At 33.5% G+C, this 72,089-nt stretch overlaps 1 pseudogene; it reads right to left on the bottom strand.

Annotated features, from left to right (window-relative positions):
- Positions 1-46,187: 46,187 nt before the first annotated feature.
- Positions 46,188-55,709, bottom strand: LOC107006288 (annotated as a pseudogene).
- Between the last annotated feature and the right edge of the window lie 16,380 nt (positions 55,710-72,089).

Raw genomic sequence — 72,089 nt, 5'->3', positions numbered from 1 at the left:
TAAGTGATATCAAATTTGAAAAGTGGCTTCTACTAATTTTTATAAATGCTAAATGGTTATACATTTACTACTTCTTAAGATTTGGGCTCCCCAACTTATCATACATGTGGAGATAAAGATGGGAGTTGTGTTGCCATGTTTTAATTAACTATTCTTATTTGACAATGCCTAAGATTTAGATGATATGTCTTGGTAGATCATGATTTACCCCTCTTTCTTCTAATTTGTTCGTCTTTAATAATTAGTTAATCCTCCTTTATTTTAAGTGAAATAAAAAATTTAGCGACATAAGAAGTTATAATTATATATTTTTGCTTAATCTTATATAGTTATAATGATTATCTATTTCAAGATTTCATTTCTTACTTTTGGATAAAATATGTAAAACAAAATTTACCAAGTCTCATTATTTTTATACAAATAATTTTTTTTTACTAAAAGTAACGTTCTAGCAATGTTTTTTTATATAGAAAATAATCTATATACATTCATAAAAATCATCATATAAAATGTCACATGAATTAAAAATCTACATGAGTGTAACTCTCCTACTCTATCATGTAAGAGTAAACATAATCAAATAATCAATGTCAAATGGCTAAGTAATACTTTTACTAATTTAGGAGGTTTTGAATAAAACGAACTATGTTTAGGGATATTAATTAAAATTATATATAATTATAATGACTAAAATTTAATAAGTTTGAATAAGTTATTTATCTACTCAATTTCTTTTTTGTTTTTGCGTAATAAAATAAATGCACTGGTGAAATTTTTTATTTTTTAAAAAAATAGTCATCATAATTTTTAATACATCTAAACTCTAAATAAAAGTTAAAATGTCTCCAAACTCAATGCCTCTTGTCTCTATTATTTTGTTTTCTTCTTTATTATACCCCTCGTTCTCTCTATAAGACGATAAACATTGAACCAACAAAAATGATTTCACCACAAATGCCAAGTATATTTTCCATTTTGTCCCTACATTTTTGTTGTTTTCATTATCATCATTTAAATAGAGAAGGAGGAGGAGTTTATGTATAATAAGAAAAAAAAACAATAAAAAGGGGGAGTTGGTTTCAGAGACAACTTTCATTCAAATAATGAATATATAAGAAAATATATTGTGTGTTTTTTAGTTTATTTCTTATTCCAAATATATTCAAAATATGAATAAAAGCTTAATTGTTTTTGAACCCAATTCTCCATATATCTTCTATGTTTTCCTTTATATATATACTCCTAATCCTCTCTCTAAGAAAATAAATATGAAAATTAAAAAAAGGGTGCAGGAAAAGAATTTGAAACATGATATATATTATTATACATATGCATGTGTTGTAAACGAAATTTTTCTTCAAGCCAATAAACAATGACGCATACAAGGACTCAATTTAAGAATAGTTGGGTTAAAGGAAATCCAAAATAACATATGTTCTTAATAAATATTATAAGAAAATAATTTATTTATTTTTTTAAATTAATATATTTTAATTATATTAATCATTAAATTAAAAATACAAAATTTCTATTAACATCATCAATACACGTTTGACAAAAAAATTAATAGTATAAATATAACTTCATAAAATCATAAATATATTTGACATAAATATGACCTATCATGTCTAACTTATAAAAATAGCTTGTAATGTAAAACATCTAGTTAATACTCCTAAAACAAATCAAATTTAAAATATAACATAAGTTCTAAATAAAAAAATAAATGTAATATAATACTTTTATGTCAAATATCAACATAACATACATAAGAATGGATTAAAAGAAAAGAAAAAACATTAGCCCATAAGATCATGACCTTGTTCCATAATAAATTTTGCTTAAATTTAATACTAGTAAATGAAGCGCTATTATAAAATGTATTTTAAAAAATATTAAGAGCTATTTTCTTACAAAGAGTCTTTTCATGAAATTTATTCAGGTTGAAGTTTTATGAATTTCTTATTGTCACAAATATGTATCTTTGTTAGATGCAAATTATTATTGTAATTTTATCTGGAATATGATAATTACTAACTTATGTTCAAACAATATTATTGATAATCTTAATAGATATTTTAAATGTTGGAATATATCTCTTTTTTATGGTGTGTCTAATCGTAATAAGTAGTATCATTTATGTTTTCTTTTGATTTGTTCATTTATTGTACTTTATAAAAATAAACAACAATAAATATAAATTATGCATTAATTTTCTATCTATTTTGTTTCTTTTAATTCTTATTGATAAGGTTCAAACCAAGATAACTTGGAATTGCTAAAGCTCGGTGGTGTTGGAAAGATAACTCCAAGGAATTTCAAACATATCTACAACGACACCTAATTCATCCTGTGCTAGGATTTATGACCGTTCGGAGTTGACAAAAACTCACTTTTCAACCTACTTAAAATTTCAAATTTCCTTATACTTACAAAAAATAAGTATTTCCAGATTTTAAACTCCTTTCTAGTTCATTTTAGTTGCCAGATGTGACAACGTATTGGTTTATAAGTGCGTAGAGAAATGACCTTACTAGATTATCCTTGAAGTGGCTTACACTTCACACCTATATAGGTGATTTCTAAATGTGTTATCTCGTAGATACACCATTTGATATACCATGTATCAAACTTAGAAACCATTAAAAAGTCCTAATGCATTTATCCTTGTTATTGAACATTGTCTTATTATGAGAATGAACCATAAAAAATATTTTGACATTGTTGAATCGTCATTAATGACTTTGTTTGATCTCTTTGAACCTAGATATTGGGGATCTCGTGACTTCTAGGTAGATTTACGCCATAATGAGTTGTCCTTGGCCATAGACTCATTCCCTTTGATAATCTATCAACTCTCTCTAGTTAAGACTTTTATGAGTGGATCCGACACATTATCCTTTGACTTTATAGTCAATCATGAGAATTCCCTAGAGAGTAGTTCTCTAACAATATTATGTCTAAATCATATATGATGAGACTTTCCGTTATACATCATGCTCCATGCCCTACCTATTGCAAATTAACTCACGAAGTGTATGCATACTGGAGCTAAAAGGTTTGGGCCAAAAATCATTCAAGAAATTTTGGAGTCATTCAACTTCTTTACATGCCTTAGCTAATGTTATAAACTAAGATTCATAGTAAAGCGAACAATACATTTCTGTTTGGAAGATTTCCAAGAGAAAGCTCCACCAACAAAATACATACCAACTCGTGAATTAGTTATAATGCAAAACCATGGTTTTAAGTATGTTTTCAATACTCAAAAACTATTTTCATTGTCATCCAACCAATGAGTTTGATTGATATTACTTATGAACTGACTTAGTTTACTAATAGAACATGTTATATATGATTGTGTACACTTCATGACATATATCATACTTCTCAATATTCTAGAATAATATAATTGTGAGTTACTTTTTCCTTCCTTCTTTTGAAGTACAAAGCTCACATTTATTAGAGTCTGGTCAATACTGAAATCCAACTACTTAAACTTGTCAAGTATCTTTCAATAACATCAGTAATTTCAATTTCTTTCATATCGAAGTTACTTTCTAGCATATGCTTAGTAGAATTTATTCCAAATATGTATATTTAGAATTTTGATGATCAATATGTTATCACCATAAAACCAAACACTGACATTGTGATTTGAATGTATTTAATGAATAACATTTATCACATTCATTAATCTAGAATTCATTTGCCAATATAGTTTGGTCAAACATTATTTGGGAGCTTGTTTGTAGTCCATAAAGTGACTTAATATGTTTACAACATTTTTTTACGAGGAACGACAAAGCCCTAGAATTGTTCCATGTAAATTTCTTCCTCAAAAAAATGTTTTGACAACCATTATGACAAATTCACAACTAGTGCAATTAAAATCTTAATTGATATAATCCTTATTAGGTTATTATACGTCAAAATAATCAAGAATTTGTTATTGTATAAAGCCTATAACAACAAGTCTTTCATAGTATTTTTCAATAGTTTTATCAACCTTCTTTTTCTTTTGTAGATCCATTTTAAACCCAAAATTTTATTTCCTGGAGGAAGTTCAACCAACTCAAAAATATGGTTACTCAAGATTGCATCTTTGTTAATATTGATAGACTCTTTCTAAACAGAGGAGTCCACAAAAGACATATCTTCTTTGACTATATATGGACTCATTTTCAAGAAGAAATATTACAAAATAAATGTCACACCCAGAGCCTATACCCGAAGCGGGACTGGCACTCGGTGACCATAGCTAATCTTGAGTGAACCCTTAGCCTGACTTACTTAACTCAGTGAAAGACAACAATTACACATACAAGGATAAAAGAACTTAACTAAACTGTTTAGTAATACTATTTGGAATGTTTTAAAAGTTTCAACATTAAACTTGGCCAAAATGGCAACACAAGTCTTTAACATAAGAATGAAAATGCAAAGACTACTAAATTACTGACTGTCTATGAAGACTTTAATCTAACTGAAATGAATGTTGGGGCAAAACCCACAACATTCTATTGAACTAACTAGAAAACAATAAAATATGTCCTTAGGATTGCAAGGAGGCTCACCAAGTGACTCTGGAATTCTCGACTGGGGATCAACAGTGTGCTGGATGTCGATCCCCAGTACCTCGGACTGCATCATGGTACAATGCAAGCCAACTGGCATCAGTACATTGAATGCACGATGAGTGCGCGAGTTGGAATGCTAAACGACACTTAAGCTTGAAAAGGAGTAGGAAAGAACACTTACCTTGGCTTAGTTCAACTCATGATTTACTAACTCTTATTAAATATATGAAACTTAAAGGTAAATACAATATAAAGAAAAACTGACTAAAACATGTTATGAACTCTGAATGTATACAAGTATAAAAATAATATCTGAGATGTATGTAAAAATATAAATAACTAATGTGTATGAAAATATAATACTTCTGCGAGAGCTTCTCTAACCGACAACCATCACTTAAGATCTATAGTGATGATAAATCGTTACTCGGCCCATGCTACCTGACCATCCTAACCTTGCCAGAGTATAGGACCTAAATTGTTTAATAGATCCACTATTAAAATGCAAAAAAAGATCATTTAAAAAGTATGACCGTCTTCCACCCATGACGGACACATCGTCTTCATGGAGAACTCAGTCAATCTGAAACTCTCATCCCCACATAAGTGCTCAATACTACTCCCCAAAATTTACTGATTCTTATGTTTTTAAAATATACTGATTTTGTGGTTTAACATTAGTGTTCAAAACTTAGCTTTAATAGCTCTCTTGGAAATTATAGTTTCCCTGCATGCTTCATTTCATAAAGCTATTACTGCTGTCAAAAAACTAGGTCAAAGGCTCTTTACTTGTTTAAATGTGAAAACATTTATAGCCCTTAGAGATTAATTAGTCCCCTTATACTTTATTGGAGGAAAGACTTCGACTTTACTCTTTCCTTAATTCGAACATATGCCTTGAAGCAGAGTTAAAACATTTAGACAAGACTCTTGGAAGCTGTAATAAACTTTACATTAACTTAATCATAGCTTTAGACCTAAGTTCCTAACTTTCTTAACTTAGATCTTAACATTCCTTGAATGGATTATGGAATCAAGGTTTCTATTTGAGTTCTTTGATGATTTCTAGGCATTTAGAAATCATTTGAAGTAACTAGAATCATACGAAGATGTTAATTTACCTTGGAAGGACTTAAAAGGACTATACTAGGAAAACCGGATGAAAAACGTTGGGTTGGGCGTATAGGTGGCGCTACGCCTGGCGTACTGGTGGCGTGCCTTACCATGCGTTTGATGGCTGAGGCCAAATTCTGGCGCACTGCATGCGCGCTGCACCGTGCCTTCGCCTACCTAGTTACATTTGACAAATATTTCAACTAGTTTTTCATCTCCAAACCATCCTAGTTCTTTCTCCAAATGATTGGGACTATTGATACTATCAATAACTAGTGAACTCAACTCAAATAAAACAAGAATCTAACCAACAATGTCAGCCAACCATCCAACCAACAAGAAATCAAAATTTTCCTTCAAGAACTTAACTTCTAACACGAAATAAATTCATATATTCACTGAATTGCAACAATGTGGTGTGTGGAGGAATTATCCCAACAAGAAAGATCCACATACCTGAAAAGGGATCACACTCGACAAATTCCACTAGAATCACTTGGAGTTCTTGGTGGAATCTCGCTCTTTCTCCTCTCTTCTTCTTCTCTTCTTCTTTCTCCTAAACCCTAAGCGTAAAAAGTCTTTTTTAAATCTGAACCATAATTTGGTTTTACCCCAATTAGATCCTTAAAACGAAATTGGAATTACTAGGGCAAAAAAGACTACTTTACCCTTACAAAAATTCGGATTAGACTTTCCTCAGCCCAATAAATCAAATACTGAAAGGCATATCTGCCTCATACGACATTGAAAATGTGCACACTTGGTGCCGTTGAAAAGATCTTCCCAAAACATTTTCATCCATATAAAGAACTGCCCCCAAATTTTCCTGAGCTAGAAGTTATGGCCACTTGAAAATGACCAAAACTCACTTCCAATACTTAAGAAGTTTCCAGATTTTCCCTATTCTTTCCAAAAATAACTATTTTTGGTTTCTTGGTTTAATCCTAGCTACTTAGGATTACTAGATGTTATAATATCTCCCCCTTGGGAATATTTGTCCTCGAATGAGAAATTGTTTACTAAGCTAGGGGTAGTAACATCACTTAAGCACTCAGCAACAAAAGCAAGTAATAACATGCTTACACATAGTCTTATACAGGTGCTAAGAAGAGAATTTAGTACATTAATCTGCATTCTCTCCGTATTCAAAGAGATGTGGATAATCTCTTTTTGATATCTTCCTCAGCTTCACAAACTGCTTCTTCAATAAGTTGGTTCCTCCAAAGGACCTTGACTGATGAAACTTCCTTAGTTCTCCACTTGTTTACTTGACAATCTACAATCTGGGCTGGAATCTCTTAATACAACAAGCAATCCTTAATTCCAACATTCTTAGTTGGTACAATAAATGAAGGATCACCCAAGCATTTCTTCAACATAGAAAAATGGCTAACTCTTGGGGTAGCTCCAACTCATATGCTACATTATTAACTGTCTTGATAACTCTGTAAGGACCAATATACCGAGGACAAAGTTTTCCCTTCTTACCAAACCTCATAACCCGTTTTATGAGTGAAACCTTTAAATACACTCAATCATCCATCTCAAACTCTAACGGTCTTCTCCTTGCATCTGTCTAGGACCTTTTGACGACTCTATTCCGTTCTCATCCTCTCCTGAGTCACCTTCACCTTCTCCATAGCTTGGTTAAGTAGATCTGATCCTATTAATCCTGCTTCGCAAACTTCGAACCACCCAATAGGAGATCAGCATCTTCTCCCATAAAGTGCCTCATATGGAGCCATCTGGATGCTCGAATGGCAACTGTTGTTGTAAGCAAACTCACTGAGAGGTATATGATCATCCCAATTCCCTTTGAATTTTATCACAAAAGCTCTCAACATATATTCTAAGGTCTGGATCGTACGCTCCTCTTGTCCATCTGTCTGAGGATGAAAAACAATGCTCAAGTTCACCTTTGAATTCAAACCTTTCTTGAAAGATTTCCAGAATTGTGTAGTAAATTAGTGAACCTCTATCTGAAATAATGGAGACCATAACTCCACGAAGTATCACCACCTCTCGATGGTACAACTTATCATAATCCTTGGCCGAATAGGTAGTCTTTACCCACGAAAAATGGGCTTTATCGATAATCACCCTAATAGAATCATGCTGCCTGCGAGAACTTGGCAAGCCTATGATAAAGTCTATATTAATCATCTCCCATTTCCATTTCGGAAATTCTATTGTCTGAGCCAAACCTCCAGGCCTTTGGTGCTCTACTTTCATTTGTTGGCAATTTGGAACTTGGCAACAAACTCATCAATATCTTTCTTCATGCCTTCTCACCAATATACCTCTCTCAAATAGCGGTACATCTCGGTGGAACCTCGATGAATGAAATATCAAGAACTATGAGCCTCCTCTAGGATCCGCATCTTGAAGTCCATCCACCCTAGGTACACAAAATCTACCTTTGGACTTCAGTACACTATCTCCCCCTTTTTCAAAAGTCAATACTCTTTGATTATGAACATTTTCCTTCAGTTAAGCAAAATGGGGTCTTGGTCTTTGATTATGAACATTTGCATTCAAGTCAAGCAAAATGGGGTCTTGGACTTGTTTCTCTTTCACCTCTGACACTAGTGATGATTCAGCCCCATTAGTCACCACTATACCTCATTTTGTGGAATCCATAAGTATGACTTTAGAAGTGTGAGTCCGTGCACATCTTTGGTAACTCCCTCTTTTCTTCTTCAACATGGGCGGTACTCCTATGGATAACCTTCTCAAGGTATCGACAACTACATTAACCTTATCTTGGTGGTAGAAAATACTCATGTCATAATCCTGGAGTAATTCTAACCACCTCCTTTGCCTGAGGTTTAGCTTTCTGGGTGAACATGTTGTTGTGATCAGTGAATATGTCAAAAATGAACACCATACAAGTAGTGGCGCCATATCTTCAAAGTAAACACTACTGCAGCCAATTCCAAGTCATGAGTCGGATAATTCTTCTCATGAACCTTTAATTGTCTGTAACCTTAAGCTATAACCTTGCAATTCTTCATAAACACACCGCCCAAACCAAATATCGATGCATCACATTACACCACAAAACCTTGCGTACCCTCTAGTAAGGTAAAAAACGGAGCAGTAGTCAATCTCCTTTTCATCTCCTTGAAGCTTTTCTTACAAGCCTCAAACCATTGAAACTTGATTGTCTTTTGAGTTAGTTTGGTCAAAAAAGGTAAGATAGATGAAAACCATTCAAAAAACCTCTTATAATAGTCATCCAAACCAAAGAAACTCCTTATATGTAAAAGATGTGGGTCTAGGCCAATTCTGAACTACTTCTATCTTTTTGGTGTCAACTCTAATCCCGTCACTGAAAACAATGTGGCCCAAGAACGCCACAGACTGAAGCCAAAACTCACAGTTTGAGAACTTGGCATGTAACTCCTTATCTTTCAAAGTCTGCAGAACAATCCTGAGGTGACTATCATGTTCTTCTTCATTCGTTGAATAAATCAGTATGTCGTCAATGAACAAAATGACAAATAGATTTAAATAAGGTTTGAAGACTTTTTTCATAAGATCCATGAATGTTGCTGGTGCATTTGTCAAACCAAAGGACATAACAAAAAACTCATAATTACCATATATTGTTCTAATGTTTCTGGAATATCAGATTCCCTAAATTTCAACTAATGGTAGCCTGATTTGGTGTCGCGCCTCTCTGGCCTTGGTTGACTAAGGCCAATTTCTAGCGCACTCCAGGCACGCCACGCCTGCCCCTACCAACGTATGCTAGACGAATTATTCAACTCATTTTTCATCTCAAAAATTTCCTGTTTCATTCACCAAACGATTGAGACTATTGGTACTATCAATAACTACTGAATTCAACCCTTAATAACTCGGAGAAACAAGAATCTAACCAAAAATGGCAGCCAACAATCCAACCAACATGAAATCAAAACTTTCTTTGAAAAACATGACTTCTAACATGAAATGAATTCATAAATTCACTAAATTGCAACAATATGGTGTGTGGGTGAATTCGACCAACACGAAATACCCCACATACGTGAATAGGGATCATCGCGACGAATTCCACTAGAATCTCTTGGCGTTCTTGGGGAGATCCTGCTTTTTCTCCTCTCTTCTTCTCTTCTCCTTTCTACCAAATCCAAAGCGTAAAAAGTCTTTTTTAATATGGACTAAAAATTGGTTTTAAACAAATTAGACCCTTAAAACGAATTAGGAATTAGTAGGGTTAAAAGACTACTTTACCTTACTAAAATACATACTAGATGTTCCTCAACCCAACAACTCAACTTTCAAAAGGAATATCCCCCTCATACGACATCAAAAATGAGTAAAGTTGGCAACTTTGGAAAGATCTTCCCAAGGGATTTCCATCCATATAAGGAATTTCCCCTAAATCCTCCTGAGCTAGAAGTTATGACCTTTTAAAAATGACTAAAACTCACTTTTATGACTTAGGAAATTTCTAGAATTTTCCTATCCTTTCCAAAAAAAACTATTCTTAGTTTAATCATAGCTACTTCTGATTACGAGAAGTAACAATAAAACTTGGAGGAATTAATTTGTTCATTGAAATTTATCACGCCTCTGAATCTCTTTATCAGGTACATTTGCCTTTGGTTCTTTCCGAGGTCGTTAGAACCTTTACTTGACTATCCAACGGTTTGGACTTATGAACCATAAATAAACATGTTTTACTATTTGTCGCATATCAAATGAACATACAGTGAACAGTCTTAGGTCCTATTTTGACCTTTTTGGGAATAGTTCCATCATTTCCATTTCTCATATGGAATAGACTGCATTGGAAATTGTTAAATCACTATCTTTTAAGAGTTATTGCTTGTATATACTTTATGGAATGACAAGCAATTATCTATCAAGATACAACAATGTCTGAACAAACAAAACTTTTCCTTGCTCCCTTTCAAAGTTTCTATTTGTTGCTCTCTTTATTAACAAATAAACCTTTTTTGTTTGTCTCTTTCTGCACATGCAATTTTTTTGTTGTTCTCTTTTGCTATTATGATAGCATCCCCCACAAATTTTGTTGTAAACGTGAACCTATAAGTAGGACATTCAACATTTCCTTCAAAGTTAGATTTTTCCCTTTTCAACAATTTCATTAGATTGAGATGAATATGTGCTGTAATTTAATGAATCATTACATTTTCTAAATATATTTCTGCAAAAGACTATTCATATTCTCCACATCTACCACTTTTAATCATGAAAATATTTTTATCCAACTAATTTTCAACTTCAGTTTTATATTGCCCATATGTTTTAAGTGTTTCATCCTTATCAGTAAATAGACGTAACAATAGTGTAATTGTCAATAAAATTTACGAAGCATTTTACCACCACGAGATTGTGTTATCTTCATGTCACAAATGACAGTATAAATCACTTCTAAGGGATTATAATTCCTTTCAACAACACATACTTGACATTTTAATTTATTTCAGTAGAAGTTAGGAAAAATCTCAAAGTTGATTAGTTTTTGCAAGATTTTGTAATTGACATGTCTCAAGCGTTCAAGTCACAAGCATTTTGATACAAGCAAGTAGGAACATTCAGAAATACTGAGTTTGAAAAGACCTTCCATGAGGTAACTTTTCTTACAAATATTTTGTTCTTCACTTTTTATAATTTTGTCAAATACAAACATTGTTTCAAAATCATCTTGTCAGATATCCTTTTCAAAATGATCTTTCCATAACATTCAATTTGTTAAAGAAATTAATCATGGCCACAATCTTATAGGTCTTATAAGGGAAATATGACCCAAATGTTGTTTTACAACACAAATATAAAAGATCACTTTTCACCAATGTTCATATCAATATAATTAAATTATTTTAATAGACATAATTTTTCATGAAAAATCACAATATTTTAAGTGACTCTTTTTCACAAAGAATACAATTTTTTCAAACGATTAATATAATTTTGTGATTTTGTACAAGTCATATCATATATCTAGTAAAGAGAGACTCAACGACCACAATATCAAATATACTCCATGAATTTTGTGGGTCTAACATAATACAAGAATGTCATTATATTTCATATTTTGTTCTTTCAAATATTGATCAGATATTAAGTCTGTTTTGATCTTTATCACAAGTAAAGGACCCTCCACATTTTAAATATGTTCAAAAAATAATTTTCAAGTATTTGTAACTATTTTTCACATATTTTTTTCATGCTTTCAATTTGTATACCATCAAATAAATATTGGCAACACGAAGCCCCTTTTGGAGATTTAATCCATAAAAACATTTATTACAACACAAAGCCTCTTTTGTCATTAGCGTTTTTCCCCTTAATATTTATATTGTTCTAATGCTTAACCGAATGAACCTCAAATTCTGATGAAGTTTTTATATTTTTCGAATCAGTTTCACATACAGACATAGTAGTAAATCAAAAATGTTTTAATCTCAAGAAACCTCAAATACAACACTGTTTCTAGCTAACGAAGATTTTATCATTTTCGAATCCTTTATCCTTAATATTTCTAACGAAGAATTTGTACTCTTCAAGTCAGAATATTCATTCAAACAATGTATTTAACAAATTGGTGAAGTTTTTGTATTTTTTGAACCATTGCACAATTTGATTTGTCCACGAAGTTCTTATATTCTTCGTACCAACGGAGTAAAAAAATAGAAGATTTTAGTCTCCAAAAGTAAGACACAATCAAATTTCACATGGAGTAGCAAACTACAAATATTTTTCTCTCTCTCCTGTAAACAGAATACATATGAATAATAATAAAGATCTATTCATCATCACATAATGACAACTACCCTAACATTTATTAAATAAATTTCATAACTTTATAGAGGATAGAGAAAATATTAATCAAGGGAAATAAAAATAGAACCTGATTTTTCCTCTCATTGAATCATATTCTATTTGTCAGCAATGATTTCGTGCAAATCACTTTTTTTGCAAATTATTTATTTCTTTCTTAGTTTTCATCATATTAAAATTTTTCTTAGAAGACACTGAATTTCAACGAGAAACTAAATTCATGTTCAAATATTGTTAGGAGACAACATATGTTAATTAAAGTGTCCATCTTTGTCTTTATGCACAAAATAACTCTCTCATTAATAAGAAAATTGAAGGGGTGCAATGCTTGAATGCACTTGGGAAAAAAATATCAGATTAATCATACCCATCCATGAAACTTACTATTGAAAATATACTCAAACATATTAAAGTAGTACAAATTCATCTCAAATCTCTTTTATCATACGATAAATAATTTTTTTCTTCTTCATTCCAAAAAAAAAGATAAAGAAAATAGAAGTAATTTTCGTACAATAGAAAATACCATCAATTTTAAAACTTTTAAGCTTGTTATCTCCTAGATTCAAATTAGAAAACCAGAAAAAATAAAAGATGGAAAGAAAAACACAAAGAAATATCCGAGTCTACAGTACCCACTGTGTCCTTAAAATATTTAATCCATAAATTTAATTCCTCCCTAAATAATAAAACGGATTAACCATTAAAGAAGTAGTGGTACCTCAAATTTCAATAATTTTAATGAACTCAAAATGATAGCAACAAGTCACACTTTTGTAAGAAATATATGCAAAAGAAGGAAAAAATTCAATCATGACTAACGAGAGACAATCTTTCAATTTATAGCCAACAAAGGGTAAATGTCACAACTCTTTGAAGAGAAGACAACATTTCATAAAGGTCACAACACTTTGGAAAAGGCACAACCTTTGAAACAACCAGAATCTTTTAGAAACAACACATCCTTTCATAATTATCACAACCCTTTGGCATAATAACAACCCTTCCGGAGAGTCACAACCCTTCATTTCTTGTTCACACCATTAAATTCCAACTAATAATAATATATAAATTGTGCACGATTTTTGTTACTCGTATTCGACACCCTTTTTGTCAAACTAATTAACATCCAAGAGCCTTCTTTGTTGAGTTATGCCAAAAAATAAATTTGATCCTATAATAATAACAATGAACTAAAAAGAATAACCCTAATTTATATAGAGAGAACACACCTTAATCACAAGAAAATACATGAAAATAGAAATACAAAATTAGTGCATTTTTTTGAAATTCTTGTTCGACATCCCTTTTGACAAACTAATCAAAATTCAAATAGCCTTCTTCATCAACTTATGCTAAAAGATAAATATAATCTTATAATAATAATAATATAAATAAAATTAAAAATTTTGAATTGGGGTTCCACGATACAAAATATTACGAATTTATCGAGATATAATTTTAAAAATATGATTAAGTGTCATAAATATTGTAATTAAGTAATTGGGGGTTATAAATATGAAAATTTAAAATTGAAGGAGTTAATGATATTATTAAATGTAGAAGTCTAATAGGTATAAGTTATGAATATGAAACTTTAAAAACAAATAAAAGAGAATAAAATACTAATAAAAACAAATAAAGGACATAAAAGAAATAATTTTATATTGTATATAACTATAATTTTTTGGATTGAATTAGTAAATAAACATTTTCAACAAAATCATAATGTGTATTTGAATTGAAAGGACTATAAATGTTTCCATAAAGGAATGAAAATGATTTTTTATTACCTCCTTAAATTTTAATAGAGGGTGTAATTTTTTTAAAATATTTGATTTCAAAATTAAATATGATAGAGGAGACGTGATGTTAGTGAGGTGAGTTTTAAATGAGTTGGGATGCACGTTTTGGGATACAATTGAGCAAGTAATTATTCCAATTTAGTGTAATATTTTATCCATTTATGTATTTTTTTTGAGGTTAAAAATAAGAAATAATTCAGAAAATGATAAAAATAAATAATAGCAAATGCTGACCATTGGAGGGCGCAAAGGTAACACTCTGAAAGTCCATGACTTATTCTAGACCCACACTTGAAGAACTAAGTCCTAAAGCAGTGTTTCTAAGCCTAAACTAATGTAATCAACCTAATTAGGAAGTGTTAGAACCAAAATGTTAAACAAACGATCATGACGTCCGAAGATTTGTGAAATTTGAGATAGTGTGCCTTAGTATGTTTCAAGGGGTTTTAAGTGTCGGAATTTGGTCAAATTTAGTAGAAATATTAGAGTGCGTTTAGGGTTGAAATGTCCGTGTATGACTCCCCAAGGAACACCCTAAGGGTCCTTGAAGAGGACCCTAACAATATACCCTAAAAGCTGTCATTCGACAGTGGCTATTGACGAACCAAACGACGAGCCGCCGATGGGCCAACGTCCCTTTGATGGAGCTTGTTTGTTCATACTTAGAAATCTCCCAAAAATCACCAAAAATCCAGGTCTTTGACAGAAACCACGAATGACTAGTACAAGGCCGTGGTTTTGGTAAACGAACCATTGACGTGAACTCGTCGATTGGAGGCTTGGTTAATTGCCAAGTTTAGGTCAAGGTAAGGTTAACTAGATAATTAGATAATATATTAATTAAGGTTTAAGGGGTGGAAAATTAAGTTTTTTGGGGACTATAAAATATTTATAAGTTATTAAGCTAACCTAACACCCCATTATTTCCCAAACCCAATTCTCTAACTTCTCTCTACTTTCTCTCTCTATTCGAAAGACCACCATTGAAGACCATGTTCCAATATTGATAAGGGATACAATACTCATGTTTTATCCATCATTCTTCGAGGAATATTAAGTCATAAAATCTATTCACTCTTGGAATCTCTTTCCCCAAGAGGCACTTCAATATTGGTTTCCAAAGATGTCTAAAACATGACTTATCCTCCAATTTCGTGAATTGTCTTTAAAATTGATGTAATGTTGAATTGCTTTGGTTTATATTGATATATTATTATTGATTATTGGTTAGTAACTTTAGTTGTTAGTCTTTGACCTAGTTCTATGAAAGAATCCATGAAAGAACTTTTTTGTCTAACCATAGCTATGAATTGAACTTATACATTATTAAGGTTGTTGTAATTGAATATGTTATTGTTTAATACACTATTCTATGATGATGATGAGTGAAATTGATTGATGAATATTTTGGAATTGATGGTAAGATCTTGAAGGAGGTTTTGGAAGTTGTTGGTAAGACTATCTATGACTATGAGTTCAGTACTTCAATAATGATGGTTTATTCTTGATTATGATGTTCAATTGAAGTATGATTATATGAATATAATAGGAAAATTATGATATGATGAATATGATGTCATGTTATGGATATTTTGAATTGTGAGATCATGACATGGGTATGATCATGCAAGGTTGAATGTGATTCTCTTGTGTGCCTTATTGTATTATGACTATGATGTGATTATCTCACTAAATGATTGGTTGTAATGAAAGGAAGTTCTCCTGCAATACCTAAAGATATAATGATATTATTATATAAAGGGTTATTCTCCTATGGCCTATATTAATATTTTATGATTAAGAAAGGCTTAAAAACATTTTAAAAAGAAACTTTAGCATAACAACGAGCGAACTAGATATGAATGTTTTCCCTTCTCAATGAGGGTAGGTAGGTTCACAATATTTCTCATAACATGGGGACTATAATGCAATTGTGCATAAAGAGGTTTTCCAATACATATCTCCTAATTCCTTAACTATGTCGCCCCCATAAGAAAACTAGCTAGTGGATCTACCTAGAATGTTATGTTCATATTCTGGTTCTACCTTTGCAAGTAGAGCACCTTCTTTAGGTGTAGGGTTTCATGACATCGGATTCCATGTTTAGCTCACATGGTCGAATGTCAGTTAAGGCTATTTGTCCAAAAGTAAAATGAATGAATGAAGCAATAAAGATGAACTCTAACTAGATGACTTAACGGGTTCTACTTAGTGTAGGTAAGGGTATGGGACTTTACCTATGCATCAACAAGTTGACCTTGAAGGAGTCCTAGGATGGTGTACTGACGTGCTTATGCTATGAGTGAAATGCATATGTTAACTTTACATGATGATGATCTTATATAATGTTGACTTCATTGATGAACATGATATAGCTATAAATTGCTATATATATGATGATGAATAAGCATGATATGATGTTATACGAAATGTAGACATTGCGTATAGTCTATTTTCTAGTTTACTTGATTATGTGAGGTTATGGGGCTTCCCATGAGCATTGCACTTGTAGGCTTGGGATGTGATTGTGAGTTAGGGTATTGTATGCTTTGATGTTGTGTACTCTAGTACATGAATTGTTGTTATGACTTAATGATGAAGCTATTCATGTTGATATAAATCTATGATGATGTTATTCATGTTGATATGACTTTATGATGATGTTGATCTTGTGTTGGAGATGAACTTCTCATAAGTGAAGTTATGATCATTGACTTGTATATGCTCTTATGTGTGCATAAATGGATTTCAAAGCAACTTAGCATGGTTTTCAACAAAATGCCCCTTTAAGCATGATTTCAATGGTTCTACTTGCATATATTTCCATTAAGGTACATGTGTTTGTACTAATCCATATTCTTTATATTTCTACAAATATGTACGTTCGGGCCATTGCAAAGCATTAGAGGCCAATTACAAGGAAGACTTGGACATCTTTCCCAAGTTGTTGGTGAGTCCTCAAAGTTCGAGGATGATGTCATTTTCTATGTTCATTAGTATTGTCTATGTCTAAAGACATTTGTTCTTTCCTTATGTTGAGAATTAGTTGTAAGCCTATATGTGGTGTAATGTACTACTGTAAGGGCTATGTCAAACTCTGTAAATCTCTATTAGATGGTTATATGTGAGACTATTATTAGACTACATTATTAATTAGCTATATTTCATAAAAGAGAAGTCTATTAACATTTCATAACCTAGGAGTCTATGTAAACTCCATATATGATAAGTGAGAAGTCTAAGTATACTTCACTATGTAAAAGTTTTGAATTTTCTGCATTTGCTCGAGCTATGTGATGATATTTGCCAAGGGCTAGTCTAGGGCCTCTTTAAGGACGAAAACGCCGATTACGTCTAGGGGTGCTCCCCAGTCGTGATAAACTTAGTATCATGGACAGGTTGAGTAATCTTAGGATGGATGTCTCACCAAACCACGTCTATGTAGAGTCTTGTTCATAATTGTGAAGCGCTCCACACTTATGAATGAGAGGTTGTGTGATGCTTAGAAAATTCTCACGTCTTTTGTATTCTTGAAACTCGATCCTCAAGAGTGGTAACTCTATGTCTCCTTTTTATTCTAACCCTTTTCTTGTGGTTATAGGCTATGACTACTAAAAGGGCAGCCTCAAGAAGAGTTGAAGAAGAGATTGCTAATATAGGAGTTCCTCACCATGATAATCAAGCTCCTCCTCAAGAAAATGTTCGACAAGGCGACCAAGCTCCAGTCAATCCTGCAGCCATGACGGATGAAGAGATAAGGTTGAAATACATAAACTTGGCGCATGACTACTCAATCTCAAGTCATAGATACTCAAGCTCAAGCCATGAAGGCTCAAGAAAACCGAGAAGTTGGACCTCGTGTGAACCAAAATGCTAGTACCATGGATTCTCGCTAGAGGGACTTCACAAAAATAAACTCTCCAATGTTCTTTGGGTCGAAGGTGAATAAATACCGCCAATACTTTCTTCATGAGGTCTACAAGATACTGTAATCTATTGGAGTGAGTTCAATTGAGAAATCCAAGATAGTTGCTCAAAGATGTGGCTCAAACTTGGTATACCCAATGAAGGTACAATAGGGATTTCAGAGCAGGTCCTATAAGTTGGGAAGTTTTTAGGAGGACATTTCTTGATAGGTTCTTCCTAAGGGAGAAAAAAGGCAAAAGTGGAAGAATTCATCAACTTTCTTCAAGGAGGTATGAGTGTTCAAGAATACTCTTTTAAGTTCACTAAGTTGTCCAAATATGCCTCTTCTTTGGTATCTAATCCTAGAGAAGAAATGAGACATTTTATAATGGGTGTGTCCGATGATCTTATGAAAGAGTGTTGTTCGACGATGCTTGAGGACGACATCGACATTTCTCGTTTGATTGTGCATGCTCAAAAAGATGAGGAGAGTAGGGTCAAGAGGAAGAATAGGGAGTTCAAGAGCGCAAAACCTTATGAAGGAGATACTATAAGGGAAATTTGGAAATTCAAGACAAGCCTAGATTCAAGTAGAGGGTCTCCTACCAAGTTCATTCCAATTTCCCCAAGGTGACAAAGAATAAGGTATCTAACCCTAGGCCCAAAACGAAAAAAGTGGAAATTCACCAAGTGAGAAACCTACTTGTACCAAGTGTGCTAAGAAGCACATTGGTGAATGTCTAGTTGGAACGGAAAATTGCTTTGGGTGTGGAAAGGGTGGCCATAAGGTTAGGGATTGTCCTATGATAAAGGCTAGAGGAAAGGAGAGTAATCAAACTCAAGCAAGCGGTTCTAGTTTGGATTTTTCTTAAGAAGAAACCGCTTCTATGATCTTTGCTATAGGGGTGATCAAGAGAATTCTCCCAATGTTGTCATTGGTATGTTACAAGTGTTTTCCATTAATGTCTATGCTTTACTAGATCCTAGTTTCACCTTTTCATTTGTAACTTCGTTAGTGACCATGACGTTTAATGTGTTAACCTATGTGTTGATTGAACCTTTTTTGGTTACTACCCCTGTAAGTGACTCCGTTGTGGCTATAAGAGTCTTTACGAGTTGTCCTATATCATTTCCTAATATAGTTATATTTGTTGATTTGGTAGAACTTGATATGTTAGATTTTGATATCTTATTGGGTATGGATTGTTACACACTTGTTTTGGTTCTATTGATTGTATAAAAAGGGTAGTTAAGTTCCAATTTACTAATGAACCCGTTTTAGAATTGAAGGGGAGAAACTCAATTCCTACAGGTCGAATTATTTCGTCTCTAAAAGCTTGTAAGATGATTTCTGTAAGGCCCCTAAAGTGACTTATAAATAGAGACTAAAATGTTCGTAATGATGGTTTAAGGTCCTAAATAGGTATATTATATGGTATTGAGTCAATTTCTAAGAGTTTAGGTGCATTGAAAGTCAAACATCAAGGGACGACCAAGACGTTCGATGATTACGTCATATATGTGCCTCATATGTTGTATTATGTGTTTATGTGTGATTCATGAGGTTTTAAGGTCTATAAATAATTTATTATATCATATTTAGGTTGTGTGTCATGTTTCGTGGAGTTTGGAGGTCAAACGTCCAAGAATGTCCATGACGTTAGAAAGTGTTGCCTTGAAATGACCTTTTGTGTCTAGGCATGTTTCATCGAGTTTTATGTGTTTGTTTTGCATGAAAATCATGTGAGAGGTTCTAAAATCGTATACAATTGTGTTTGGGTTGAAAACGTCCAGGAAAACATTCCCAAGGATCAACCAAGGGTCCTTGAGGAAGGACCCAAACTTGGTGTAAAGGCTGCCAAAGACAGCCCAAACCACGGAGGCAGACGATGCCCAGTTGGTCAATCGACGCCCCGTTAGTTGGGTATCGTCGACTGGGAGTTAGTCTTGGGAGAGGAGATGTCAAATACAAGCCTCAGTCCTACACCAGGGACCAACAACACGTTCCATTGGTGAAGGGACGAGTCGTCGATGGCCCTCTCGTCTGTGAAGTTACGCAGCTTCATTGTTAAGTGAGGGGTGAAGTTGTAATTTCACCCCACTTTCAAATAAGAGGTTTGGCAGTTTTTAAGTGGTAGGATATATTAAACATGAATATAACTGTTTAACACTTGGAAGATTTCATTCTTCAAATCAAAAATCCCAAATCCCTTAGAATTCTCTCTAGGACTCCATTGAAGTTCAAACTCAAGGAAGGGATTTAAGTGACGAATTGATTGGAGATTCTTCATCAAAGTGAAGAATTAGCTTCATCAAGATATGTATTGTGATCCTTGAAACACTGTTTATCAAGGATCCTAAATTCTCAAGATGTTTTCTAAAGTTTTAAAGTTGAATTGTCCAATTTCATGATTCTACCATGGGTTCTTGCATTAATAATTTTAAACATAGAATAATGATTTAAATGATATTGTATTTGATTATTTTAACCTAAATTACGTATGAACCCATGAATTGGATGAACCCTAGATTTTGACTAAGTTATGGGTTACTTGATATTGACTTAATGTTGATGAATTGTGGTGTAGATTTCTATAGGCTTTCTAATGATATAAGAATTGTTTTCATTTGATATATACGTAATCTTAGATTGATGAATATTCATTGAATTCACATATTTCATTGATTATTATAGTTTTTATGTTGAATTATTGTTCATGGTCAGTGGTAAGGGCCTTATAGTATTGAAGTAGATGATTTAGCATCGAATTAGGTGTTGAGGATGGAGTGGTGGTACTCTGCCCTATCCTTTATTTTGATGTTTTTTTATACTTCAATTATGTTAAGATTTGTATGTTCCAATTATGGTGGCGGTGTTATGTGATTTACTTGTAATTGATGTGGCCTTGTCGGCGTTACTTTATGCAATATGATGATCATGGCCTTGTCGACACTACTTGAAGTAATGTGACTATTTGTTTAGTTGATTATGTGAAGAATGATTATATCTATCTACATGTTAAGAAATGTTAATGTATATGTGTTCAATTGATGTTATGTAGGTGATCATGTTAGACTATAACTATGTGCTTATATATGTAGTCTTAGAGTTGGTGCATGATTATTCCTACTTGACTATATGATTCTATAATCATTATATTTATGATGTAGTAGTAATGTATAGGGTGACATAAAAATGCTAAGAAGTAATCCTAAATGCTTTAAAGTATGTCATATGTGATAAGGTAAAGAATGTAGTGTCTTGTTTAGTAGACTTGTGTCCCTTACTTGATATATGAATGAATGTTATGAGATTATGATATAACTTTACTAGATAGGCTTACTTCACCCTTTCCATGTATGATTAAAAAATATGTGAGACCTTAGAGGATCTTAAGAAGGTCATGTACGTGGTAAAGGTTATATTATGAATGTGGAAGTTGAGAGCCGTAATAGTATCCTTCATGTAAGGGAATGGTGGACTCAAGGTTAATTGGCTGGAAAGGCATCGTAGGATTCCTTAGTAAAGTAATAATGAGCTATCTTAGTTTCCATATAAAGGTAGCCCTAACGGACCTCTTTGGTAGGGTGAATATGATTAGGTTGTGAACTAGATAAGGAACCTCTTTATGTGATCCTTTAATGTCAATTACTCTATGAGAACCAAGGCTGGCACCGAGTGATCATGTTATAGGAAGTAGCTCTACTTGAGAATGAGACTAGAGTACAATGTACCTCTACTTGAGAATGATACTAGAGTTCATAAAAGCCCTTCATATTCCTTAAGCATGTGCCTACATTGGATGTGTCTTAGTTCTACCCTTGTAATGTAGAACACCTATATCAGAGTAGGTTAGAACTCGGATTCCATGTCTAGCTATCATGGTCTATATCAGTTATTGCCTATTATCATCATATGGGATACTTACTAGCATTAGAGAAGTTCCATGAAGTTTAGGTGGTGGTATGGGACGCTATCTAGACATTGCACAATAGGCTTTGAAGACGTTAGTTAGAGTCACTAGGTCTTGTCTAAGATCATAACTTGAATGTCATTTATGTGATGTATGAGTCTCTTAATGAACTAATGAACTAATGACTTATGTTATGAAGTATGTAAATGGAATAAGTACTTATCTAGAGTAGTTAAGGGTTGTCTAGTTATGGTGTGAAGGGGGAATAGGAATGGTCACTTTGTGTCTGACCTAGATGAGTCTTAAGAATGACTCTAGTTAGGGAAGATATAGATCATGTGGACATGATCCGAACATAGGAAGTCTTAAGGATTATTTAGGTAGTCTTGAAGAGGTCAATCATGGACGTTATCTTCTCTTTCTACATAAGTAAGTCCTTTGATAGCCTTTGATGAGGAAATGTCATATTATCTATATGTTTATATGTTTGATGTCTTGAAGTGCGAATGTGACTTAGAATAAGTGTTCTTGAGGTCATTTAGGTATGCTTAGGGAGGTTGTATGGGTGGTCTCGCTTTTTGTTGCTTAAGTTGGTCTTAGGAAAGCTTTTGGTGAGGAGACTACATGCTAGAAGAAGTTCAAAGTGAAGAGAAAGTACTTCCCTGTAACAGTGAAGTACTTGATTGTACAGTGAAGTGAAGCTACTGTAAATTGCTTACAAAAATATGTTAAATTGCTTAAATGTTATCTTATATGTTTCTAAGTTGTTAAATGTTGTTTTGATGATTATAATATAATTTTTTACTTAAAAGAATGCATATTTCGTATAAATGTCTGTTTTTATGATTTTCATTCATTATGTCATACTTAGTACATGTGGTTGTACTAACTCCATTCTTTTATCTATCTCTATATTTGATGGCAGGTGAGGAGCATTTGGGAAGGAAGACTTCAACCGTAGCATCATTCAAGAGAAGTTGAAGTATGTCCTTATTTGACTCGAGGGAATATATGTCTTTTATGTTTTCTATTAGAAATATTGTAATAGACTAAGTATTTCTATATTAGTATTGTATATGGCTCGTGTCCCAAGTATTCTTGTGTCATATGTTTGATAAAATTGAGACTTAGTATTTCCTATGACTTTATATGAAAGAGATCTTTAAAGACTATGATATGTTTTGTGAAAAGTTCTATTTTTGCACTAGTTTTCACTATGTTTATGCTATAAATGATATGTAAGGGCTTGTACAAGACCTTCGAGAGGTCAAGTACGCGGGTTGCAATTCGAGATTGCCCTTAAGTTGTGTTGTATGGTTTCGGGATGTGAAAAACTTGGTATCAGAGCATAGGTTGTGAAAGTAGTATTAGGAATCGAAAAGTCTTGTCAAGTCACGTCTAGTAGAGTCTTGACCGTCGGTGTGAGTCGTGACACATCTATGGGCGAGAGGCTATATGACAATAGAGTTTCCCTTGTTTTCTACTCCTATGTCGTGCTGTAGAGTATAAGTTATGAGTACTCTTTTCTTATGGTTTTCCATATGTTTCAAGGAAGATGAATACGAGGGGGACACCAGCTAGGAGAGTTGAAAAGAATGAGGTGCAAGAGGAGATTCCGCCTCAAGTTGAGGAAGTTGAGCAAGTTCCTGAAGGTGCTCAAGGTGATCAAGTCCCTATTGTGAGTGGAGGTGATGATGTCCCGGAGTTGAGTAATAGGAATATTAGAGAGTCTTTGCTTGCTTTAGCCCGAGCCATGACTACTCAAGTGAATCTGAGTATGGTGCCTAGGGCAACTGTGGTGGAGAGCATTATGACCTCTAGGTTGAGAGATTTTTTGAGGATGAATCCTCTTATATTTCTTGTCTCTAAGATGGGAAAGGATCCCCAAGAGTTTATAGATGAGGTGTACAAGAGAGTGCATGCTATGGTAGTGACATGTAGGGAGAAAGTGGAGTTGGCTTCTTATCAACTGAAAGTGGCTCAAGTGTGGCACACACAACGGAAAGGCAATAGGCCAGAGGAGTCGGGTCCTATAACGTGGGAAGAATTTAAGAGAGTTTTTCTTGGTAAGTACTTTCCCTTGAGATGAGGGAAGTTAAGGTAGATAAGTTTATCAATCTCAAGCAAGGCAATATTAGTGTTGAGGAATACTCTTTGAAGTTCTCTAAGCTGTCCAAATATTCTCCCTCTCTTGTGTCAAATCCAAGGGATCAAATGAGTCATTTTGTGACGGGTGTTGATTACTTAGTAAGGGAAGAATGTCGTACGACAATGTTACATGATGATATGACCGTAGCTAGACTCGTGGTGTATGCACAATCAATTGAAGAGTCTAAACTTAAGAGGATGAATAGTAACTTTAAAAGGGGTGGTAGTAAACATGAAAAAACTAGGGTTAAGAAGGGGGCTCAAACTCAAAAAGAACCTAGGAGTGCTAAGGTTAAATTTGAGAAGGGGGTGGTTCTCAAAATGAAAAGCCTTCATGTGTCATTTGTGGAAAGCGGCACAATGGGAAGTGTCCAGCTAGTACTAGTGGTTGTTTTTGTTGTGGGAAGGATGATCATAAGATGAGAGATTGTCCTATCATTGCGGCTAGAGGAAGAGAGAGTAAGCAAGTTGCTCATAATTCTCCAAACGATGACGTTCAAGCAACGAGGCATTTCTATGCACTCCGGGCGAGAGGATCAAAGCCGGATGAGAATGATGAGGGTAAGTCCTTGGTTTTCTTTCTAGAGATATGAGTTCCTTCTAAGTGGGGGATTATGGTTAGAAGATGGGTAGAATGATATAGAAGCATGTTGTATGTGCATGGTGTTTAGGAGTTTTGTTGAAATTGAATTTCGTTAACTTCTTGCATTGTTTATTTTATGAAGCTATGATTATGTTGTAAGATGTGTTTATATGGTGTTACTTTGCATATTATCATGTTTATATCATGAATTGAGTAAAAGATGCATTTTTGGAAAAATGACCTAAATCACTGTAATGTTTTTCCCTGCTAACTGTTAAATTTTTGAAAAATTTACTAATTGATTCTTTTGTCTAAAATTGTTTTAATGTGGTTAGAACTGATGTATATAGGCATGATATTGAATATAAAATGAGTTTTTGTTAATCAGAATGAAGCATGTGAGTTTATAGCATAATGAGTTATATAATTGTCTTCTAGTTTCTTGTTGTGTTGTGAATCTCTTGGCTATGTGAAATTGATGTTTTCTTCATGGTTATGTGTTATATGGTATGGTCATGAGCTGCTAGCAAAAACTCTATTCTTGCAAGTGTTCAGAGAGTGGCAAGTGTCATTCGAGGAAGAATATTGTCCAAGTGGGGGAGATTGTAAGACCCTGAAAGTGACTTAGCTTAACTAGAGCCTAAAATGTTGGTCATGATTGTTTAAGGTCATAAATAAGTCTATTATATGGTATTGAGGAAGTTTCTAAGATTTTAGGTGTATTGGAAGTCAAACGTCAAGGGACGACTAACACGTTCGACGATTACATCACCTATGTGCCTCCTATGTGGTATTATGTGTTTATGTCTGATTCAAGAGGAAGGAAAAAAACCTGGTGTCAAGGCTGCCCAAGACAGCCCAAACCATGGAGGTAGTCGATGCCCAGTGGCTCAATCGACGCCCCGTTGGTTGGGTATCATCGAATGGGAGTTAGTCGTGGGAGAGGAGAGGCCAAAGACCAGACCCAGTCCTAGACCACGAACCAACAGGACGGTCCGTTGGTCAAGGTACGGGCCGTTGATGGCGCTTCCATCTGTGAAGTTGTGTTCTATGCAGCTTCACTGTTAAGTAAGAGTTGAAGTTGAAATTTGACCCCACTTCCAAATAATTTGTTTGGAGGTTTTTCAGGGTTACTTGGGTATTTTAAACATGAATATAAGTGTCTAACACTTAGAAGATTTCATTTTTCCAAATCAAAACCCCCAAATTCCTAGAATTCTCTCTTGGACTCTGTTGAAGTCCAAACTCAAGGGCTTAAAGTGATGAATAGAGTTGAGATTCTTCATCAAAGTAAATGATTAGATTGATCAAGGTATGGATTTTTATCCTTTAAACTCTCTTCATCAAGGAGCCCCGATTCTCAAGATGTTTTCTAAAGTTTTCAAGTTAAATTGTTCAATTTCATGATTCTACCATGGGTTCTTGCATTAATAATTTCTAAACATTGAATAATGATTTAATTGATATTGTATTGATTATTTTAAAATAAATTACCTATGAACCTATGAATTGGATGACCCCTAGATTTTGACTAAGTTTGTAACAACCCTAAAAATGGATATGCTAAGTAATGCTTAATGTGTCTAGAATGCCTACGATTAGAGTGAGTTCACACGGATTGATGCGCGTATAACTAGACCTCTAAACCCTTGCTACAGCCAAGCCAACTAACTTTGGCAGTTATTTCAGCAAGGAAAGGATGGGTCCAGCCATGTACGGCTCCCGAATATGAAGATATAGTCGGATGAGTCTTCACCGGACTTAAAAAGGGAAAAGCTTAAGTTTGGACGGTGTAGGGGTAAAATGGTCTTTTTCCAGGATAAGGGTAGTACCTTAATAACCCTAAATATGCAATTAATTTTTTAATTAATAAGGTGGTGGGGAATTTTTGATACAAAGGGCCAAAATTGCTCATTGAGAATAAATCTTGCTCCACCTGGGTTCGAACCTAGGTGTGAGCAATGATTTAACTTGATTATCTATATTGGTGAATTAATTTAATTAATTAATATTTAAATACTGATTTAATAAAAAGGAAAATCACATTATTATTAATAAATTAATTAATTAATGGGGCGGTTTGGGTTGGGTCGACCCGGAGGGACCCATTTTCGCGAAGGGGACGTCACCGATTCGAACCTCGACGGAATCAACATTTAAGTAAATTAGATTTAGGTTTATAATCTGAATTTTTAAGCGAATTATGGTCATTTCACTAAAATTATTAAATAAGATTTGAAAAGTTTGAAATAGTCCTAGTTGACTAAGTCTAAACTACTTCACCTAATCCTAATTCATTCACCTCTTTCACGTTTATTTCTCTCTCCTTCACGTCTATTCTCTCTTTCATTTCACAATTTCTTTCTGGATACCAAACGTGAGAAAAAAATCAGAAAACAAAAGTTCTTCACACTTGAAGAACTTGCACGCAAAACACAAACGAGAAAGAAATCCAAAAACGTTAAGAAAAACGTATTACGCTAGTCGGGTAAGGTGTGAGTTTCGGGATTGGACGTGAATTTGGTGAAGTTTTGGGCAGCAAGTTCAAATGTTGAACAACATTAAAATCAGGTATGAGTTTTCTTACTCTTGGTCCCTTTCCCAAGAGACCCTTAAGATTCAGATAATTCTATTCCGAAACTACGATTGTTCCCCATTACAAGTTCCCTGTCATGAGCTCCTATCACTTATCTTAGGTTGTTATTTTTGCTGGTCGATCAGTTATGAAGTGTGATTTTCGTGATAATGAGTTCGAAATTGTATTAACGACGAAGTATATCTGCCGAAATTTTGTGTAAAATGTATGTGTATGATGTGACATGATTTTCGATTTTAAGCCTTAAAAATGATATGTTTTTATGATTGAATTTTATGTGCGTATGTTTGTGTAGTGTAACGTTGCTGGATTTAATGGTTATTCTTGTCTTAATATATTAATAAAAATAGTACACATAAATATGCACCAAATGACCCACGAAATACATTAAGAATTAACATATGAATGATGATAAAGAGAACCTGAAAATAGAGAACAAATTTCCAGCATTTGGTAGGTTCGGTTCGGCCAAAAAAAGAGGTACAAAATGCAATGAAAAATGAATGTAAAATAAGTGATCACTAAGGATTGAACCCAATAAATCATTACATGAAAGCTAAAAAAAAATTAACAAAAGATTGAGAGGAAAATGGATTGGAAGAGACCAAATTTCCAGCTTGCGGGAAATTTCTGGAAATTTGGAGTCTCGACCAAGGATGAGGAAAATTAGCTATGTTTTTAAATTTTTTTTAAGATGTGCGGTCATTGGGGATTGAACCCATGACCTCACCAAATGAAAATTACATAAAAAATTCATAATAAAAATGAAAGGAAAAATAGATGTGGTGAGTGGGGATTGAACCCACAACCTCTTGAACGGATGAGAGAGTTAGGAGAAAAATAAAGAAGAAAATGAAATGTGGAGAGTGGGGAATCAACCTACAACCTCTTGAATGGATGAGAGAGTTAGGAGAAAAATAAAGGAGAAAATAGATGTGGAGAGTGGGGAATCAACCTACAACCTCTTGAATGGATGAGAGAGCTAGGAGAAAAATAAAGGAGAAAATAGATGTGGAGAGTGGGGAATCAACCTACAACCTCTTGAATGGATGAGAGAGCTAGGAGAAAAATAAAGGAGAAAATAGATGTGGAGAGTGGGGAATCAACCTACAACCTCTTGAATGGATGAGAGAGCTAGGAGAAAAATAAAGGAGAAAATAGATGTGGAGAGTGGGGAATCAACCTACAACCTCTTGAATGGATGAGAGAGCTAGGAGAAAAATAAAGGAGAAAATAGATGTGGAGAGTGGGGAATCAACCTACAACCTCTTGAATGGATGAGAGAGCTAGGAGAAAAATAAAGGAGAAAATAGATGTGGAGAGTGGGGAATCAACCTACAACCTCTTGAATGGATGAGAGAGCTAGGAGAAAAATAAAGGAGAAAATAGATGTGGAGAGTGGGGAATCAACCTACAACCTCTTGAATGGATGAGAGAGCTAGGAGAAAAATAAAGGAGAAAATAGATGTGGAGAGTGGGGAATCAACCTACAACCTCTTGAATGGATGAGAGAGCTAGGAGAAAAATAAAGGAGAAAATAGATGTGGAGAGTGGGGAATCAACCTACAACCTCTTGAATGGATGAGAGAGCTAGGAGAAAAATAAAGGAGAAAATAGATGTGGAGAGTGGGGAATCAACCTACAACCTCTTGAATGGATGAGAGAGCTAGGAGAAAAATAAAGGAGAAAATAGATGTGGAGAGTGGGGAATCAACCTACAACCTCTTGAATGGATGAGAGAGCTAGGAGAAAAATAAAGGAGAAAATAGATGTGGAGAGTGGGGAATCAACCTACAACCTCTTGAATGGATGAGAGAGCTAGGAGAAAAATAAAGGAGAAAATAGATGTGGAGAGTGGGGAATCAACCTACAACCTCTTGAATGGATGAGAGAGCTAGGAGAAAAATAAAGGAGAAAATAGATGTGGAGAGTGGGGAATCAACCTACAACCTCTTGAATGGATGAGAGAGCTAGGAGAAAAATAAAGGAGAAAATAGATGTGGAGAGTGGGGAATCAACCTACAACCTCTTGAATGGATGAGAGAGCTAGGAGAAAAATAAAGGAGAAAATAGATGTGGAGAGTGGGGAATCAACCTACAACCTCTTGAATGGATGAGAGAGCTAGGAGAAAAATAAAGGAGAAAATAGATGTGGAGAGTGGGGAATCAACCTACAACCTCTTGAATGGATGAGAGAGCTAGGAGAAAAATAAAGGAGAAAATAGATGTGGAGAGTGGGGAATCAACCTACAACCTCTTGAATGGATGAGAGAGCTAGGAGAAAAATAAAGGAGAAAATAGATGTGGAGAGTGGGGAATCAACCTACAACCTCTTGAATGGATGAGAGAGCTAGGAGAAAAATAAAGGAGAAAATAGATGTGGAGAGTGGGGAATCAACCTACAACCTCTTGAATGGATGAGAGAGCTAGGAGAAAAATAAAGGAGAAAATAGATGTGGAGAGTGGGGAATCAACCTACAACCTCTTGAATGGATGAGAGAGCTAGGAGAAAAATAAAGGAGAAAATAGATGTGGAGAGTGGGGAATCAACCTACAACCTCTTGAATGGATGAGAGAGCTAGGAGAAAAATAAAGGAGAAAATAGATGTGGAGAGTGGGGAATCAACCTACAACCTCTTGAATGGATGAGAGAGCTAGGAGAAAAATAAAGGAGAAAATAGATGTGGAGAGTGGGGAATCAACCTACAACCTCTTGAATGGATGAGAGAGCTAGGAGAAAAATAAAGGAGAAAATAGATGTGGAGAGTGGGGAATCAACCTACAACCTCTTGAATGGATGAGAGAGCTAGGAGAAAAATAAAGGAGAAAATAGATGTGGAGAGTGGGGAATCAACCTACAACCTCTTGAACGGATGAGAGAGTTAGGAGAAAAATAAAGAAGAAAATGAAATGTGGAGAGTGGGGAATCAACCTACAACCTCTTGAATGGATGAGAGAGTTAGGAGAAAAATAAAGGAGAAAATAAAACTAGGAGAGTGGGGATTGAACCCACAACCTCTTGAATGGATGAGAGAGCTAGGAGAAAAATAAAGGAGAAAATAAATGTGGAGAGTGGGGATTGAACCCACAACCTCCTTGCCTTAAAACGAAAAATGAGAGGAGAACAAGAAAGAAGTATTATGGGGTTGATGGGAATCGAACTAGGGTATCCCGAATCTGAAAAATGCAATTATCAAGTTTAAAATAAGATTAAGTGTTGTTCAAGGGATTCGAAATCGGGTTCCCTTGCCCAATTCCGTATTGAGACATAAGTCATACGTAAACAAATATTTCATGAATGCTGCCTCTAAAGATCAAAATCAATAACTTGGCATATCTACAAGATGCATAAGTCTTGTACCACATAATCTTGGGTAAACATGAATCACTTAGACAAACTATGAATGAAGCCTCATGGCTTGTATGTGTGGACTCATAAGGCTAGCATACGTTTAAAAGTAAGTGAGCCTAAGATGTATGTGATAAAATGATGTAACCCTATAAGGTTTAAGTAAGAGTGTGAAACACACTAAATGGCCAAGTGCATTGGCATATAATGAAATGAACATTCACGTGAAGGGATAAGTAATTATGAAAAGCAAATGTGTTAAAGTTGATGAATGAGGTGACAATATGATTAGAGGCTAGTGTGAAAGATAAGAGCAATCTCAATTGATCCTAAGTTAATGTTTTGAAAATATACTCACCTATGAGAGTGTAAAGCTAATTAAGATACAAGTCTCTATGAAAACTCTAATGAAAGTATTGAAGTTAATGCATACTTAATACTAATGAACAAATGGAAAATCATCTAATGAGCTATGATATCCTCATGCTAGAAGCCAGCTTCCATGATGTATGAGTTGAACGTAATGGAACTTTATACGGAGCACCGATAGGCTAGCTGTGAGCGGTGAAGCCTTCTTTCGGGAAGGGCAGAGGTTCACACAACTCTCATGAGATGAGACTAGAATGACGGGTATTGGTCTCCTTATATTTCCTAGTCTTTGAACCTATATTGCCCATATAGGGATCTAGCAGGGTTTAATTCCCTATATAAGCTAGCATGTTTTGGTTCACTTTGGCCAGTGATTCAACCTCTTTTCGGTGTGGGGATTACACACTGGATTTCATGATGCTCACATGATCTATGCCGGTTAAGGTTAAATTTCACAAAGCAAGAATGAGGCCAGCCTCAACGAATGCACATAATGAAATGAATGATACCAAAGGTGTTAGGATAGGATAATCAAGATGTAAGCTTGACTTAAGTAATAACACTATGTTATTCTCGGTCATTTCACAGCAAACGCGATGATAGTCTTAAACTACATCATAGGTATGACTGGTGGCTGCACTAGTATATGAAAGAGTGAAAATAAAGTACGTGTGAATTAATGAAGAAGAATCTATGTTTGTTAAAGAAGGCTCCCTAGTTGAGGTCCCATATGTTGAGCCCTCATTTTGGGAATTCCTAATTTCAAGTCCATGATTCCAATGTCTCAGGCATATGAAAGAATGATATGAATTATGTGATATGATATGTGTAATATGTTTTGTGCTATTTGAAAAATGATAAGTATGATGATGCATTTTACTCTCATGGCATGACTTTCCTAATCTGAAATAGGCAAGTCCACTGACTTGACTTTCCATAATTCTTATCGATAGGAAAGAGCTCTTATTAATCATGCATATCCTTGGTGTGTGCTTGCATATACCCATACTTTCTACAAATGTGTACTAATCCAATACAACTCCACATTTTTAGGTGCATGCACAGGTGGATGTTAGAGCTTACAGGTCGACGCTGAAATTATTCGGACGTGGATCATTCATCGGATTTGGTAGGCCCTCATGCTTTCAAGGAAGCTTGCTTATTATATTCTAGATTAGATATAGGTTTGAGTTAGTGGAGTATGTTCCACTAACATTTCTTTCTCATCTTATTTCAGACATTGTATTGGTGCCATTTTGGCAAGTATACACTTAATACAGTATGGAACTATTTCTTTCATTTGATAATCTTAATATTATATAGTTGATTGTGAATGTTTATGAGTTTAAGTAAAATGTCTTATATAAATTTTAAATAACAAAAAGTTCAAATTTTTTGCTAAAATTAACCTAGATGAAGTAACGATGCTGTATGTAGGATTATCTGTGACCTGTGAGAGGTTACTGACACCGGTCTCGTCTGTGTCTAGACTCTGGTCATGACAAAGTTATGTTTTACTTGATATTGACTTAATGTTGATGAATTGTGGTGTAGGTTTCTATAGGCTTTCTAATGATATAAGAATTGTGTTCAATTGATATATAGGTAACCTTAGATTGATGAATATTCATTGAATTGAAATATTTCATTGATTATTATAGTTCTTATGTTGAATTATTGTTCATGGTAACTGGTAAGGGCCTTATAGTATTGAATTGGATGTTAAGCATCAAATTAGGTGTTGAGGATGGATTGGTGGTACGCTGCCCTATCCTTTTATTTTGATGTTGTTTATACTTCAATTATGTTGTGATTGGTATTTTTCACTTATGGTGGCGGTGTTATGTGATTTACTTGGAATTGATGTGGCCTTGTCGAAATTACTTTATGCAATATGATGATCATGGCCTTGTGGGCACTACTTGAAATAATGTTGATATTTGTGTAGTTGATTATGTGAAGCATGATAATATTTATCTACATGTTAATCAATGTGAAAGTATATGTGTTCTATTGAGGTTATGTAGGTGATCATGTTAGAATATGACTATGTGCTTATATGTGTAGTCTTAGAATTAATGCATGCTTGTTCCTACTTGAATATATGAGTATATAATGATAATATTAATGTTGTTGTAGTAATGTATAGGGATACATAAAGATGTTAAGGGGTCATCCTAAGTCTTTTAAAGAATGATATGCTATATGTGATAAGGTGAAAGAATGTAATGTCTTGTTTGGTAGACTTGTGTCCCTTACTTAATATATGAATGAATGTTATGAGATTATGATATATCTTGACTAGATAGCTTAGTGTACCATTTTCATGTATGAATGAAAGATATGTGAGACCATAGAGGATGTTAAGAAGGTCATGTATGTGGTAAAGGTTATGTTATAAATGTTGAAGTGGAGAGTCATAATGGTATCCTTCATGTAAGGGAATGGTGGACTTAAGGTTAATTGGCTGGAACGACATCATATTAATCCTTATGAAAGTTATAATGAGCTATGTTAGTCTCCATTTAAAGGTAGCCCTAGTGGATCTCTTTGGTAGGGTGAATGTGATTAGGTTATGAACTAGGTAAGGAACCTCTTCATGTGATCCTTTGATGTCAATTAATCTATGAGAACCAAGTCTAGCACCGAGTTATTATGTTATGGCAAGTATCTCTACTTGAGAATGATACTACAGTACAATTTACCTCTACTTGAGAATGATACTAAAGTGCATAAAAGCCCTTCATATTCCTTAACCATGTTCAAACATGGGATGTGTCCTAGTTCTACCATTGGCAAATAGAACACCCTCTTCGGAGTAGGTTAGAACTCCGGATTCCATGTCTAGCTATCATGGTCTATGTCGGTTATTGCCTATTCTCATCATGTGGGATACTTACTAGCATTAAGAAGTTCTATGATGTTTAGGTGGTGGTATGGGATACTATCTAGACATTTCACAATAGGCTCTGAAGGTGTTAGTTTGAGTCCCTGGGTCTTGTGTAAGACGTTTATTTGAATGTCCTTTATGTGATGTATGAGTCTCCTAATCAATTAATGAACTAATTACTTATGTTATGAAGTATGTAAATGGAATAAGTACTTATCTAGAGTTGTTAAAGGTTGTCTAGTTAAGGTGTAAGGGCGTATAAGAATGGTCACTTCGTGTCTAACCTAGATGAGTCTTAAGAATGACTCTAGTTAGGGAATATGTTGATTATGTGGACATGATCCGATCTTAGGAAGTCCCAAGGATTATTTAGGTAGTCTTGAAGAGGTCAAACTTGGACGTTATATTCTTGATATACTTAGGTAAGTCTTTTGATAGCCTTTGATGAGGAAATGTCATATTATTTATATGATGATATGTTTGATGTCTTGAAGTGTAAAAAATGTGACATATTATAAGTGTTCTTGATGGTCATTTAGGTATGCTTAGGGAGGTTATATGGGCAGTTTCTCTTTGTGTTGCTTAAGTGGGTCTTAGGATAACTTTTAGTGAGGAGACTACGTTCTAGAAGAAGTTAAAAGTGAAGAGGAAGTACTTCAGTGTAACAGTGAAGGACTTCATTGTACTCTAAAGTGCTTCCACAAATATGTTAAGTTGCTTAAATGTTATCTTATATGTTTCTAAGTTGTTAAATGTTTTTCTTATGATTATAATATGATTTTTAAATGAAAAGAATGCACATTTTGGATAAATGTCATTCATGATTTTCATGCATTATGTCATACTTAGTACATGTTGTTGTACTAACTTCATGCTTTTATCTATCTCTATAGTTGTTGGTAGGTGATGAACATTTGGAAAGATTCACATGGTCCGTAGCATCGTCCAAAAGAAGTTGAAGTATGTCCTCATTTGACTTGAGGGCATATATGTCTTTTATATTTTCTATAAGAAGAATAATAATAGACTAAATATTTCTATATTAGTATTGCAAATGGGTCGTGTCCAAGTATTCTTGTGTCATAAGTTTGATGAGATTGAGACTTATTATTTCTTATTATTTTTTATGAAGGAGATTTTTAAAGACTATGATATATTTTGTGAAAAGTTTTAATTTCGCACTATTTTTCACTATGTTTATGCGATAAATGATATTTAAGGGCTTGTACAAGACCTCCAAGAGGTCAAGTATGTCGGTTGCATTCGGAGATTGCCCCTAACTTCTATGTTGTGGTTTCGGGATGTGACATTTCTAAGGGATGTCTCTAGCATATTGTGAGGGTTAAGGACCAAGAATCCCAAGCTCCTCCTTTAGAGTCGGCCCCCGTATTGATGGATTTTCCGAAAGTCTTTCCTGAAGACTTACTTGGGATTCCTCCTGAACGGGAAATAAAATTTATTATTGACTTATTGACAGATACGAATCCCATTTCATTTCCTCCTTATCGGATGGCTCTAGCTGAATTGCATTAGTTGAAGACTCCACTCAAAGATTTACTAGACAATGTTTTCGTATCACCTAGTATTTCTCCATGGGGCGCTCCGGTGTTGTTTGTGAAAAAGAAGGATGAGTCCCTTAGGATGTGCATTGATTACTGACAACTAAAAAAGGTTACCATAGAGAATAGGTATCCTCTCCCTAGGATTTTCGACTTGTTTGATCAACTACAACGGGGCAAACTACTTTTTAAAAATTGATTTGAGAGTGGGATATCACCAACTTAGGATGAAAGGTGAAGATATACCTCATATGGTTTTCATCTAGGTATAGTGATTATGAGTTTGTAGTTATATATTTTAGTCTAAAAATGCCTCCACGACTTTTATGGACCTCATAAATAGAGTGTTGCAGAATTTCCTTGAGTCTTTTGTAACTGTCTTCATTGATGATATCTTGGGATATTTTAATAGTGAGGATGAGCATATGAATCATTTGAGTATAGTATTGCAAGTCCTCAAGGAACATCAGCTCTTTGCTAAATATAGTAAGTGTTGATTTTGGTTGAGGTTGATTGCATATATTGGTCAAATTGTCCCAGGTGGGTTATAGAGGTCGATCAAATATAAACACAAGCGGTTAAGAATTGGCCTAGACCTTTGACTCCAACAAATATTCAAAGTTTCTTGGGTTTATCCGGTTATTTGAGGAGATTTGTTAATCGCTTTGCATCAATTGTTTCTCCTTTGACAACCTTAACCCAAGAGAAAGTTAAGTTTGAATGGTCGAAAGCTAGTGAAAGCAGTTTCAAAGAGTTACAAGATAAGCTTACCTCTGCTTCGGCGTTGACTTTATCGGAGGGCACCATGGGTTTTATAGTGTATTATGACGCTTCTCGAATAGGTTCGGGTTGTTTCCTCATGCAATACCGTAAGGTGATAGCATACGCATCTAGACAACTCAAGGTGCATGACAAGAACTATCCAACCATGACCTTGAATTAGTGGTTGTAGTGTTTGCTTTGAAAATATGGAGGCATTGCCTATATGTGTCCATGTGGATGTGTTTACGAACCACAAAATCCTTAAATATGTGTTCACTCAAAAGGAGTTGAATCTCCGACAAAGAAGATTGATGGAACTTTTGAAGGATTAGGACATGAGTGTTCTTTACAACCCCGGCAAGGACAATATGGTTGCGGACGCTCTACGTCGAATGTCAATGGGTAATTTAGCCCCTGCTCCCGATGATAATAAAGATTTAGTGAAAGAGGTGCATAAGTTGGCTCAATTTGGTGTTTGGTTGGAAGACTCTAAAAAATGGGGGTCTATAGTGCATGATAACTCCAAATCATCTTTAGTGGTTGAGGTGAAGTCTAAGAAACACCTTGATCCTCTTTAATGGAATTGAAGGAATTAGTTGTTAGCAAGTTTAATGAAGCATTCTCCCAATGGGATGGGGTACTTACGTCCCAATGTAGATTGTGTGTACCGGATGTAGATGGTCTAAGGGGACAAATTTTCGAATAGGATCATGGTTCCCAATATTCCATTCATCTGCGTGACACCAAAATGTATCGTGATCTTCAAGATGTCTATTTGTTGGATGGTTTGAAGAGAGATATAGACGATTTTGTGGCTAAATTCTTAATTGTAAACAAGTTAAGTCCGTTCGTCAACGTTCGTGTGGTTTAACTCAAGTGATGGATGTCCCTACTTAGAAGTGGGAAGATATCAATATGGACTTTGTAGAGTTTTTTCCTTGAACTCGTAGGCAAAATGATTAAATATGGGTTATTATTGATATATTGACGAAATCTACCCACTTTATTCCCGTCAAATCTACTTATTCGGTGGAGGAACATGCAAGGTTGTATCTTAATGAGATTGTGAGTTTTGCATGGGATCTCTTATCCATCATCTTGGATAGATGTGCTCAATTCACTTCTAATTTTTGGAGGTCTTTTCAAAAGGGGATAGGTATTCAAGTGAAACATAGTACAACTTTTCATCCTCAAACGGATGGTAAAGAGGAACGTAGCATCCAAACCCTAGAGGATATGTTAAGAGCTTGTGTTATTGAGTTCAAAGGTAATTGGGATGATCACCTAACATTGATAGGGTTCTCCTATAATAATATCTACCATTCGAGTATTTCCATGGCACCATTTGGAGAACTCTATGGTAGGAGGTTTAGGTCATCAGTTGGTTGGTTTGAGGTAGGTGAGTCTTCACTACTTGATCCCGAGATAATGTAAGAGGCATTATAAAAGGATATGATGATATGGGATCGGTTGAAAACATCCTATAGTCGGCAAAATTCTTTTGTCGGCAATATAAGAAGACTTGAATTAGATGTAGCTTATTGAGTCTACTAGAAGATTTCACCCATGAAAGGGGTGATGAGATTTGGTAAAAAGAGGAATCTTAATCCCCGGTATGTGGGTCCTTATGAGATAGTGAAGCGGGTCGGAAAGGTTACTTATGAGTTGAAATTACCAAGTGAAATAGCCTCGGTTCATCCCATATTTCATGTCTACATGCTTAAGGAATGTATAAGTGACCTGGTATCCATTCTCCCAATTTAAGGGTTAGGAGTGGATGACAACCTTTCTTATAAAGAGGTTCTCGTTGAAATTCTATATCGCCAAGTCAAGAAGTTGAGGAACAAAGAGGTGACCTCCATAAAAGGCATATGGAGAAACCACCAACATGGGAGGCCGAGGACAGTATGAAGTCCCGTTATCCTCATCGTTTTCCTCAAAATTCTAGACAAAGTAGAGGTTAGTAGTTCCTCTCAAAATGAAGAAATCATGAATAAAGTGAATTTGACTTGATTTTCAAGGTATGTGCATATTTTCGTAAAGGTTCATGATAAAATGAGTTTTTCATGAAAAATACTCTCTTACTTAACTTGCACTTATTTGTGTTATGTGTATAGTTGCCTTCATTAAATGGTAGTAAGCATGTTTAATGTTTTCTTGAAAGAAGGTTTGCATGGAAAGTCTTGATGTTTATGTTGATCTCACGTTGATGTTGACAAGATAATTCCTGATTATGTGATATGAAGTGTTGATCTTTAATATGTGGTAAATTGTTATTTGAGATTCTATGTGTAATGCCATATTTATGTGTTGAGTAGACTTTTGAAGTACTCCTATGGTCCTTGAATCATAATGATCATATGTTGTTGCTATTTTGTTGGTTGGGTTGCTAGTATTGAGTCTCATTCTCTCCCTATTAAAAGGATTTAGGTGTCATTTGGGGATGAATGCTCCCAAGGGGGGGATAATGTAACACTTTGAAAGTCCATCACTTAGTCTAGAGCCTCACTTGAATAACTAAGCCCTAAAACAGTGTTTGTAAGCCTAGACTAATGTAATCAACCTAATTAGAAAGTGTTAGAACTAAAACCTCAAGAAACGACCATGACGTCTAGAGATTTGTGAAAGGTGAGCTAGTGTGCCTTGGTGTATTTCAAGGGGTTATACGAGTCGAAATTTAGTCAAATTTGGTAAAGAGTTTTAAAACATATATAAGAGTGTGTTAGGATTGAAACGTCTAGGTACGACTCCCCAAGAACCACCCTAAGGTTACTTGAAAGGACCCTAACATTTGAGCCTAAAAGCTGTCATTTGACAATGGCAATCGACGAACCAAACAACGAGCCGTCGATGGGTAAAAGACCCATCGATGGATATCGTTGGTTCATACTTATCCATATCCCAATAATCCCCAAAAATAAAGGTCTATGACAAAAACCATGGATGACCAGGTCGTGGTTTGGTCAACAGATCATCGACGTGACTCATCGATTAGAGCCTTGGTTCACTGCCAAATTTTGGTCAAAGTAAGGGTTAATTAGATAATTAGTTAACAAATTAATTAAGGTTTAATGTGTGGTTAATTAAGTTAGTTTGGGACTATAAAATAGTTGGAATTCGTTAAACTAACCTAACACCTCATTATTTTCCAAACTCAATTTTCTAAACTGCTCTCTACACTTTCTCTCTCTATTCCAAAGACCACCATTGATGACCAAGGTCCAAGATTTATTAGGGATCTAATACTCACATTTTCTACATCATTCTTCAAGGAAACTTAAGGTATGGAATCTATTCACTGTTCGAATATGTTTCCCCAAGAGGCTGTTCAAAATTTTCTTCTAAATTGTGTAAAACTTGGGTTTTTATTTAATTTTTTGAATTGGCTTTCAAATTGATATAAGGTTAAATTAATTTGGTTTATATTGATAGGTTATGATTGGTTATTTGTTAATTGTTGTAATTCTTAGTCTTTGACCTAGTTCCTTGAAACAATCCATGAATGAACCCTTTTCCCTAACCCTAGGTATAAATTGGACTTGTAGATGATTAGTGTTGTTGGAATGGAATATTTATTTTTTTTTAATTAACTATTATATGATGATGAAGATTTAATTGATGTATGAATATATTGGAACAGAGGGTAAGATATTGAAGGATGTTTTGGAAGCTATTGGCATGACTTTCTATGACTATATGTTCTCTACTTCAATAATAATGGTTTATTCTTGACGATGATGTTCAATTGAAGTGTGATTATGTGAATATAATAGGAAGATAATGATATGATGAATATGATGGCATGATATGGATATGTTGAATTGTGAGATCTCGATTAATGTATGATCATGCAAGGTTGAATGTGATTGTCTTGTGTGACTTATTATGATATGACTATGATGTGATGATATCACTAAATTATGGGTTATAATGAAAGGAGGTTCTCATGCAATACCTAAAGATCTAATGACATGATAATACAATGGGTTAGTATCCTATGTCCTATATTAAGATTTGATGATTAATAAAAGCTTAAATACATTTCAAAATGGGTCTTTAACTTAGCACCAACCGAACTATATATGAGAGGTGTCCCTTCCCAATGAGGGAAGGTAGGTTTGTAATGGTTCTCATTATGGGGACTTAAATTTTACTGCGCGTAAATTGGGTTTCCAATACATATCTTCTAGTTCCTTAACTATGTTACCCCCAAAGGAAAACTAGTTAGTGGATCCATCTAGACTGCTATGTTCATGTTTTGGTTCTACCTTGGCAAATAGAGCACTTTCTTTCAGTGTAGGGTTTTATGACACCGGATTTCATGTTTAGGTCACATGGTCTAATGTCGTTTAAGGTGATTGTTCCCGAAAGTAAAATAAATGAATGAAGTAATAAAGATGAACTTTAACTGGGGTGACTTAAGAGATTCTACTTAGTGTAGCTAAGGTATGGGACTTTACCTATCCATTGCACAAGTTGACCTTGAAGGGAGTCCTAAGAGGGTGTTCTTATGTGCATATATTATGAGCGAACTTCAAATGTTGACTTCACATGATGATGATCTTATATAATGTTGACTTTATTAATGAACATGATATGGGTTTAAATTGTAATATATACGATGATGAATATGCATGATATGATGTTATATGAAATGTAGACATTGCTTGTAACATAATGTCCCTTTAAGCATGATCTTATGATCATTGACTTGTATATGCTCTTACATGTGCATAAAAGTCGTTCAAAGTGACTTATAGCATGAACAAAATGTCCCTTTAAACATGATTTCAATAGTTTTACTTGCATATGTTTCCAAACTTAGTACATGTGGTTTGTACTAACTCATATTCTTTATAATTCTACAAATATGTATGTTCAAGGCATTGTAAAGCTTTCGAGGCCAATTATAATGAAGACTTGGATATCTATCCCAAGTTGTTGGTGAATCCTCATAGTTCAAGGATGATGTCATTTTCTATCTTCATTAGTATTGTCTATGCCTAAAGACACTTGTTATTTCCTTCTGTTAAGACTTAGTTGTAAGCCTATATGTGGAGTATTCTACTACTGTAAGGTCTATGCCTAAACTTTGTAATTCTCTATTAGATGGTTATATGTTAGACTATTATTAGACAACTTTATGAATTGGCTTATATTGTATAAATGAGAAGTATATGTACACTTCATAAGCGAGGAGTCTATGTAAACTTCATATATGATAAATGAAAAGTCTAAATATACTTCACTACGTAAAAGTTTTAAATTTTTTGCATTTGCTCGACCTATGATATGTGATTATGTCTTCTAAGGGCTAATAATAGAAATAAAAAAAAGAAATAAAAAAATAATTAACTTGTAATTACTTTATGTATTTTAACTACAATTCACAACACACCCATATAAATTGAAGAGTGTAATTACCTCCTGAAAATTACACCAAGTTACATGTTGGCCAAGTAATTACATGATCGACCAAACATGTCAGACATGGTTGCATCATATCCTATTACAAATGTGGCTTTACAAATAGACCCTAAAGACTTGTTTGAAAAGTCATATGTAATTAACAGTTGGTGTAATTGATTGTAATTACACACTTTTATGCATGTTTGCTAGACCATGTGATTACTTGAAAAGGGAGGAATTGAGTGTAATTGAAGGGTAGTTATTACATTCCTCAATTCCTATGTGAGGGTTAGGAATCATGTGTAATTACACCATGTAATTATATAAAACTTTTTAAAATTCTTTTCTTCCTTTTGTTTATATTTCGATTCTTTATTTTTATATATTTGTTTATTTCTATTATTTTATTTTTGTTATCATAATATTTTCTATTTTTTTATTTATATTTCTTTTCCTTCTCACCTTTTCAAGTTATTCTATTCAATTTTTCATATTATGTATTTTTTATTTGCATTTTGTGAGTGTTCTAATTTTTAAAAGTAGAATTCATTATTGAATAAGATTATAAATTAATATTTTTCTTTTCTAAAAAACTCATATTTATGTATGTTATGTTGAAATTGACATAACAATACTGTGTTAATTTTTTTTTAATTTAAAACTTATGTTATATTTTTAGTTTCATTTATTTTAGTAGTATTGAGTTTATATTTCACATTCCAAGTCAATAAACTTTTAGGTTAGACTTGATAAAGATTATCTTTAAGTCAATGTTATAATAATTTTATGACATTATATTTATAATATTAACATTTTTTGTTAAACGTGCATTTCATGATATTCATAGAAATCTTTGCTTTTAGTTGTTTTTTATAATTAATTTAATTAAATTATACTAATTTCAAAGAAAAATTAATTAAGAACATATATTTAAAAAGCACGGGTAACCTACTTTTGGTTTTAGCTCCTTTTTAAAGTCATTTTAAACTTATTTAAGTTATTATTACCTTGATAAATACTTCCGAAATCTAAAAATGATATAAATATAGGTTTGACCAACTTTTAAGTCACTCTCATATTCTTTTCACCTTATTGAGTTTTTATATTTCTTATGTCATTTTTTTTTCTTTCGGCTTCTGTTTGGGGGATGCTGACATTTACTACCTCTTGTGATAAAAATTTATGGAAGTTTAACCAAATATTTTCTTAGCAGATTTGGACCTAAAGGGAATATCATACTATCTTTAAAAAATAGTTATTGATTTGTGTACATGAAGTTTCGAATTAGTTTTGAGGATTTATTTCGAGAGTTTGGATGTCTTTAATATTGCTTGTTTCTAGTGCCGACCAGTTTCTTGTTTGCGTTTGCAGAGAAGATATATTCATTTGGCCATATCATTTGTGAAAGATCCACCATATTCGCAAAGAAGTTGCATTTTTTATGAGTAGGCGGCTCAGGTGGGCTCTTCTAGTTATCTTCCAAAATTAATGATTTTTTGTAGTAATCATTAGTTGACAAATGTGACACATTATGTTCCTTTTTAGACACTGAGGGTACGTTGTGTTCATGTTCAGGAACGGAGAGTACTTTCTCGTAGTTTTCTTCTAATACTGATGACTTCTTATAGTAAAATTATTCTTTGACACTGAGGGTATGTTGAATTTTCACTTTTCGCCATTGTGGTAGGTACTTTATTGTATGATGTATTTGTTGATTCATAAGAATAAGGTGAGTATGCCACAGTAGAAGTGGCAATCAAGAAAAATATCAAAGCACAAGCAAATTGAAGCAATTGCTTCTTCATTTGGCTACAATTAATATATTACAAGCTATTATTTCAAACATCATTTATTTAATTTTATGTTTGGTTTACTACATGGTATTTAGACAAACCATGTAAAATTGTTCTAAAAGGCTAGGAAAATGACCTTAATTGCCGCTAATTAAATTCACCTATTAACCACGGTTAAACACTTTTATATTTGAAGTAGAAATTTACACCAAAGATTAAATGTTTTTATAATATGTTATAAGATCAAAATGATTTATAGGTCAATGATGTATTAAATCAAATGAGCTCAAAAAATTTAGGAAGTGCGTTTTTATGAAAATTTCATACAAATCTCGTAGTGCTAAGAGATAATAATATCTTATTTTTATTCTTCTACAAATTGCAACAAATACGTTAAAAATTTGGCGGACCTGGATACATCCCAAAGCGTCCCGATAAATCGCATTCTGATTTCGGATACATCCCTCAAAGTCATGCTACATCACGTCTCCATTTCAGATACATCACTCAATATCTTTATATATCGCCAAAAGTGATGTATCCGACCAATCATATATCACATATAAAGCTATGTATCCAATAATATGAGAGAGTAGGAATTTTTGTAATTTTTCAAATGGTAGAAAATTATAGAAAATATTATAAAATAAGTTATGAATTTAGTTAATTTTTTCTAATTTTATACGGTATAATGAACTTACAAATATTTTTATTTTCTTTCTTATTTTGCTTCTTGTTTTGGTAACATGAAATGCCAGCCACTCTACTCTTGGTATGGGAATCACCAAATCCTCATTGATGGTTGTTATTTTGCTATTGAATTTATGAGAAATTAATTGACAATTACTGGAAGAAGAGGTGAATGTATAGATATAAACTTTCAGTAAAAAAAAAATGTATTCAATATACATAAATCTCTAGATACACAAAATAGAATTTAAATAAAAAAAAATTTGCAACTCCAAGTAGGAAAGAGAAAAAAAATAAAACAATTAAAGAATTAAATTTTTGTTATAGCCATGGATATCATGCCTTTGAACTCATAATAATATGAGAACCCTATTGGTTATATATGTTGGGCCGGAGAAGACCTTCATTGAAATATGAACATGAGGGATAAAAAATTTAGTAATATAGAGGTGGTGGTGATGGAGAAGGTGACGGTTTCTTGAAGAGTTAGTTTTTGGAAAAGACACCATCTTGTATTCTGGTTTAGACACTAAGGGTACCTCTTAAAAATTTGGCACTTTCTTTTTTCTTGAAGTGCTTTGTATTCTTGTTTAGGTACTGAGGGCACCTTATGTTGTCAATCTGTGTTATGAAAATCAGGAATTACTGGTTGTAATAAATCATTCAGAAACACGATGTAACTGAGATTTTTAGAACCAGTAAATAAGATGAACATAAATTTATTTGTAAAAAATAATTGAATCTGTAGAACTTACCAGAATCTGGAATACTCTTTTTGATAATTTAGGAAGAAAATCAAGTCCACTGAATTCACAGTGTCCCCTTAAGGAAATTATTCCCCTCTAGTATCCAAGGTTTGATTTGGAATATAACCTCCCAGGGTAAAATGATCTTAATCAGTAGAGTATAGATACCAAAAACTCTACTGTCAGCGAATCAATCCAAAGCAGGAAAGTACACGAAGAAATATGTGTTTTTTAAGAAGAAGGAAGATCAGAAAATTCGTAGGGAAATATTTTGAAGACTGAATGGTATTTATAGGCAAGAAGAATATATTCTGAAAGGTTGCAACCCTTTTAGAATTGACACGACCATTAATGAAAGGTTGCAAACTTTCAAATGGTATTGATTGTTCCTGAAAGTTGCAACCTTTCAGAACAGTCATGGCAGAAATTTTAAAATATAACGGAATTTAAAAAAGGTCACGCGCACGGATCCGAGTCGGGTCGGGTTAACTAAAAAGTTGAAAACATTTCGGTTAACTTCTGTTATCAACTAATTAATTGAAAATAATTTTTGGCCATTAAATTAATTAAATAAATAGTTAAAATAAATTTGTCCAAAAAATTATCTGTCGATCATTTGCCAAAGCCAAAGCCGAAGCCGAAGCGAGCTAGCGACGACGACGACGGCGCGAGGGGGGTCCCTCTTTCCAACCCATTTAACAATTAATAGGAGTTTTTATTTATTTAAACTCTCCTATTTTCTTTTCCATTACCAATGAGGGAGTATTGCCTTTTTCATTAAAGCATTAGAGGACTTTTCAAGTTCCCAACCTTTCAAGTTCTAAACTTTTCTAATTCCTCTCCTTCCCTCTATTTCCCATCAATTCTTGCTACATACCCAACACCTTATAGACATTATCTGATGATTTGATGATACCTTCTTATAGTTGTCTTCTGGAAGTGATGTCTTCTTTTAGTAGTCATTCTTAGGCAAAGAAGACACTTTATTCCTTTTTAGGCATTGAAGGTATCTTTGGAACATAAAACGCCATCTTGTAGTTATCTTCTGGAACGGATGGCTTCTTGTAATAGTCATTGATTGGAAAATAAGGCAAATTGAATTCCTCTTTAGACATTGAGTGGACCTCTAAAACAGATGGTACCTTCCTATAGTTATGTTCTAAAATTGATGGTTTCTTTTGATAGTCATTCTTTGGCAAAGAAGGTTCTTGTATTCTTGTTTAGGCACTAAGGGTACCTCTGAACAGATGACACCTTCTTGTAGTTATCTTTTGGAACTGATGGTTTCTTGCAATAGTCATTTTTTGGCAAAGACGACACCTTGTATTTTCGTTTATGCATTTAGGGTACCTCTGGAACAGTTAGCACCTTCTTGTAATTATCTTTTGGAACGGTTGGTTTTTTGTATTCATTCTTTGGTAAAGAAGGCATCTTGTATTTCTCTTTAGGAATTGAGGGTTCCTTATAGTCGTTATCTTTTGAAATTGATGACAACTTATTATTGTAATCTTTTGTAACTGATGGATTCTTGTAGAAATCATTCTTTGGCAAAGAAGGCACCGTGTATTCCTCGTTAGGCACCGAGGGTACCTCTAGAACCGATGACACCTTCTTATAGTTATCTTCTGAAACTGATGGCTTCTTGTAGTAATATGGGAAAAAATAGGTACCTTATATTCCTCTTTTGGCACTGAGGGAACCTTGTATTCTACACTTTTAGCTACTGTAGTTGGTGCATTGTTATATGTTAAATCTGATGATTCTATGAATAAGGTGAATATGCCATAGTGCATGTGGCAATCAAGGAAATTGTTAAAGCACAAGCAAATTGAGGCCATTGCTTCTTCATTTGTCTTCCCATTGAGAATATTTGTATTTTAGTACTAGAATTTTCTTTTTGTTGTGTTTTAGAATGGAGAAAAACTAGGTGTTAATATAGAGCTTAACTATGATGTAGATTTGGATGGTCTTACACTAATATTAACAGATCAGAGATTTTCCTAATTTTTTTTGGTTAATGTTGTTCCACTAAGGTGTTGAGATAATGGAAACCCATGAATAATTTTTGTTGGTAAGTTGAAAATTAAGTCCAATCTTTTATTGACTTCCAAGAATGTAGTTCTTATTCTTTTTTGTTATTATTTTATGATATTGATACTTTGAGCGTTACTTAAAATTCACATCATTGGACCATACATTATACATGTTGGGTTTAGCAAAGTGTGAATGGGACAAGGAAAAAAAATGAAAAGTTGAAAAGTGACGGAATCAATTTGGAGAGAAAATGAAAAGTCATTTGTAGAGTGCAAATGAAAAGTCATTTCTCCCATATCGGCAAAAGAAAGGGAAATTGTTGTCCTTACATTGGGAAACATTTCCTTTACTTATTAAAGAGCTAAGAAGAAGGTGTCCCCTCACGCCGTTTTCGTCGCTCGGTCGGCCTCGGCTTCTTCTTCGGATTTGACAAATGATTTGATTGATAAATTCTTGGACAAAATTTTTTTAATTGATTTTTGTTAATCAAATAAATTCTGTTAATCTTATCTCTTATAAATTAATTCAGGATGTTAGTTAATTAATTATTAACATAATTAATTTACGTATAACGGTAACATTCTGAAAAGTCGTTATTCTTTTCGAAAAGCTGTTACATTCCCAACAGACATATTTTCCAAAAAGTTGTTATTTTTTTCAAAAGACACAACTTTTTGGATAAAACAGGTCTGAACAAATTTCTCTAAACAGACACGTTTCTTGCTGAAAATGGCTATAAAAGAAAGTCATTTTTCATTTTTTTAAACACTAAATTTTTTTTCCTTCTATGGATATATTTTTTCTCAAAATCAAAGTATCGATTGACTGAAAGTGTGTGACTTCTTGTTGTTGTTAAGTTCGCGAAAGTTAAAAAAATTTGAGGTACCGCTATTTCTTTAACATTATTAATCTGTTTTATCTTGAGAGAAATTAATCCATAATCTAGGGTACAGTGAGGGGATTAAATTTCTTAAGGAGACACAGCAATTCCTATGGACTCATATTATTTTGTTTTCTGTCTAATTCATCTTATTTCTGTTTCTGCTTTGATAACCTTTTAAGTACAGGTTAATAACAAGCTTAAGAAATTTATTAAGTTTCTGTATTTGACGTTTTTGGAGATTAAAACCTTTATGATTTTTAACTCTGTTTAAATTTTTTAAAATTCAGTCCATTAAAGATTAAAAGAACATAAAAACTTTATCGTTAAATCAGAAATAGTCTGTGTGAAGATTTGTTCTTTACTGTTAGTATTTCAAATACTAAAATTATCTGACATTTGTGACAGAAAAAAATGACTAATTCAAGTCAACTGATTGCTGGAATAGTGAGTGCTGCAACAGTAAGTACTGCAACAACATTAGTTGCATAAAATTTTTCAACAGCTGCCTTAGCGCTGACTGAGAAACCTTCAAAGTTTTCTGGAGTCGACTTCAAGAGATGGCAGCAGAAGATGTGCTTCTATCTCACTACGTTGAGTCTGCAGAGGTTCATTAATGAGAATGTTCCTGTTATATTAGATGATACTCAACCTAAAGAACGATTCCTTGTAACAGAAGCATAGACACGCTCAGATCTTTTGTATAAATATTATATTTTGAGTGAACTGCAAGATGATCTGTATAATGTGTACAGAAATGTCAAAACCTCAAAAAAAACTATGGGATGCTTCAAAAAAGAAGTACAAAACAGAAGATGCCGCAATGAAGAAATTCATTGTTGCAAAGTTTCTGGACTATAAGAAGATAGACAGTAAGATCGTCGTCACCTAAGTTCAAAATCTACATGTCATAATTTATGATCTCCTTGCTGAAGGTTTAAATTTATTTAATGTCTATGTTAGAAATATTAAGTTTCCTTTAATACTCAGTTAATTTTTAATGTAGGACTGATTGTGAATGATTCATTTCAAGTGGCTTTTATTATTGAGAAGTTACCTCCATTTTGGAAGGACTTCAAGAACTACTTGAAACATAAACGCAAGGCGATAACTGTTGAAGATCTCATAGTAAGGTTGAGAACCAAAGAGGATAATAAGGCTGCAGAATAGAGGTCACGTGGTAATTCGGCATTATCTGGGGTAAATATTTTTGTAGAATATCCCACAAAATTAAAGAAAAGAAAGAAAGCATCTGGCCCAAATAACAATCCTCCTAAGAAGAAATTCGATGGAAGTTGCTTCAACTATGATAAACGTGGTCATAGGGCTACTGAAGGCCGAGGTGCTAAGAATGACAAGAAAAAGAAGGATCAAGCAAACATGGCTGAATACAAAGGATAATTGAACGATCTCTATGCAATGCTTTCAGAATGTAACTTGGTTAAAAAATCCATGAGAATGGTGGATAGATTCTGGTGCCTCATGCCATGTTTCTGCCAACAAAAAATTATTTTTTCATATATTCCAGCACCTACATACGAGAAGTTGTTTATGACAATTTCCCTATTGCAAAGGTTGAAGGAACTGGCAAGGTCCTATTAAAGATGACATCAGTCAAGGTGGTGACTTTGAACAAGGTCTCATATGTTCAAGAATTTAGAAAGAATTCAATTCCAGTTCTGACTTAGAATGGATTCAAAGGTGTATTTATTTCTAATAAAGTAGTAGTAAGTAAGAATGATCTGTATGTAGGAAAAGGGTACCTTAGTGATGATGACCTTTTAAAACTCAATCTAATTGTAGTTGATATGAATAAAGATTATGCTTCTTCTTACTTGCTTGAGTCTAAATATTTCTGACATGAACTTTTGAGACACGTTACTCACAAAACCTTGCGAAAACTGATAACTTAAATGTGATCACAACATTTGAGTGTAGTAAATCAAAATGTAAAATTTGCATTGAATCTAAGTATGCTAAGCATCCTTATAAATCTGTTGAAAGGAATTCAATTCCGTTAGAACTGATTCACACTGCTACTTGTGACATGAAGTCAATGCCATCACGTGGTGGGAAACAATATTTCATAACTTTTATTGACGATTGCACTAGATATTGTTATGTTTATTTGCTAATGGAAAGGATGAAGCAATATATGCATTTAGGCAATATACAACTGTAGTTAAAAATCAGTTGGATGAAAAGATCAAAATGATCAAATGTGATAGAGGTGGAGAACATGAATCTCCATTTGCAGAAATGTTTTTAGAAAATGGAATAATCCGTCAATCTACTGTTCCATACACTCCTCAATAATGAGATTGCAGAAAGGAAAAACTAAACTTTAAAAGAAATGCGAATCCATTACATATAAGTTAAGGTTTATCACAAAACTTGTGGGGGAAGGCTATCCATACAGCAAATCGAATACTCAATAGAGTGCCTCACTCAAAGACGCGTGTTATTCTATAAAAGAAATGGAAAGGTAGAAAACCCAACCTCAAATATATCAAAGTGTGGGGGTGTCTAACCAAAGTCCAAGTAAAAATAGGGCCTAAGACAGTGATTGTGTGTTCGTTAGTTATGCTACAAACAGTAAGACTTGTCCATTTTTGGTTCATATGTTCGAACATCCGGATATACATGACAATACGGTAATGGAATCAGATAGTGCTGAATTTTTTGAACATATCTATAAAACTAGACTTGAGTCATCTAGTTGGGGGGTTTAAACAACCCCGAGAAGAACAAAAAGAGAATGAAACCAATGAAGAGAGTTCAAGGCGTAGTAAACGTCATAGGACGACAACTACTTCATTTGGATATGATTTTGTAACATTCTTTCTTGAAAGTGAGCCTCAAACATTCAAGGAAGAAATGTTGTCAAGCGACAATGGAAGGAGGCTGTCAATAGATAAATTGAATCAATCCTAAGCAATCATACTTGGGAGTTGGTTGATCTTCCTCCAGGAAACAAACCCTTGGGTTCAAATTGGATCTTTGAAAGGAAGATGAGAGATGATGGAATTATTGACAAATATAAAGTAAGACTTGTTGTGAAAGGCTTTAGACAAAAAGAAGGTCTTGATTATTTTTACACATACTCGCCAATGACTAGGATTACATCAATTCTGATGTTAAATGCCCTAGCTGCAGTATATGGTCTTGAAATCCAGCAAATGGATGTGAAAACAACATTATTAAATGGAGATATGGAAGAAGAAATTTACATGGAACAACTTGAGGGTTTTGTAGTTCATGGTAAAGAAAAGAAAGTGTGCAAACTTATTAATTCACTTTATGGACTAAAACAAGTACCGAAGCAATGACATGCAAATTTTGATCAAACCATGTTGTCAAATGGATTTAAGATCAACGAATGTGATAAATGTTTTTACATTAAAGATACTCAAAATCAGAAAGTCATTGTATGTCTATATGTGGATGACATGCTGATAATGAGAAAGGACATTGCCAATATAAAAGCTACTAAGAGTATGCTTGCTAGTAAGTTTGATATGAAAGATGTACAAGTTGCTTGATATTCGGAATTAAAATTCTCAAAACTTCTAATGGTCTAGCATTGTCTCAAAGTCCTTATTTTTAAAAGATACTTGAAAAATTCAATTATTTGAATTTTAAAAGGGCAAAGACTTCAATTGATTTTAACCTACATCTTGCAAAGAATAAAGGTGAAAGTCAGTATAAATTGGACTATGCCAGCGTATTTGGAAGTTTGATGTATGCGATGAATTGTACACAACTAGACACAGCTTTCGCTATCAATAAACTGAGTTGATACACAAGTTATCCCAATTAAATCATTGGTTGGCAATGAAGAGAGTTTTGGGATACTTAGATGATACTCAAAACTATGATTTGCATTACCACAAATATCCAGCAGTTATTGAAAGATATAGTGATGCAAATTGTTTACTGGAACAACTGAAACAACATCCACAAGTGGATACGTTTTACTAACGGTGGAGGAACAATATCTTGGAAATCATCCAAACAAACATGTGTAGCTCTTTCTACAATGGAGTGTAAATTCATTGCCTTAGACAAGGCATGTGAAGAAGCTGAATGACTCCAAAAATTTTTAGAAGATATTCTGTTTTGGCCCAAACCATTGGCCCCTCTATGCATATACTGTGATAGTCAAGCTGCAATAGAAAGGGTGGAAGCGTTATGTATAACGGCTAGTCTCGTCACATAGGACGAAGACATAACTCTGTGAGACAACTACTTTCTAGTGGAATTATCACAATTGACTCTGTGAAGTCAAAGGTTAATATGTCGGATCCACTTACAAAAGGCCTAACTAGAGAGGGAGTTGATAAATCATCGACAGGAATGGGACTGTGGCCGAGAACAAGTCATCGTGGAGAATAATTTTCCTAGAAGATGGGAGATCCCAAGATCTAGGTTCAAGGAGATAAAACAAATTTATTGATGACGGTTCAACATTATAAAAAATTCTTTTATGGTGCATTCTCATGATGAGTCAAAGTCTATGATGACGGCATAAGGACTTTTTAATGGTTGCTATGTTTGATACAGGGTATATCAGATAGTGTATCTACATGATAATACATTTAGAAATCACCTATGAGAGTGTGAAGTGTAAGTCGCTTCAAGGAGAATCCGAGAAGGCCAGTTCTCTAAGCACTTATTAGCCGAGATCTGTTCATGGCTGAAACGAACAAAAAAAAGAGAACTAATAATAGTTCAAGGGTTGATTGTGTGACTTTTGTTGTCTAGGTATAGATCAAAGCTCGAGAATTCAAAGACATCAAATCTACCGATTGATAGAGTATATCTGATATCTGTTCTCTACAAAAAGTTTAAAGGGAAACCTACTTATGTAGATGTGATTAACCCTTACTTACAAGACACAAGTTTTTCAAGCATACGTTTTAACAATAGTCATTCCCCATTCATGTGGGGATTGTTGGGTTTAGCAAAGTGTGAATGGGAAAAGGAAAAAAAAGAATATGAAAAGTTGGAAAGCGAGGGAACCAATTGTGAGGGAAAATGAAAAGTCATTTGCAAAGTGCAAATGAAAAGTCATTTCTCCCATATCGTCAAAAGAAAGAGAAATTGTCACCCTTATATTGGGAAGCACTTCCTTTACTTCTTAAAGAGCAAAGAAGAAGGTGCCCCCTCACGCCGTCGTCATCGCTCGGTCTCGGTTTCGACTTCGACTTCGGATTTGCAAATTGATGTGATTGATTGATAAATTTTTTGGACAAAATTTATTCAATTGATTTTTTTATCAAATAACCTTGTTAATCTTATCTCTACATAAATTAATTCAGGATGTTAGTTAATTAATAGAATTAATTCACATGTAACGATAACGTTTTGGAAAGTCGTTATTCTTTTCGAAAAGCTATTACATTTCCAACAAATACATTTTTCAAATTTTTTTCATTTTTTTTAAAAGATACAACTATTTGAATAAACCGAGTTTGAAAAGATTTCTCTGAATAGACACGTTTCTTGCTGAAAATGGCTATAAAAGGAAGTCATTTTTCATTTTTTCAAACGATGAAAATTTTTTCCTCCTCTGCTTATAGGGCTGGGCATAATATGGTTAAAACCGAAAAATTCGACCGAATCATTTTTTAAAAAAATTTTGATTTTGGTTTTTCGGTCGGTTTCGACTTTGAATTTTAATATTTGAGTCTTCCAGTTTGGTTTTTGGTTTTTAGAATTAAAAATTTAGTTAATCGAATAACAAAATTTGTGTATATTTATAAATGTTACCCATTCCCAGTCGGCCTATCTCAGTAGCCCACAAACTATTATTCTCAATGCAACTACCCAAATTCCTAAGTCTCAGCCCAACTACCAAAATTCCAGGCCCAATTACTCATTCCCAGTCGGCCAAATTTCTAATTTCCTATAAATTGATGATAAATCCCTAAATTGATAAATATTACATATTTACATACGTCGACACTGACACCGACTCGCCTCTCTCAGTAATGCAGATTACAGATACGCTGGTTGCCGATGCCGACTCGACTCGTCACTCATCTGTCAACTCTCAGCTCTCGTCAGTTGTCAGTCGTCGCCGGAGTAAGTGCCATTACCCCCATTCCCTTCTATGGTGAAAAAGGTAAATAAAAGACTTGCTTATGTTCTGCTGAAAACTGCTCATCATTTTATACAGGCATTTGGTGCTCAATGACAAGGGCGTACAAGTGCAAACATTTCAGAAATTGTGCGTGCCAATCTTTTCAACCGCATTTGATTTTGTGCCTTCAAAAACTGCATCTCTGACTGTTATTAGATGTTAAAGTTATAAGTAAACCTCAATCAAAAAATTTATCGTTATCTGAAGTTGATAGTAGATGTCATATTTAATGTGTGTGTAGCCTTGTTTAACTTGTCTAATTTCAAATGGACTAATGTAGCTCTCATGGATTAGTGGATGAAACATTAAGACTTCACGATTGTGTCGTCTAAGATAGTATTGAGCCTATCTGTGCTTAGCTTGAACCAACCTTTGATTAAATACTTAAAGTTGAGGTAAAGTTTTATAATAACCCCCTAACTCAAAAATGGAAAATATGTTTAGAAGTTCTACTCTTTGTGGGTATTTAGAGTTTTTCATTAATAATTGTTTGAGTCCTGCTAAATTTGTATCAGATTTGGTTAAACCGAAACCAAAACAAATCAAAATTATAATAACCGAACCAAATCAAATTTATTTCAGTTTGGTTTGGTTTTACAATTGGGCAAATCGAAAACTGAAAAAACGAATCGATATTTATGAACCGACCGAACGCCCAGCCCTATTTGCATATATTTTCTCTCAAAATCAAAGTGTGAGTCTGTGTGACTTGTTGATGTTCTTAAGTTTGCTAAAGATAAAGAAATTTGAGGTACCGCTATTTCTTTAACAAGATTAATCCGTTTTATCTTGGGAGAAATTAATCATTAATCTCGGGTACACTGAGGGGATTAAATTTCTTAATGAGACACAATAATTTTTGTGGACTCGAATTTTTTTGTTTTCTATCTAATTCATCTTATTTCTATTTCTGTTTTGCTAACCTTATAAGTACAGGTTAATAACAATGCATACTTTACAATACCAAGAATAACAATATATTGGAAGTTATTATATTTCTAATATATAAACATATTTAATTATATGTTTTGTTTAACAATTTGGTATTTAGATAAATCAATTCAAAATTCAATTAAATTTACCTTATTCGCCACTAAATTCACCAAAATTCTTATTTTGTTTACTATCCATTTGTGTTCCAGAGCCTATATTAGAGCTTCGAGGGAACCTTTGGAACATATGAAACCTTTCATAGTTATCTTTCGTAACGGATGGCTTCTGAAAGTAGTCAAATTTTGGCAAAAATAACCCCTTGTATTTTGCCTCAGGAACTTATGACACCTTCTAGGAACATATGTCACCTTCTTGTAACTATCTTTTGGAATTGATGGCTTATTGAAATATTCGTTTTTGGGAAAAGACATCATGTTGTAATAAGATTTAGGCACTGAGGGTATCTTGTAGCCTTCACCTTTAGCAATTGTGGTTGGTGCTTTGTTGTATGTTGAATATGTTGATTCATAATGATAAGGTGAGTATGCCATAGTGCATTTGGCAATCAAGAAAAATGCCAAAGCACCAAATTGCTTCTTCATTTGTCTTCCCATTGAGAAGAATTGGATTCTAAGGCTAGATATTAGTTTGTTTTTCTTTTTCTTGTGTGTTTTAGAATGCAGGTATTAGGAGTCTATATAACATAACGTAGAAGGTGATTTGATAATTTTGATGCTCATGTTGATTTTATCATTTTTTGCTTAATGCTTTTCCACTTTTGTCTTGAGATCATGGGAAGCCATGAACAATTCATACACATCTGATTAATAATCACTTATTTTTTTAAAATCAAATCCAAAGTTTATTGACTACTCCAAGAATGTTGTGTCAGTTTTTGTTGTTGGTACATTGAAAATTAGATTAAATAAAATTTTAAAGTTTAAAATACATAATTTCCGCGTAAGATCATTATCTGATGTAATGATCAAAATCAGTTGGGTCCATTATTTTCGATTTGCCTCCTTTGTCCAATAATATGAGTCTACTGGAAACACCTTTAAGAAATTACAAATAGAATAATAATTTTACTATATCACCTTTGGAATATAATAGATATAATATCTTCAAATATGAAATAGGGAAATGACTAATTAATGATAAGGGTAAATTAAGAACTATGTGTTCAACTATCCATAGATTTCACAAGGAATAATACATAAATATGCCCTTTAACTTTTCTTTATTTTACATTTATTCCCTCAAACATTAAGTATGCACAAGTAGACACACAAACTTGTATAAAATTGAATAAATGGACACACACGTCCTACATGACATCCTATATGACAATTTATGTCCGACGTGATGTTCGCTATGTATTATGTTACATAAGATTCATGTGTCTACTGGTCCAACTTTATACAAGTTTAAGTGTATACTTGTGCACACTCAAAGTTGGAGGGCGTAAATATGAAATGAGGTCAAGTTAAACGATATATTTATGTATTATAACATTTTATAAGTTGGACAAATATTGTTAGATATTATTTTAGTATAATGAACAAATATTATTAGACGAAGGAAGTATACCAAACTGTTGTTAAAATATTCTTTAATATTACGGCTAAACTTTTCAATGAGTGGAGTACGGAGAATCTGTTGTGACATAGTAAAATTGTTTATCTGATATTATTTTAAACATATCATATACTTGTTCAATTTGTGTCACGTATTTATACTAGATTCAATAGTCCATATCAATACAGGTTCAGTATATGTTGCTTGTTTATCTCAATTTAAATATTTTGAACTTTGAATTATTTTAATTGATAGTATATTTTATATAACTTTTAAATAATATATATCAATGTCCATTTATCAATTTATGTGAGCACGTGTAAACAAAAACATTAATACATTTCTTTCAATATTATATATTGTTATTGTGATTTATACTATTTTATTTTTGTAATTTTTAAATACAAACATATAGCATAATTAAAAGGAAAGCAAGACATAGTTAAAACAGAGAAATGGGCTGAATATCGACAGAGGAAATTGAAGTGGAAGGACAAATCTGAGAATTCCTTGACTGATTCTACGCGCTAAATATATGTTATTTTTATCTCAATTTATATGATTATTTTCTTACTTTAAAGGAAAAATTATCAAAGTATGCATCGTTAGTTACAATAAGCTAAATATTCCCAACCATTTTAAAATAATACGAAAAATCCTTCATTTCCCTTAAGACCCAACTGTCAGATACATTATTTCATTTCCACTCCAGAATCACGTTTCTAACTCCTATATTTACTCCTTCTTTCCACTCACATAATCAAATCAGTTATCACATTAACAAAAAATTGAATTTCAAGAGATTTTTCTCTCCAATCTACTAATTTCGAATCTGTAGGTACTTTCATCTTCTTCAATTTTCTTCTTCCTTTTTGCCTGTTTCATCAGTTTATCTAATACATATGAATGCTCCTTCATTTAGAATTGAAATTTCCCAAATAGTTACACCTAATATTAATCGAATATTTGATTCTGATAATTCAATGGACAAAAAAAAATAGACCTAAAAGGTTACAGGATCCTTTAACAATGACAAATCAAAGTTTAGAGAAGGCAAAAGCAAAAAAGAAAGTACCTACATCATCGGGAAAAAAGGTTGAAACACAACGAAAAAAGAGGTAGAAAGGTTGCATGCCGTATACCAACCTACACTATTCAGGGTATCTATTTTAAATAATGTATTTTAGTATTTTTTTTAAAAAAATTCTATCTTCCATTGTTGAACTATTGGATGCACAACATTCGTTTGAGGTGAAATTTGTTCAAGATATTATGCAATAAGAAAGCGACAGTCTGTAACTATTGAATTAATTTTTCTCTACTTACACATTTGATATGTTTCTCTTAACACATTTGATTTGTTTCTCTAATGTATCTTCTTCTTTTTTTTAAGTGATTGCGAAGCAGTTTTTTTTTTTTAAATTTCTGATCGATTGAATCAACATCCCATCTAAAGATTTTTTAGATGACTATCTTCACACAAGATATGCAACACTGTTATGAAAGTATGGTTTTAACAAGGCCAAGACGAAATATGTTAGTGAGAATGATAATCCTACAAGGTCGAACAGTCTCTACACTCCACCCGCAGGAGATGATCTTGTAGAATAGATTTTATTGTATCGATTCACCGAAAGTTTTCTATGATCTATTTTTTTTGTAAGATACATTTATTAGTATTTTTGAGTATTTGTTCCCTTTAAAAGATACTACTTCTAAATGTGAAGAATTTTTATTTTGAAAATTATTTATTTATATTCAGTGTAGTTCATACTATGTTTTTAGCGGATACAAAATTTGTCAAAAAATTATTTTGTATATCATACACGATTATTTTCGATATAACCAATGTGTATGTATCACAAAACATGATATTATATTTTTAAACTTGATACAAATCAGTCAATTTTTAATATATTAGTACATTACATTATGCCTCTGATAAATTTGGTACAAATGACATCACTTGATAGTATATTATAAGTTGATACAAATTTGTCAAAAGATATATTATGCATATAATACACAATTATTATTTTTCATGTTTTCAAAATCACAAATTGATGTGTCTCACAAAACGTGATATTATACATTTACAATTGTTACAATTCTCTTAATTTGTAATATATTTAGTACCTTTTAATATTTTGTCTCTTATCCAATACTGTAACATTCCGGAAAAATTATATATCTAAGGAAGAGCCCAGTAGGTCTTTAAAAATGGGTATTGGGGGTACATAGACATCGCAATGCCCAATATTTAGAAATATTGAGCATAGTATAGAAAATTGGCTAAGGGGATTAGCCAATTTTTATATAATACCCAAATAAGCAAAATATTAAGCATATTACAAAATATTGAGTTAAAGGGTGTTAGCCAATTTTCTAACATTAATTAGCTTGTTTAAGAAATGTACCGGAAATGAATACCCTAAGCTAAAAACATATATGTTCTAGTATTTGCACACAAAGTACTAGGCATCCAAGTGTCAAACCTACTACCACAACACATGATCATTTAAAATGATAATGTAAATTAAGCAGTGCCCAAGGACATAATGAGGGTCCTTGGGACAATAAGTAAACATTCCCAAATGAACCATAAACAATAGTTAGTTAGGAAAGTGCAAATAACCCATGTGCAAGCACATATGCAAGACATGTGAAGAAGCTGCCAAAGGAGGGGACCACCTTAACCGAATTCGGTTAGGGTAGTTAGGAGGAAAAACATGCACAAGGGACCACTACATGTGGGGCCTAACCTCCCTACCAATTCTAGACTCTAACCTACTGCCCTAAATAACTAAATAACCTTGAACTAAACGAATTGGACCCATCCATTAGTGCACCCGACAACCTAGGCCCAAAACCGGGTTGACACTAACGTAGTACTAGTTAAAGAGACAACCTAGTCCCTAACTTAGGATGGTCCAAAAGGTTAGTTATGGTCCTAACAACTTAGGGGTACTTTAGTAATTTCCCTAGATTACCTAATTAGATAATTTATCAAATTAATTAATTAATTTAAAAGGGACAAAATCGAAAATAAAAAGAAAATTTTCAGATTTTGGTTTAGACAAGAAAGGGCAACCTAGTACCTAACCTAGGATGGTCCAAAGAGTAAGTTAAAATCCTAATGACCTAAGGATACTTTATTAATTACCCTTGGTTACTTAATTAATTAATTTAGTAACTTAATTATTTAATTTAAAGGGAAAAACTGAAATCACAAAGCAATATTCAGATTTCGGTTAAAATAAGAAAAAAAAAACAACCTAGTATATAACCTAGGATGGTTCAAAGGATTAGTTATGGTTATAACGACTTAAGGGTACTTCAGTAATTACTCTAAGTCACTTAATTAATTAAATTAATTGGGTGAAATCGAAATTCTTACACTAAACTAGTACAACTCAAGAACATCCCAGTACTTAAGCTAGGATGGTCCAAAAGAATTAATTTTTGTTCCAATGATTTAGGGGCACTTTAATAGTTACCATAGGTACCTTAGTTAATTAAATTAGTTATTTAAAGGGGCGAAATGAAATTCTTTGGAAAAATTTCAGATTTGACCAAGTATTGTGTTTTCCTAGTTCTAGTCAATCTAGGATGGGCATTTTAGTAATTATTTAATTAATTTAGTAACTAAATTATTATACCCTAAGTTTAATGTGTTAGGATCAGTTCTAAAACCTAAAAATCACGTTCAAACTCATAGAAAAAAAGGACGCAAAAACAGTGAGCAACGAACGCAAAAAAAAGGCAGAAAATTTATTGATTTCTCTAGGCAGATTTCAAGGTTTCGTTCAAGGTGGTCTTCGTAGATTATGTTGTACATAAGGTATGGGTTTCTCTCATGGACTTATTTCTCCAAGAGAACTTTCTTTCGAATGATTCAAAGATTTTGAAAACTAGGGTTGTTTCCCGTCGTTCTTGTCGAACTCCTTTCCCTAGTATCCTTGTTACGGTTCAATGTTGAATAGGATAAATAATAATGTTGTTGATATGTGCTGCTGGCTGATATTAATTTGTATGGTTTTGATTAAATAATAATTGAATGAAACTATTAATTGGACTCGTTTGATGCTAAGTGTTTTATGTGAATTAAAAGAGTGATACTATGTTAAAGATATGTACGAAGATGTTATGTATGAAGATGTTACGGTCTGTTGTGCATACTCGATGTTAATATAACGTTATAAATATAATATATTCATCCAATACTAATATGATTCTGCCCAATATTTTAAAAGTGTTATGCCTAAAGCAATGTTATAAAGTTGGCTAAATAGATCTCCATGAAATCATATGTTGAATGAATGTTTGGGTTATGCTAGTAAAATGGCTAACAATGTCTTGCCCAAAAGTTGAATGGAATTGGCTTACATTATTGCTTCTAAATAATGATGGAAAAATTGGCTAATGAGAATCTCATGAAACTATATTTGAATGAATGTTGGGCTTTTGCCAATAAACTAGCTATGAAGTTATTTCCAAAATTTCCAGGCCAATACTAAATTTACACCATTCTTATGTGCCCAATATAATTCAATGTCAAATTAAGCATGACCAACAGAACAAAATGAATCCATACTAAGGGTATGTCAATCAATGGGACAAGTCCCAACATACCCTATACTATCTTATATGACTAAAATGTTGGAATGTGAAATGAATAAGCACGTCTAAAGTAATTCAATTAATCCATAACCAAGTGAATGTCATTCATTGGGAAAACTCCTAACATGCTCTACAAAAATGACAAATGAACTCATGAAACTCATTGAATGAAATGCTCATCGTCCATAAACGATGATATGAATCTACTATACTAAGTAAGTAAGTAACTTGAATTATAACATAATTAAAGGGGTATAAAGTGAGTAAGTGACAAGAATGGGGTGTTAAAGAAATTGAGACAAGTCTCACTTCCACCTAAGCTACTATGTTAAAAGAATACTAGCGTATGAAGGTGTTAGAATTTGTGAGCTAGTCTCATTATCACCAAAGATTGATATGTAAGGAAAATTCACATTTCATCAATATAAAGGAAGGATGACCAGTCATCAATAGAGTAAGTAAATCTAAATCTAGAATCAAGCCTCCATAATGCTTGAGTCAACACTAAAAGATAAAGAAGAAATGAACATTCACGTAAAAAGGGGTGAGTAATTATGAAGAGCAAATATGCTAAAGCTAATGAATGTGGTGACAACATGATAAGAGGCTAATGTGAAAGATGAGAGCAATCTCAAATGATCCTAAGTAAATGTTACAAAAACATACTAACCTATGAGAGTGTAAAGCTAAATAAGAGACAAGTCTCTATGAACACTCTAACGAAACTATTGAGATTAGTGTATAGTAAATACTAATGATGAGATGAGAAATCATTTATTGCGATATGATATCCTCATACTAGAATTCAGCTTCCATGACGTATGAGTTGAATGTAATAGAACTTTATACTGAGCACCGATAGGCTAGCTATGAGCAGTGATGCCTTCTTTCGTGAAGGGCGGAGGTTCACGTAACTCTCATGAGATGATACTGTCTGACATTCCGGGTATGGGTCTCCTTATATCTCCTAGTCTTTGAACCTATATTGATAATATAGGGATCTAGCAGGGTTCAACTCTTTATACACACTAGCATGTTCGGGTCACTTTGACCGGTGATTCCACCTCTTTTCGGTGTGGGGCAGACACTGGATTTCATGATGCTAACGTGATCTATGTCGGTTAAGGTTAAAGTTCTCAAAGGATGAATGAGTCCAGCCTAAAAGTATGGATGATAATGAAATGAACCAGACCGAAGGTAATTTTGCAAAACAATCACGAGGTGAAATCAGATTCAAGTAATGACATTAGGTCATTCTTGGTCATTGCACTTCATGATCCCAATGAGATCTTAAACTTCATCCTATGTATGAGAAATAAAAAATTTGCTTTAGTCAAGGTTTTATGGAGGAGTCAGTCCGTAGAGGGAGCTACTTGGGAAGTAGAAACAGCCATAAAAACCAAGTATCCTCACCTCTTTCCTTCTAATTAAACCCCATCTTGAGGTAATAGTTCCTCTTAAGTTTTCCAGTCATTCATGCGTGAATTAAGTCTTATAATCATGTTCCCTTAGTTTCACTTGTATTTTAAGCATATTTGAATGTTCTCAAAACTCAATCAAGTTAGAAAGTCAAATCTCAATGTTTAGTAGTAGGGATAGAAACTCTCTCCCTTCATTTAAGCTATTTTAGTCTTCATTCGAGGACGAATGTTCTCAAGGGGGAGATAATGTTACAAATCGTATCCTAGATAGACGAAAATTCTAATTTCCTAGAATTGCAGATTCCATTTATGGAGGCCACCTACGTACCATAATGAGGACTACGGTCCGTAGACTAGGTCCGTCGATACTGGTCCAAAGACGACGTCCAGGACCTACGAACCTTAGGTAGGACCACGGTTCGTGGACCAGGTCTTTCAATCTTGGTCCACATAAAACTCAAAGATCCTAAACGACGGCCCGTACCTACGGACTGTAGGTGGGACCACGGTTCTTGAATCAGATCCATTGATCAAGGTCCATAAACCCATTCTCTGAACCAAATGTCAAAGGAATAGGACAGACCGTAGGTAGAACCATGGTTTGTGGACAGGTCCATTGATTATGGTCCATAAACCCACTACCTGAACCAAACGACGAAAGAACAACAAAAAATGTACGTGCGACCCCGGCCCTTGGTCCAAGTCTGTCTATCATAGTCCATAAACCCACTCTCTGAATCAAATGACGAAGGAACCGGACGGATTGTAGATAGCACAATGGTTCGTGGACCAGGTCCATCGATCTTGGTACACCGACAACGGACAAGACCTACTGACCGTAATTAGGACCACGGTCCGTGGACCAGGTCCGTCTGTCACCTCGACAACAATTAATTTAGGGGTCTTTTGGTCTTTTTCTACTTTTTTTAAACCCTCAGATACGTTGTTTTGACCTTAAATCATCATATTTAAGTAGGTTTAAGCCAATAAATATAACTAAAAATTACCTAAATCAAATCGTTAATAAAAAAACTTAGAAAATTAGAAGCAAGAGAAGAGAAAAAGGTCAAGAACCTTAGTTCAAGAATGCAACAAGGTTTTAGTAGTTCCAGCCCCAAAATCTAAATATTTCTCCGTGGATTTCATCGTCAGGGATGTGGGATTTAGCTAGTGGGTTATTTTCACCCATTGGGTCCCTAGTTTTCAGTCAGATTCTTTATTCCCATATCTTGATCAGACCTAGGTTTCTAGAACTTCAACAGAACTTCATGAATTAATTAGTTATATGTTCCAAATAAGATTTCAATGTTATTATTTAGTTTATTGCATGAATTTCAAAACCCTAGCTATGTGTTTCTTTAGTTCTTGAATTTTATATGATAGATCATATATTTTAGTTATTCAGTTATACATGCCTAATGTATTAATGCATCAGTATCAGATTAAATGTTGTATTCTCAATATGCATGTTTACTTTTGATCTATCCTGCATTTACAGAAACTCAGTCATAATAAGTTAATTACATAATTAATTGGGAGAAGCATAATAGCGAGTTGGACTAGGGTTCAGCAAACCCAATTAGTCCGAGAAGTACTAGCCAAGTAGGTTATATGTTCCTTTTATTGGCAATCAGTTTAGTGATCACGCCAGCATTCCTTTATACCTTTTACAGGGTGTATTAGGTCCTCTTGATGGGGCATATACATCGAACTCCATATTTAGCTCATGTGGTTTTATTATCGGTTGTTAGGAGCTCCCGCAGTTCAGTCAAACTCTCTTGCATTGATCTTTTATGAGTATTCAGTTTCAGCATGTTATAAATTGGTCATTGCATTCAGGTAGCTCAGAATTCAGTATTTCATGTTCCGATTATTATACTTGCTCTTGCGCTTGTTCAGTTCTGTCTTATTTCAGCTTTACTCTGTCCTACATGGTCAGTAACTTCAAGTACTGACACATACGTGCGCTACATCTTTTCGTGATGTAGGTTCAGGTTCTCAACATTCAGATCGCGCATAGATCGATTCCCGATCTCTAGATTAGTAGATTCAGTGGTGAGTCTTCATTCTTCGAGGACAATAGTCATGAGTTCATTTTAGTCTTTTAGTCTTTTATTTTCATTTTTCTCTAGACTTATTTGGGGATTTTCCCTGTATTTCTAGTCGAGTAAAGGCTTATTTCAGGCATAGTTAGTTTCAGCTTAGCATTGAGTTTCAAATTTCTTGTATTAAACTCATCAGTATTTAATATATTTCAGTTATATTATATGGGTATTCCCCATCTTTTTATTAGAGTATGATTTAGCTTCCGCAAAAGTTTATTCTCTTTAGTATGCTCATGATCATGCTAGCAAGGTTAGTTTGGGATCACCTGTGGTCCTAGTTTTCGTGTCTGCGTAGCATTGTATTGTTAAAAATGTTTGCGTTATCCGAATATATGGTTTCTCTCATGCCACTTTCTCGCTCGTGGTTTCAATTAATGAGGGGTATTTTGGTCTTATCCTTACCCCTTTTGCTTAAAACATGTTGTAGTAATAAGTTAGGTGTCCAAACTGATTTGGGTCAGTTTTAATAATCTTAAATTACAATAAGGATTTTAGGAGAGAATTCAAGAAAAGAAAATAAATGAAAAGGAGGAAAAATCAAGATTTCTTGCGAATCGAGGATTTATTTCGCCAAATCATTGTACGTAATTTTTCATTGTGTTGGGTTTGTTAACCCACAAAAAAAATATGTAAATTTCATCCGTAATTTTAATCTTGATGTTGAATGAGTTGAGTTCTTAAGGTTTTGTTCTTCTTGCTTTGTTTATGAAGTTTGATGAATTTTTAGGTGAAGATTTCGATTGTTGATGGTGGTTCTCAAGGAAAAGAGAGTATATTCTTGTCAACTTTTATTGGGTAATTCAATCAAAGATATTTTTGAGGGAATCAATCTATTCTAGGCGAATTAGAGTCAGAAAATGAGAAACAAAATTAGTCATGTTTTCTTGGAAAGGGGCTGGCTTGTCGTGCCAGCTTTGAGCCAGAAAGTTCCCTGTGAAATTCAAGGGTTGGATCCTAATGCCACTCTGTTTTCCATGGGCTCCTGCCTCGACCTACTTTCAGTAGTTTGATTCTTGTGAGTTCCTTTAAAGTATGCTTCCATTCTTCCTGTTTCTAACTACTCTAAAAGACTTCTAAACTATAATATATCGTAACTTGAAATAAATAAATGATAATCTAAGAAAACAAGAATAATCATTTTTGGAAATAAATATGGAAATCTGAAAATTTTCCAGCTTTTAAAAGTGAGATTTAGTCATTTTCAAACAGCCATAACATCTATCTCAAGAGAATTTAGGGTGATTTCTTTATATTTATGGAAAAATATTGGAAATATCTTTCAAACAGTGCCGAGTTTGCAAAATTTCGAGGTCGTAAGAGTGAATATGACTTTCAGAAGAGGGTTGTTGGATTGAGGAAAGTCTAATCCGGATTTCAGTAAGGGCAACATTTTCTTTTCACCCTAGGATTTCCGAATTTGTTTTAAGGGTTATTTCGGGGTAAAAACCTAGTCGTTAGTTCAGTTTCACAAAAATTAAGAACGCTTAGGGTTGGGTAGGAAAGAGAAAAGAAGAGAAAGATAAAGAATTATCCAAGAACGCCAAGATCGTTGCATGGATTTCGTCGGGAGTTATTTATCTCTCGTAGATTTGATTCATGGTTCCAGAATGTTTTTGGGTTTAATCTATTGGGTAATGACTTATTTAGTGATATTAATTTCATGGTTCCAGAATGTTTTTGGGTTTAATCTATTGGGTAATGACTTATTTAGTGATATTAAGTATTTGGTGTGGTATCTATTGAAGATTGGGAGGTTTAGAATTGAAACCGGAGAAGAGAAGCCATAGTACCCGTCTTATAGACCCTGCCGCACTGTGCCAGCCAGAGAGCCTGAGGATAGCCTCTGTCCCCCAGGATATGGGACTTTGCGCCTCTTAGAGCGCCAAGGCCACCTGGGGACTCCGTACTTTTCCTATCTTTTCATTCAAGTTCGTAAGTGATGAACATATCATTTCTAGTTGATTCCAAAACTCTATAGTACATCTATACATCATGAAATCATCCATAAACATGATCATTATCCTTTATTCCATAATACAATTCAAGGGAAGCTAAGAACAAGGTAAAAGTAGTTCTGAGTCATGTTTCAAATTTAAGAAGTCAAAGTAAGTTCTTAAACTTTTCAAAGAATCTTAAACAACCATTTTAACTTTGTTTTAAAGCTCAAGTTACAAGTTGAGAAAAGAGTAAAGAGTGGAGTTAAAATATCAAAATCTATAAGGGAACTAAGTATTCCGTAGTTGTTAAGTTTCAAGTTAAGTAAAGAGTAAGAGTTGAGTTCATCTCACAAAAACTATAATAAAACTAAGTATTTCTTGAAGGTTTATAAATGTTTTCACATTTGAGTTAAGAGGAAACAAAGAGTTCCAAAAGAGCTTTGAGTAAGAAAAGGAATATTGGTTCTAAGAGGTCTTTTGAAGCTAAAACGAGTTCAACAAATTATCTCAACCCAGAGGAAGGAAGTTTTGCAAAAAGCATGAGCTAATGTATATTTTGAGAGTATTATCGAGCACCGGTGTGAGTATGAGAGTTGATATTAATTCAAGTATTTATGGAAATCATGAAACCATCATGGTTGTTAATGAGTCATACTTTTTAGATCATCATGTAAGTTATGCTAGTGTAACCACTAAGTTAAGTAAGGTCCTATACCGATGGAAAGGTATAGGATGGTCCTCGGGAATGTGAAGTAAAATGTTATATCATCACTTGGTCTCAAGTGATGGTTGTCGGTTAGAGAATCTTCCACAAAGGTTATGTTACATTCATATATAAGTAAAGTTGAGTTTGTTATTGCATTTCTTTACCGAACTAAGTTGTTTTATGGTTTTACAAGCTTTATATATATCACATGTGTTTAAATTGCTATATACATACTTTTAGTTGAGAATAATCTTTATTTGAGCAGAGCCAAGGTAAGTTCGTCTTAGTTCCCTCAAGCTTATGTCATGCCTAGCATTCCAACTCGCATACTCATAAATTCAATATACTGATGCCAGTTGCGCTGCATCATTTTATGATGCAGACTTAGGTAACATGGATCAGCATGCAACACATCGTTGAGCAGTCCAGAGTTAGTTGGTGAGCTTCCTCGCATTCTAGAGGACATCCTTTTTAATGCTTTACTATTTTAGTTAATTAGGATGGTCTGGAGTCTGTTCCAACTTCCACATCATCCAGTTTAGAGGCTTCGTAGACAATTAGTAGTTCAATTCTAGAATCTCTTTTATTTTATCATTTAATATGTTCAAATATTAAGACGTAATGCCATTTTGAATAAGACAATTATCTAAGTTATTTGACGAGAATTCTTTTAATTCATTATCAGAGATATGTATAGTGTGCCACTTAGCTAAGTAACATTGGCCGAAGGGTTCGCTCACGGCCATCAATGGTAATCGTCTGTCAGTCCAGCCAGGGTGTAGGCTCGGGGCTTCACAAACGTAGTATTAGAGCATATAGTTCAAGAGTACTACGGAGTCTATGAAGCCGGGTTTTTAAAAAGTCTTAGTCATTGGTGTGAAGCGTGCCACATCTATGATTAGGAGGTTACAACATTTATGAATTCCTCACTTCTTTCATACTCATTTCGTGTGTTAGAGATTATCTCTAAAAGTTTCCCTCTAATTCGGGCTTACCCGTGTTTTAGATATCAATGCCTTCACAAAGAGAAGTAAGAGATCGCCCGCTAGGATAAATGTTGAAGCTCGCGAATAGGAGTTACCTAATGCACCGATGTGGAACCCCAATGAGAGGTTACCAACACCAAATTCCGGGAAGCTATCCAAATGTTAAGTTAAGTAGTAACCAACCAAGGGGGAAACTGAGAGAAGCTCAACAAGAAAGGTTTTACACATCGAGGGTTCGTGAGTTTCTGAGAATCAATCCTCCCAGCTTCACCGGATCAAGCACTATTGAGGATTCGGAGAACTTTGTGAAAGAATTGAAGAAAGCGTTTAATGTAATGCACGTGGTTAATGCTGAGAGAGTTGAATTAGTTGCATAACAAATGAAGAATGTTGCTAGAACTTCGTTGTACCAAAGGAAGGAAGGCCGAGTTGAGGATGCACCACCTCCAAGTTTGGGTTTTTGCAAAGAAGCCTTCTTGGGGAGGTCCTTTCCACGAGAACTAATGGAATCAAAGGAAAGGGAGTTCCTCACTTTGAAACACGACTCCATGAGTATTCATAAGTATGGGTTGAAGTTCACCTAACTGTCTCGACCTCAATTTCATAAATCAAAGGGGTATGCACCATCATCTGCTAGTGCACCTGCTCCTAGAAATAGAGGTGAGTATGATGGCCAGAATTCGCAGAATTACAAGGCTAGGCCAATCTTGTCCCAAGGTAGTGTGACACAAGGAGGTAGTTGGTCTCCTTCATGTCGTACGTGTGGTAAAAGCGACCTCGCTAAATGTCATGATGGCCAGACAGGTTTCTTCAAGTGTGGCAAAGAGGGTCACTTCATGAGCGAGTTTCTAAGAATAAGCAATGTTGTGGAAATCCGGTACTACAACAAATTTGATTATTAGGGATAAATAATTTTGTCATTATAAATCATATTTCGTCACTAAAAATCGTGTATGATGAAAAATAATTCGTCACTCAGTCATCACTAAAAGTATGGTATTAACTAAAAAAATATAAATCATCTCAAAATGCTAAAACATTTGTGACAAATTTATTTGTTGTAAAAAGTATACTTTTTGTTGTTAATAGTATGCTTTTGTCACTAAAAAGGTTATTACTACCAACAAAATTATATTTTCGCTAATTATTTACTTCAATAAGTGACGAATTCAATTGTCTCTAAATTTATATATATTTCCTCGTTGAATGAAATCTAATTTCATTACTCATGACTATAGTTTATATACAAAAAAATATTTTGTTCCTAAATGNAAGATTTATTTCGCCAAATCATAGTACGTAATTTTTCATTGTGTTGGGTTTGTTAACCCACAAAAAATAATATGTAAAATTCATCCGTAATTTTAATCTTGATGTTGAATGAGTTGAGTTCTTAAGGTTTTGTTCTTCTTGCTTTGTTTATGAAGTTTGATGAAGTTTTAGGTGAAGATTTCGATATCTTTTTTTAACCCTGGCAAGAAGCTCACACTTTATGCTTCCTTGGGGAATCGTACTCAGAACGTTAAGGTTGAAAGTGAAGAGTGCTTACCATCAGACCAACTTTGTCTTCTTATTCATTTTTGTTTTATTTTAAACTTGATTAACTTCTTTGAAATTTATACTCAAACACAAATGCATGAAATTTATCACTCGCATTTCATTCAAATGTACGTCATATTTGAAGTAAACCGTGTATTTTCTTAAATATGTTTATATATATTCAGTACAATTTTGTCATTTTCTTTATTTATATTTGTAAATTTTTAAAATTATTCAGTACAATAATAAATTTATTTAAAATTTAACTTTTGATTTTACTAAAATAAAAATTAATAATTGGTGAAGTTGAACATCGATACCAATAACTCTAGTACTTCATCATAATATATTTGAAATCCTCGTTAGTTCATTTCTTTTATTTGTGTTTTTTTTTAGTTTATTCAATTTTCACACTGGTGAAAAAATTAATAGAAATTCATGAAATATATTGCACATTTGCAAAGTCTAAGTTTGTAATTCGATGTTATCTTTGTATAGTTACTCTACGTACGTATGTGAAATTACTATTAAATATGTACATATTTATATACAAAAGCAAATATATTGACTTACTCAACGTATTTTATCAATCACAAATGAATAGACATGCACAAAACTTAGTGCAATGACTTGAAATTGTTTTTATCGTGCTTATCAATGAAAGTATATCAAATAAAAAATAAAAGTGCTAAACAAACAAATATTAATGATCTAGTGGTAGAAACGTGCCCACTTACAATACCTATAACCTGAATTGTATTTTTCAAACGATGCATTTTATAATTGCGTATTTAAGAAAATTATTGCATTGAACTTTTTCATTCTTATGAAATTTACCAAATTTATTGGTTTTAATATTTTCTCTTGCCAATTAACGAATAGACTCTATCTACTTCTTATGAAGCACTTGTATTATTCTTGTAAGTCGTCACTTGTAATTATGAGCAATGGTAGAAAAAAATGTATTTAGCTACGAATTTTTTTCGTAGCAAATAGTTTAATTATTCACCAAAAAATTTAAGTCGTCACTATTTAACACCTTGCATATTTTGTGATAATTTTTGTGATTTCAATAAATCATTGATTGATTATAGACAATTAAATATTTGTCACAAATTATTTATATTATTAGTGACAAAATAAATGTCATAATTAAATATAAATTTTCCTATCTAAAATTTTTAAAATTCAGCTACGAACTCTAATTTTTCAATTTTGATGAAATTTTTTTGGCGTCAAAAATTTGATAAATTATAAGACAAAAAACATTTTATCATGAATCAGATACATTATAATTGATGAAACAATTTGTCATTGATTAGTTTAAATTTCTGATGAACACTACTTAAAAAATGACGTCATCTAATTTTTTGGTGGAAAACTTCTGTGGACAAAACGTTGCTACAAATTTTTATGTTTCATCAATAAAAGAATGTGTCTCCTATATTTAAGCACGAAAGGTAAATATTGTCACTAAAAGCAAATAATTAGTGAATAATTTGATGTCGTAGTTTGTCATAAATTACATACACTATTAATGACGAAATATTGTGTCACCAATAACTTTAAATTCATGACTAACACTACTTAACAAAATGACGCCAAATAATTTTTTGGTGAAAACATTAATGGACAAAAATTTGCTACAAATTTTTATATTTCACCCCTAAAAGTATGTGTCTTATATTTTTAAGCACGAAAAGTAAATTTTGTCACTAAAAGCGAATAATTAGTGATGAATTTGATGTCGTAGCTAATAATTTTGTAGCTATATATCATATTTGCTGTAACGCGGGCAATAGAACTCAATCTTCATTAGGTGCTCCACCAGACAGGGCTGCACGTAGAGCCACTTATGGTACTGACGGAGGGGCAAACTGTCTCTATGCAATCACTAGCCGCCAAGAGCAACAGAACTTCTTACATGTTGTCACGGGTATAATCAAAGTATTTACTTTTGGTATTTATGCTTTGTTATACCCAAGAAAAAGTTTGTTCTTCGTAACTCTTTATGTCGCAAACTAGTTTCAGATTCTTCCTGAAAAACTTTGTGAACCCTTCTCTGTTTCTACACCTGTTGGGGAGTCTATTCTAGCGGAAAGAGTTTATTGTTATCATCATGTTTCCATCAATCACAAGAATACCATGACTGATCTAGTAGAGTTAGACATGGTGTA

Source organism: Solanum pennellii, chromosome 12 (assembly GCF_001406875.1).
Source record: "Solanum pennellii chromosome 12, SPENNV200".
Lineage (NCBI taxonomy): Eukaryota > Viridiplantae > Streptophyta > Magnoliopsida > Solanales > Solanaceae > Solanum > Solanum pennellii.
The sequence above is the reverse complement of the archived record's forward strand: the minus strand, read 5'-3'. Positions and strand labels throughout refer to the sequence as shown.